Raw genomic sequence first — 72,089 nt, forward strand, 5'->3', positions numbered from 1 at the left:
CAAGGTTCGAGCTATATATGCCTTCGAAATATGGCCCAAATCATCAGGGAAAGTTGGACATGTCAACTCGTCCTTAATTTAGACTCAAAACAAAAGCCCATCCTTTTTACTTTTCTTTTTAGGTAATTGACTAAAAGATACGACCATACGTGTACCTAAGTTCCATTGCCCAAAAGAAAACACTAAACAAAATTTGTCCTCAATTAGTGAAGCAAATGATTTGTATATGATGCTTAATTGCTTATATTTATAGCCGTTGGTATCAATGTTATGCCAATGATATTACATTCCACGCAACTTATGAACAAAATAGTCCAGGAATATTTCTTGATTGTGTAGGAATTTTGAGAAATATATATTCCAAACAAAATGGGACAAGAATATTGGGGAAAATGTAACTTTACTGGGGGAAGGTGTATTAGAGGCAACTCATATTCTGTATTCCCCAAATGGTTTCCCAACATTTGGTTGATTTCTCATCCTGGGATATGGGACTTTTAGAAGTCAAAGAAAATACTTGTGGGTGTAACGGTACTTTCAATGGTTTTTAGATGAATTCAAAGTCAACAACTTACGTATTCCATGGAAAATTAAGAAATGGTGACTTTTAAAAAGGCAATTCAGAATTTCAGTGTCCAATTAAATAGCAACGGGAAAGTTCTCACGTTTCTAGTAGGCTATGGAGTTGCCTTTTCTGACTGCCAATTTGCACACCAACGAAAAATTATTAGGTACTCTGTAGGTACTTCTGGAGTATTATAAATGCGTATTTTCTCCTCTTACATAAATAGTGGATCCCATCATGAATTTAATTAGTAGAACACACCATTTATGTGAGCGGAGGAAATACATATTTATGATATTTCGAAAGTACACAATAATTTCTCCCAATGCAATGGCCTACTGCTTCTCTCTCTCTCTCTCATTAGAGAAAAAAGTCAATCATTCACAAAACAAAGTCGTTAAGGCAAAAGGAGGAGGAGAAGGATTTTTCATCCAAGTTACTTCATTAGAGATAGATTTAGCAAACATAGCTAAAGAGTGCGTCACTCACTCACCGAGTTACCAGATCGGCTGACACGTGAGAAAAAGCCATTGCGAATACCAACCACCAACATTTTTATTTCTTGAAAAATATGCCCGAGTTGTGAACAGTATATCTGGTATAGAGAGTTTGCTCATAAATTCCATACTCTCACCCTCAATGATGAGATCATAGAATCCAGATTTAATAAAAAAAAAAGTACAGCCTTCCTGTATGATTTCCACTTCTTCAGCATCACTCACATGGGGACATTTTGCACTGAGACTTTTTTTATAAAAAAAATACTACATGTGGACTAGAAAATAAGAGTAAAAATAAATGTGACAAAATCTCTCTTTTTATTTCCTGTAATTGTGTTGAGATGGATGAGAGAGGCAGGAGCTTAGTCTAATATGAAATCATGTAGGGCCTCACAAGCATCTTTATATACTATAGGTAACAAACCAACATCAATAAGGCAAAACCAGTTAATAATCCCAGTCATAACCAAACTTCTCTTAAAATTTCTGGGTTATCAGCTAAGAAGCTTGTTCATGGAATTTCACTTTTTTACTGGCCAGAAGTCTCTAGTTACTTTGCAACAATCATAAATGTCAAACTACAGGTTGAGTGCCACAACTGAGAGGTGCTTGGCTGCTTGCTTGTAATTTTCTGTCTTTTCGGTGTATGCAATGGTTACTTGAGTTATAGCTGCTTGATTGGTCACTTCTTATACGGTTTATATCTGAACAGTTGTGGCTAAGGGGAGAGGGGGGTAAATTCAGAAACTATATTTGAGCTCTTCAAAACTCAACTCTTGATCAATAGTGAATTTGATTGAATCATGCTTGAAAATTTGAACCTTGAATCATGCTTGACATCGTTTATAATATTGTTTCATTTGATCATTTTGGTTGTTTTACATAAAAGTAGTTATTAGATTTTCCACATATCATTTCAAAGATGACAAATGGGCTGTTTTGGACCTTCTAGTGGTTTCTAGCAAATGTTGAGCATCCACATTGGTAGAGCAATAAATTTAGCAATATTGTTCTACAAAAAACTACTTTATCTATTTTAACTTCTCATTTTATAATACACCCAACATCAATGGATCTATATTTTTAACTATTTGATTAAAATAATATAAAAAATTCATTAAAAAGCAGTGTGAACACAACCCAAAGAGATTTTTTTATTAAAAAGTAGTGTAAACACAACCAAAAGATTTTTTTTTTTTATTAAAAAGCAGTGTAAACATAACAATTTAATAATATATATATATATTTTTTTTTTTTTACATATGAGCTACAATGCACATCCAAAAGTAGCTTTGCACCGTAATTGTAGCCACATTTTGGTATTTGATGGTGCTAAAAATAGTAATATAGCTTTTTAGCACTACCAATACTAATGCTTAGAAGTCCATCTCTGGTATGCTTTGTTATTATAAACCTATTTTCCAAAAGACAATTAGGGCCCGTTTTGTGACAGTGTTTAAAATAATGTAAAAATTGTGGTTTAAAAAGTGTTGTGAAAATATAAGTTTAAAGTATTCATAATGCAAAAAATGTATTTAATACCATATCAAATAACATATTTTAAAATGTAAAAAAACATAATTGTGTGTTTAACATGTGTATGTGTTTTTTTTTTGTTTTTTTTTTTATTTAAGTGATGATTGTTTAGTAAAAGAATACTATTTTATTTAAGGAGAGAGAGAAAAAAAAAAAAAAAAAAAAGAAGAGAGAATGACAAAGAGATGCGCCTGTGGGAGAAAATGAAAAAAAAAAAAAGTTTGGTATTGTCAATGAGCCCCACAATTTTCAACTTTTTACAAAAAGACCATTCACTTTGTTGTTATTTGAAAACTAAAAATTAGTATGGATGAGTTTTCAAAATATATGTTTTAAACACCTTAAAACATGTAACTCAAACATCTATAATAAAATATTGCTATCAAATATGCTTTTTCTTTAAACCCACAGTTTTCAATATTTAAATATTGAAAACTTTGTTTTGAACATTTTTACCAAACAAGCTTTAGACTTTCTATTTATGTCATAAACTATGTTGCTTTGATTTAACTTGGCCTCAAAAAGTTAAATGATGTATTAATTAAATAGTATTTAAATTATTAAATATAATAAAAATTTTGAAATAGGTTGACAAGAAAATACTTTGAATAAAAAAAAAATACACAATCAATCTATTTTTGCCTAGACTTCAATTCATGGAATTTGTGTTCAAGTTAAACTCAAATTCTAAGAGCCTTGTGATGATGGTATTGTCACAAAATTACTCAACAAGTTTGGTCTATTTTGAGCTGAGTGAGCCTTAAACAGAACTAGAACTCACTCTAAATTAGAACAACATGAACATTTTTTGTGTGTGGTATAAGGAGATGGCCAAAATTGACATTGATAGGCCTGTGGGCACTACAGTACAGGGCTGAATGGCACACGTCCCAGTAAAGCCCAAACCTCTCTGTCGGTAATTACGTGGAAGGATCTTTCCTCCCATGTTCCCATCACGAGTCCTTTGCTTCCACGACATAGAAAAGACTAACCAATTTCATATTAAAATGGTCTATTCCCAAATCCCAACAGGTGTCCGAGTGTCAATAATTAAATGTGTAGTGATGCTTTTATATCTCATTTCCTTCCTAACCCGTTCAAATATAATACTTCTTCCGTCTCACTTTATTTGTCATCTATTTCATTTTAAAATGTCCCAAAATATTATTTTATTTTTAAAAATAAAAGTCATTAATTTACTAATATTCATATTATACCCTTATTTTATTTTCAAAACTATTTGAAAAGAAAACCAACAAATATTTAAAAAATAGACAAGACAATAAATTTATTTAAGGGTAATTTTGGAAACTTATACATTTTTAAAAGGTAGACAAGACAATAAATGATATTCCCTTAAAAAGTTTGATTTTTCAAACAGGACAAACAAAATGGGACAGAGGGAGTAAGTGAGTTTCTCATGGACCGAGAGTATGAGATCTCGCCTGAAAGTGAGTAGGGTGTTACTATGGTTACACCTAGGTAGGAAAGCCACATTGGTCGCTTCCTCTACCCATATTTTGTTTACCAAAAAAAAAGTTTATTCATTAATGAATAGATTCTATTACCACATTGACTCACTGTTTTTTCCTCCACCTTGGTAAGTTATATAATAAGGCGGGGGAAAATAGTTAAGTATCTTTTGTTTTTTGAAGTATGTAGTAAAATACTTTTTTTTTCAAAGTATTTAGCAACATACTCTTATTTTGGAACTCAATTTTGATGATATCGAGTTTTACATGAACTCAATTTTGTGAGTTCCAAAAATAGGGGTATTTTGCTAGATACTTTGAAAAATTGGGTGTTTTACTGCATACTTTAAAAATAAAGGATATATAGCCATTTTTCCCAATTAGGTGTATCAATAGAATTGTTAAGTCAAAATAAAAATAATAAGAAAAGTTACACCGGAACCTACCATAACTCAAAACAAGTTTATTATAAAAATATTAAGAAATTTTGTTGTGTTTGTAAACTTTCTTTTTCATAACACATAGGAGTGGTGCTACATGCATAATAATCTTTACAATATTTTTCACAATAGTTGAGTTAATGAGTTTTTATTACTTCTCTTTCCACCCATCTCTAATATCATTTTATTATTTACCATTAACTCAAAAGGGAAAAAAAATCCAATTATACAACAAATTTTATTTTAATAATTGGTGTACAATAAAAATAGTGGTAATGATAAAAGTTAGAAGTTTTTTTTGTTCCAAATATGTTTGTAACTCTCTTTTTTCAATTTATTTCGTGACGATTAAAGAAACAATTCAAGTGTAATTTTAGTCATATGACTTTGTTAATAGGTCATATAACTTTTTTAAATAATACATATGGATAGTTTTATAAATTACCACGTAATAAGTTGAAAATGATAATGCCAAATTTGTTTAAAGCTAAAATTTATTCTAAAATTTATATCACATCAATTATAAGTTACCAAACAAATTATGAAAAATAAATAGATAGTAGATTCTAACATTTCTCGACACATGCTGCCAGCCAGTTGCCTCGTTCACAAGTGATGACTGCTCCACAACCAAAGTCACATTTTTCTTCCTTTAAAAGATGAATGTTTAAAATTTGACCGGCAATATTTGATTAGACTACAAAATTGACATGTTTTGCATGGGATTTGAATGGATTGTAACAAAGGTACATCAATTTGCTTTTTAGCCCTCGAAATTTTACCACGCGATAATACCAAATTAAGATGAAAAGCTTTTGGTCCATACTTCTAATTAGAGTTTCTGATAAAAGGAAATTGCATACTCCAAAAGTTTCAATTTTCGGATTGACTTTGTATACATTTAAAAAAAAAAATTATTATTATAATCCTTGCTTTGTATACTTTAATCCGATTAGTAATAAACCCCATAGGTTTTATAGGCTTTATTCATTCCATCGTATAAAGTGAAAGAGTAGTGTTATTGTTACTATAAATTATAAAGAGTTTGTTTCTATAATATATATATATATATATATATATATATATTTACAAATATAAATTATTTTACAACATTCCTACAAGTTGTTGATATGACCAATTCTTATTAGATTTCATCTAAACTCACCATTTATATTATTGTTTTACTTAGTAACTAGCCTCATCATACACACTCCGCACATGCGATGAGGCTATTTTTTATTTTTTTGAATTTAATGTAATTTTTCAATTTAAATTTATCTATTATTAGTGAGTTTACATAAGAAAGAATTTTTAAGAAACTAAAATAATGATTTGAATAGAGTAAACAGTGAAAAAAAAAATGTATCAAACTTGTGTGAGATATATTTAAATAGAGAGTGTATTAATTTTTAAGAAAAAAGTTTCTTAGGTAGTTTTTTTTTTTTTTTTTTTTTTGAATTATGTTGAATTATAATATTAACCCCACTTTTTTTTCTTTTTTTTTTTTTAAGAATAAAGATTATCTAATTAGATTAGGGGTATTTTTGACTTTTTTTGAAATCATAACTAACTTTCTAAATTGTTTTAATATATAGAGATAATCACTTATCACATCAGCAATTGTTATTATCCTACTTAATTATCAACTTAAAAAGGAAAAAGAAAAAGAAAAAAAGACAATTAAAGAGTACAAGTGAAATACATCATTTGTTATTGTCTAAATAAAATTTTTTCAGAAGATTGTTTAAATAATTTGACAATCTCACTTCACTAGTATTAAGTAACATCAATGACAGCCAATCTACCATTCAAAAATTTTAAACCTTACGTGCCATTACCAAAATAGACTCTTTTATTCAATCATCCAACAATGTATATATAGAGTATCATGTTATTTAAAATTTAAAATTAATAAAGTAGTATTTAATTTTTCTTAAAATCTAAAAAATTTGTAATTATTTTCTCAAATTGTTAAATATTTAATTTAAACCATCTAATGGAAAAGTACCATTTTTTTTCTTCTATGGAGAATGCTCTTTTAAAATGGAAAGATTACATTTCAAGATAAAATTTGGTAGTTAACATATTTTTTTTTTTGAGAAATAATTACAACATGCTGCTAACCCCGCATCTCGAGCCTTTTCGGTGGTTAACATATTTAAAATTAAAAGTAAATATAGTGTCACATGTCATTTAAAATCATCTATCATATATGGTAGAATATAAAATCAAATTTCTATACACTCTTATTCAAAAAAAAAAAAAAATCTTAATCATAAAATCAATCATTTGACTTGCCTAAAGTGCTCCTCTACCTTTCTAACTTGTTATCAAAAAATAAACAAGTCCTCATATACATAGTGGCAACATGACATGTATCTCTATTACCTCATAATCAAATGAAAAGAGAACCCTCATTCATAATACGAACATATAAAACAAATTGAATTTTCATCACCAATTATGGCATTCCATCACCAATTACGGCATGACGCAACGATAAGTAGTCTTTACGATCCATCAAATCTACGAGATTAGAAAAATGAACCGTCTAGAAAATTCTATTATAGTGATCACTCGCGTGAGCTCCTTTTTTTAATTATAAAAAAATATTATATCTATAATTTTTTTCAATAAATATTATATAACAGGTTGTTATGGAGTTTAAATTAAAATAAATAATAATTAATCACTTATAATTTATTAGAAAAATATGATAGTAGTAACTTTTTTTTTAATTAAAAAAAAGAAAAAAAAGAAAAATACAGTCATTCAGCCACATGGACCAAACCAAACGCTCAACGCAACAATACGCTCACGCCGCACGCGCAAAGAGTCAATATAAACGCCTCATTTCACTTCAAAGCCTCCTCACCTCTCCACCGCACAACACTCAAAAAAAAGCTCCCATTTCCTCGCTCTCTCTCTCTGCCTTTCGCAACTCTCTCTTTCAACTTCACAGCGAAAGGCGGAGACTTCAACAGGTAAAAAAAAAAAAAAAAACACAAAAAATATCTATCTCTCTCTGATTCTATTTCAAATCTCTTTAGATCTGATATCTATTTATACACATGCATGTGTTTCGCTATGTTTGATTCAGTTTTTTTCTGTTAGATCTACCTGTTTATGAGGTTTCTGTTTCATTTTTATCAATCAAGTTTAGCTTAGTTACACTAGTACTGAAAGGTAGACTCGTTATTATAACCTGCGTTTTATTGATTTGATTCGTTATTTTTTTTTTTTTTGGTTATATAACCGTTTTTTCAAGCTGCGTGTTCTAGATCTAATTAGTTTTTGGTCTAAATATATCTGATTTATTAGATCTGTTAGTTTTTGTGCTCATTTCAGTTCGTTTTTAACTATATAATATAAAATTTTTTTGATTTTTATTGATTTACTATTAGATTAAGTTTTTAGTTTTATTTTACATGTAACATTTTTTTTCGTATCTAGATTTATGGATCTAGATTTATGTTAGATCTGATCAATTTTTTCACTTTGTTTTCAATTTTGATATTACTTTTGCTAGCTTTGTTTTTTAAAAGTATCTAAAAAAATTGTATATATTCGGATTCGCTTTTTTCTGCTTTCATTTTCAGCTACTATCTTATGTATAGTTGACTGATAATATGTTTTGCAAAAGATTTTTTTTTTTTTTTTTTGAATTGTATTTATATTTAAGGCAAAAGTTAACGAATGCTCCGAGGGCATTGGTTTAGAAAATATTTCTAGAAACTTTTTATGTAAAAATAAAAAGTAATTAATTTTTTTGACAGCTTTTTATATAACAAATGTGGCATCTGTTAACAGGATCCTTTTATATAACCCTGATTATGAACTATGTCAACAATTTACTAGCAATTATTTAAGAGCTATTCGGATAATTATTCATTGAATTTAATTGAATTACTATTAAACATTTTTTTCATAGCCATTGGTTTTTAATTAACATGAAATACGTGTTTGTAAATATTGGGCACATGTATTAGCAAATTACGTGTTTGTAAATTATCCCGCGTCTCACAAGAAGATGTCTTTTTTAGAACTTTGGTATGGAAGTAGAGATTGGACATATGTATTACACAGTTTATTAGCAGCATGTTTATTGTCTTAAAATTTTATACTCGTTTATGCTGTGAAACGAGGTGTCAGCCTGAGCTGCTTATTGGGTTTATTTTTGCTGTTGTAAATTCACTATGGCACTATGCTACTAACTGTAACATGCCTTCCCATTGGGTGCTTGTGTAACTTACTTATTTTGGGGTTTTATGCGATACATTCCATGTACTATAATGATTGGATGCTCGTGTCACTTGCCCCAAAAAAAAACTTGTAACATGCACCAATTTTAGGCATTTATGTAATACATTCTATGTTCTATTCTGATACCACAATAAAACCTTACGAGGGTTTGAGTAACTTATGGTTCTGTTTTAGTAGTACGTGGTTTTGTTACTGAATTCAAGTAATTACTTTGTTTGAGAGATGCTTGTCTGCGTTCCTAGTTGTGATCAAGATGTCATTGGACAAGCATTGGAGTGAATTTTTCAAGTTTGGTCTTCTATTTATGGCTCACCAGTTTCAATATTCCAATGAAATTTATTGTTAGTGAGACTGCATGTATTCTCTAATGTTGCACAGTTGTAAATCACTGCTATTTCTTAAGCATCATTGGTTGGAAAAGCTAGAATGATATCTTTTGGACGATTATTATCTTTCTTGCCTATGTTGATTTTTATTGTCATGTTGTGTTTCCTTGTGGTATCAGCTATTTTTGACGTTAAAGTGTTCATATTTTGCAGGGAAAGTGAAAATGGTTGATCAGGTTCAACACCCCACAGTCTTTCAGAAGGCAGCTGGCCAGCTCCATCTCCGCTCTGGTATTTCCATGGATGTTCAGAGTTTTGATGGTGCTTACCATCAGGCAGCTCTGTACCAAAGGCGTGCCACATTTGGAAACTACTCAAATGCTGCCTTCCAGTATCCCATAATGCCAGCTTGTGGAGCTACTACTGATCTATCTGCTGTTGCATCGACTGCCTCCCCAATTTTCATTGCAGCCCCTAAAGAGAAAGGAAACTTTCTCATTGATTTCCTTATGGGTGGTGTATCTGCTGCTGTATCCAAAACAGCTGCTGCTCCAATTGAGCGTGTTAAACTTTTGATTCAGAACCAGGATGAGATGATTAAATCCGGGAGGTTGTCTGAACCCTACAAGGGTATTGGTGATTGTTTTGGCCGAACAATTAAGGAAGAGGGATTTGCTTCATTGTGGAGAGGGAACACTGCTAATGTCATCCGTTACTTCCCTACTCAGGTTAGTATTTTTATTATCTTTTTCCCCTTTTTCGTTGTCTGAAAAAGTAGTATTTTTCAAGCTTCTAATGCCTATATTTGCTCTATGAAACTTGTACCAGGCCTTGAACTTTGCATTCAAGGATTACTTTAAGAGGCTTTTCAACTTCAAGAAGGACAAGGATGGTTACTGGAAATGGTTTGCTGGTAACTTGGCCTCTGGTGGTGCAGCTGGTGCTTCATCTCTTCTCTTTGTTTACTCACTGGACTATGCCCGTACCCGTCTGGCTAACGATGCTAAGGCTGCAAAGAAGGGAGGAGAGAGGCAATTCAATGGTCTGGTTGATGTCTACAAAAAGACACTGGCAACTGATGGTATTGCTGGTCTCTACCGTGGATTCAACATTTCATGTGTTGGTATCATCGTGTACCGTGGTCTTTACTTCGGAATGTATGATTCTTTGAAGCCAGTTCTCCTGACTGGAGATTTGGCGGTAAGCAGCGTCTCTTCTATGTTGTTCCTTGTTCTTTACAGCACTTGGCATTACTTATACTTGCATGGGCCATGACTTAATGCTACATCTGTGTAGTGATGACATATGATCTAATGAATTTATCTTGATGCAACTGACATGTTACATGACTTGGATGGATATTTTTACATGTCTGATTACTTATAACCCATTTGAGTCTGGCCTAGTGCTGGGAGGCTTGAGATGAGCTGTGTAGACCCATACATCCTAGGTTGGAATTCCCACCAGAGGGTTCCTTGGGATACTTGATAAACAGTTTTGGCTGGTGGGGTCATGTATCTGGGGTTTTCTCCCCAGGAGTGCCCAAAGGGCCTTGCCTTTTATGAGGTTCCACGCCATAAAAAAAAAATTAAGAGGTCTTCAAACTTCTACAATTTAAATAAATTGATCTATTATTGGCCATTTGTCAAGTGAGCTTCTTGTTGATAAAAAGCCAGATATATTTACCATTGCTTTCTTGTTCTCTTTCATAAATTAGGATCTATAAACAATATCTTTTATTAGGTTTTAATGGTTTCTGTTTTGACATCTTTCTTTTTTATTATTAATGTTGGTTAAAAATTCAGTTTTGTTTTAATTGTGTATTGAACTGCTGTATCAATCTGGCACATGAGTCAGTTTTCTGATTCCTGACATCTTCTTCCCCTCTTATTTTGATGACTACAGGATAGTTTCTTTGCTAGCTTTGCCCTTGGTTGGCTCATCACCAACGGTGCTGGTCTTGCATCCTACCCAATTGACACTGTTCGTAGAAGAATGATGATGACCTCCGGTGAAGCTGTCAAGTACAAGAGCTCATTGGATGCATTCTCCCAGATTCTGAAGAATGAGGGTCCCAAGTCTCTCTTCAAGGGTGCTGGTGCAAACATCCTCCGTGCTGTTGCTGGTGCTGGTGTCCTTGCCGGTTATGACAAGTTACAGTTAATCGTGTTCGGAAAGAAATACGGATCTGGTGGTGCTTAATTAACCAGGGGTATATTTCCCTGCTTGTGCCAATTTTAGCTTTTAGATGGTGATGAAAATCTTTTTGAGTTCCAAGTACTTATTCCGGCGAATTTTTGCTCAAATAATTCAGTTTTAGAGGGATTTAAATCCCAAACCAATTTAAAATTTTGGATTGATTCTGATCCTATAAACCTGATTTATTGAGGTGACTGTCAATGCCTCTGTTACTTCTTTTCAGCTTCAGCTCTCTCTATAATTTAAGGAGGATACTTTCATATATGTCCTGGTATTTTTGTTTACGAATGAGGACTTAATTTGATGCTGGATTTTGCTTCTTTTACAGTAAATGATGAATATGTTGAATGTTGAGATGAATTTTATCATAGATTGTTGGTTATCAAATGCTGTTTTATGAGTATTTCATATTAGTGGGTACTGCAAATTTAATTCGAAAACGAAGAATTGGAAGCTGTACCGCACACTGTGCAATGATGGATTTTGATGAAAGTATTGCTTGTGACAGACATACCAGGCAATTTGTAACAAGTGAATGAGTGAATACTATGCAATTCAACTCTATATTCTTTTGTCAGTGTTCTCTCATTGGTTTCTTACATGGTTGATTTGGTATCTCTATCATAATAGATAAGTACTCCTTTTACAGTTGAGAATCAACCAGAGTCGATTGGTGCTAATGAAATGTAGAGAATTTACGCATTGGTTTCTTACATGGTTGATTTCTGAATTAGGATCCTATAATTTCTTACCTGGCTTGTCTTTTTTACTGAGTTGATTGGATTTTCCGGATTCCAGTTATATATAGTCTACAGGACTGGAAAGTTTTACTGTTTTGTTCGGGATTCTAGCAAATAATAACCGGCTGTGTTTTAGGCTTTTATGCAAAACTTTGCTTTTATCACCATATATATGAACAGTTTGGTTGGACTGTAGTCTTTAAACATTTCTGATATCTGAAGTTGCAGCTTTAATTTTTTGGGTGAATGGAAAATATATGCAATTGATTAAGAATCAGGACAAAAGTGCTTTGGCTAAGTCACGCTACTTCGCATAAACCTCATTTTTGGCTTTAGTACACAAAAGAAGGGTGGAAAAGAGAGTTTGTAACTTTGTAAGTAGACGGTAGCCTTCTTTTGCGACGAGATCCACACTGGATTCCCTGTGTGTGTGTGTGTGAGTGGCGTCAGTGATATTAGAGTCTTAACTCAAACCATGTACATGCAATGAGATAAGTGCTTGAAGTCGATAAACTATGTACATCGAGCTGATTAGTGTGTGATTGACATTAGATTATTTAACTTTTTGCGTGCTATAGTATTTATATTTACCTTAAAAAAGTAAGTTTTAAAAAGCACTACGTAAAGGCTATAAGATTAAAATTTGAGGAAAAAAAGGCTAATTCCAAACACGCATTTAAGTAGATCAAGATCGAAGGATGACCATAACATCGACCTCGATTTTCAGATTTTTAATCCATAACTTGATAGCAAGTTGTACCCCATCTCAAATACCCAAGTTGGAGCTGTGCATGTAATGAGATAAAGTGCTTGAAGTAGATAAATCATGTCTTCATATCCTAGCCTGCATAAAGATGTATATTTTACCATCTAAAAAAATGACTTTATTTATTATACCATTTCATTTTACAATACATTTAACATCCTAATCTTTATTCTTTCACCACTTCATTTAAATATCTTTTATTTACTATTTACTTGAAAGGGAGAGAATGTGAAGAGAGAGAAAAAAGCAATAAAAAATTGTTAATAATAGTTTATTAGAAGAGAGAAACAATAAAATATAATATATTATTTTTACCATCTAGCTACAGTAATTTGTATATATACACACTTTCTATTTATGGTTGTTAAAAATTTTTAACAATATACACCCGAGTAAAGCTTAGTCAGAGCGAGTATATTGCTAAAATTGCAATTTGAGGTTATTACGCCCCTCAATGCTAATGAAGTAGATCGAGGGTGACCATGACATCGACCTCGATTTTCAGATTTTTAATCCTTAACTGGATAGCAAGTTGGATCCATCTCGAATACCCAAGTTTGAGCTGTTTTGAAAAGCAATTTTTGGGAAGCATGACAGTATATCTAAAAATGGCAATAGGGACAAAATCACAAAACTGTTTCACACAAGTGACAAAAAACTATTGCATCATTTAATTAGCAAACGGCTAGAAAGGTGTATTTTTTGCTTTCAAAAGCCTCACCAGAAGTCGCATAAAAATTTTATTTAAAAAAAAAAAAAAAAGCCTCACCAGAAGGGCCACAAAACCAATGCGAAACATGTGATATCATCATATATGGCATTTCACACAGAATTGTGGTTTTAGGTGCCTTGTTTTGTGTGGCATGGCAACTAACATGTCAACTATAAGGCTTTCCACTTGCATTTGCAATTTTCATCAATGTTCTTGCTATGTTATATGTCGTGTGCAGAGATGGATGAATGTGTTTTATGGTCCTCCAAGTCCTTATTAAGGCAAATAATTTACTGATCACAAAGCATAATTTTTTTTTTTTTTTCCTACAATAAATTGGGCAAAGGGAGATTCAAATCTAAATTCTCGCAATAACACTAAATTACGAGATTTTTGACTATTACAAAGCATTTTGAGACATCTACATTACGTATATTATTGTCTAAACAACTTTGGCATGAATACTAAATATAAATTATGAAATTTTAATAATAAAAAAATAGAGAAAGCAATTGCTTGTGTAATTTTTTTTTTTTTTTAAAGTTCAATTATTTGTAGAAAATGATTTGGGTAAAAGTAAAGTATCCCTCTATGCGTATATATTAGTGGCACTATTTCAGGTTACCCACAAGTCATGCTTTGTTTAATCTCTGTAGGAGACCATAGGACAAAGATTCCAAAATGTGCTTGGCTTAAGACTGTTGTGTACTTGAGTTGAATTACTGGTAGTACTCAAGCTGACAAGCAAACATGAATACATTATTATGATTAGTCTAATCCAACTTTAATGTTTAATCTGTTGATTCAGAGCAAATCTCTTTGCAATAATTGCTGCTTTTCTAAAAATTAACTTGTAAGAGATGCCTTGTTTCATCTTTTTGTTAAATTTTGACCAACCTTTTGAAGTTCCATATTCTCTCTCTCTCTCTCTCTGCTTGCAATGCATGTGTTTGCGGATTGAAAAGACCAATTCCTTGCTTGCAAACAAGGTCTACTTTGGTCCCATGTATCTCATGACATTAGCATTTACTTATTTGATGGCTTTATTACAGGTAAATAGCTTATTTTATTTATTTGGTCACATAGAGGAACTTGCCTGGCTTCCTTTTAATTGCTTTTTCATTTTTTAAATAAATTTCTAGGTATTTATGTGGTCCCAAGCCCTGCATTGTCCATATATATAAATATGATATACATAGAAACTCAAAGTGCATTGTCACAATATTCCTGTGGGATCCCAATTCAACTTTGTAAAAAAAAAAAGTTACTGCCACAAATTTATTGGAATTCAAAGTATAGGTTCATGGAATTGTCCAATTCTAAATGAAAACTTTTGATTCTTTCCCCTTTTATAATAGGTGTTCAGGAGACTTAATCTTTTGAGAGTGTTAACTAAGATATGAATCGAAGATCTCATGAATAACATGAACCTTAGAAATCATTAGATCAACCTCTTGGAATTAAATGAAAATTACTTTCATATGATGATCATGCTTGTACCGATTTGCTCTTACACCAGAAGAGATCATTTAACTTTGCTCCTGGCTTCACCTTGTGACATGTATCATAAGAAAGTGACTTAAAAAAGTTGCCTCACGGTCACAGATAACCTAATTGGGCATTATTTAAATATCAAATTGCCTATTCATTGACTAAGCTGGTTCTTAACTAAGACAATGTGAAGCAACATAATAAGTCAGCTGTTTCTGGTGACCTATCTTCATCTATATTTGATTGCATACATTATAGGGAGACCAACTTTCTGAAGAGAGTAACAATACCATTACATCCTACCAAAATCATTAAAGAGATGGGGAAAATTTTCTTGCAATCATTTTCTACAACAAATCAACAACTAAGATGCATGGACTTTGAATATACTAAATAGTATATACCATCAATACCAATCATTTTCTCATTTTCTCCAACGTATTAACAACCAGAATAGAAGGTCTTGGAGTCTACTAGTAACTTGTACTAAATGAACAACTGAAATAGGAGTCATAGTTAAGCTCTCTTGAGGACATGTTTGCACCAAAGTGATTAATTCAAGGTCCAAATTTGAGGTGGTTCGTCAAGTCAATGACAATTGACACATAATGTTGAAGTTTTGATTGTCTTCAACTTTCCGAATGAAAGGTACTTAACTGCCCCAGTTGGGTGTGATGTGACTATTCCTAATATTGATTTACCACACCAAATATTAGACCATGCTAACTTGTTCATTTGTTTGAATTTAATTGATACTAAATGAGGCATACCTATATGGGAGCGATAGAAATTAAAATATATTGACTGAAAAGGGGAATATATATAGATTGATGACTTTGAGAAGACTTCTCTTTACAATAATAAGTTGTGTTTGAGGGAGTATTTGTTTATAGTTGGCATCTATGGTAGTATCAATTAGGCCTAAGAGGTGGCCGTTTAATTGTAGGAATACTTGAACTATTTTACATGTGATGATCTTGACAAAGATTCCTCAATCAAATTTTAAATACAAAGAAAGCATACAGTGGATGGGGGTTGCCCAACCCCAAAGGTGAGGGCTTGTGCTACAAACATAGACAAGCCATAAAAACCATTCCACATTTAGGATAGTACTTATATAGTTTTGGAGCAGTACTCCAGGCTCTCACATAAGGGGTGTGTCCCATGGGAGACCCACGTGTGAGGCCCACCTTTATGTGAGAGCTCAAAGCACCGCTCCATATTTTCTTCACATTTAACCTTTAAGTCGACATAAATTCAACCACTTTAATGCCTCACTTGGTGACAATCAAGAGTTACCAAGCTCGGCAAGATTGCTCATTTTTCATGAAAATAGAGAAGACTCCTTTTTCATGGAAAAAAAAGAAGATAAGGATGATAGAAACATGAAGTAATTGCTAGTTAGAATTTAGAAGAATATGATTTTCACTTTAATAAAGTAACTAGTAAACTGTGAGCTTAAAATATATATATATATACACACATATATATTATCAAGATTAACGTGAAAATGATTCTCAAAAAGAAAAGAAAAGATTATCGTGAAAATATATTTCTCAACTTTCTTTTATTTGCAATGGAACAATTTTAAATGCCTTGACAAGATTCTTACAATTTGCTTTTGATTTGTAAGCCTTGTTAGGAGTTTACAATGGCAGTTGATTTTTTTTTTTTTTAAAATTCCTAGATAAATAGGGGAGAGTGGGGGAGGTGTCATAATTGAATTAGTGGCAAACACAAATGCATCCTGTTCATATAGAACACTGTATCTATGATTCTATGGACAAAAAATTAAAAAGTGCTTGGAAGATATCAATTTGACAAAAATGAATTCACCTGCCTCTATATTTCAACCACTATTGACTATATGATAAATAGATATTGTTTTCCTTGAGTTCATGTATCATTGCCTAGCAACTTTTTATTTATTTATTTATTTCTCTCTATAAATGTTATAGACACATTAATTTTCACAACAATCGAATTAACAAATTTTACTAGTTTTCATTTTAATCTAACAAAAATATCACATTCTCGAGTCTCTAAAACTTTTAATTTTTGGGATATAGTAGTTGGAAGTTTCAAACATTTTAGGTCAGAAATAATTTTACTTTATATTAAGGATTTTACTAATGTGTGCTTTAAGGGTACACATTAATTTTCATTTTTAAAAAAAAATTTTCTTAAGAATTGAAAAAATAATTACAGTTTTTTCAATCCTCAAAAAAATATTTCCAAAAAAAAAAACCTTAATGTTTGCCCTAGACCCTTATATTAAATGGACCTTATCTTGTTTTACCATTAAAGCTGTTCTAGTTGCTCGGGGGACTAAACGACCTTTTGGAATCTTTAGGTGAGCAATTTGTAGGGATCAGAAATTAGAACCTTGAAGATTTTACAGATGTACGGCAAAGATTGTGCAAAGACAGATTTATTGTCAATGCGGCTGTCACAGATCTCTCCGCCTGTTGAAAATGGCTTTTTTTTTTTTTTTTTTACCTCTCTCCTTGTTCTTGGTCAATTATTCTGACTATCAAAGATTCAAAGTTTTTATTTTTACTTTATTTATATATATTTTTTATTATAACCTACCAAAATTAAAATAATAAATTTATGGTCACGCACATTCATAATCTTTTTTTCATGTTTCTAAAAAAAAATACTAATAATCTTTTTTCATAATTTGATGAAGTGTTTTGTACTTTTGATACCATAGACTCATTTAGCTCATTTCATCATTTTTATCTTTTACAATTAGGTTATGATAAAAATGAATTTTTTTCTTTAATTTGAAGGCAAAAAAAAAAAAAAAAAAAAAAAAAAAAAAAAAAAAAAAAAAAAAAAAACTTGTTGAACCAATTGAAACCCATAAAAAAGAAAAAGAAAAAGAAAAAGAAAAAAAAAAGAAGAGATCTTAAGGCCATGTTGAGATATATAAACAACTTTGACAAAAACTAGAGTGTTACTATAGTTATGTGCAGATAAAAAATTCACATTAATTACACTCTCTAACCATTAAAAAAAAAAGAAAAAAAGAGCAAAACAACACCTCAGAGATTTTGAGTCCACATTTAGAAGTTGGTAGCAAAATATATACTAGAATGAGAAAAGTTAGTATGTGTTTGGAAATATTCCAAAAGCAAAAGTATCATTTTTTCAAGCAAAGATCTCCATTACCTGTAGGTTGATGCTTCAATAGAAAAGGCAGCACAGCTGCAGCAGATTTACTTTAAATTTCACAAAAGTAGTCAAAACTTGTATTATACATACTTTCCTTTCTAATGAACCAAAACAAAACCACCAAAACAAAAGCCTTCAAAATGATTTTGTCCAAATGCCATTTTTTTTGACAATTATAGTTAATTTGACATCATTTGTTTTTATCTCTCATCTATAAAAGAAGATGGTACAAAAAGTACCAATTATATATATTGAAAATAATAAGTTTCTCCAAAAAAAAAAAAAAATTATAATAAATGATTTGCAACAATTATAGGTTGACAAAAACAGGTCAGGTATGCTTTTACATAACAAAATAGTTGGCATATTTATAAAGGTGTTGTCCTACTATAAAATGATAGATTTACTTTTTAATTTATGACTATAAAATCTTTATCTACTCTGTACTTCATAAATTAATTAATTAGGAAAAAAATATTTATATTAGTTTAGCTTAACCCCTCAAAGTAACCCGTGTTTTTCTTTATTAATAGCTAACCCGTGTTTTTCTTTATTAATAACTAAAAAGAATAGTTTTGAGGGTTTGGTTTAGTAATTCTTAAAGTCTCATGATATTTATGAGATCATGAGTTTGAAATATTAACATCTTGAGATCATCTCTAAAAAATTTCTCCCTATGATAACTTAGTACGTGGGGAACATGTAAATTGCATACTACAAAAGGTGTAGTTACCTTTGTCAAAAAATTAAAAAAAAAAAAAAAAAAAAAAAAAAAAACCTAAAAGGATTAGACCAAAATTATTATTCACCAGAGTCCATACTCCAACAAAATTGGTTGGCTCTCCTTTTACTTCGTAACCTTGATGGCTGTGCCTGTGGTAGCACTAAACTCAAGATCCAGAACGGAAAGTAGAATAAGAACATCGAAACAAATCAATTAACAATACAATAAAGAAATAGAAATAGGAATATATTTAAGATTTTTTAATAAGTGTTCTTAGGGATATGGTATTTAATATTATATTTATAGATATGTCTATTATTTTCTTTTAAAGTCAAATTGTGTACAAAATATTTTAAAAGTATAATTAAATTTGGGCATACAAATCAATAGATCACTAAAATTTATAGGAAAATTCTTCTAATCCAACATGCAGCTATTAAAATGAACATCACATGTTTTATGTAAAAATCAACTGAAAACATCCTAAGAATTTTCTTTTTAAATCAATTTATAAGAAAATTATACTAAATAACTATTAAATGAAAATCGCATATATTTTAATCACATGATATATATCTTGACTTTTACACATTGGCCCCCCTAAGAAAATAATCTCACTTCGTTATTGGTTTGATAGTGGAAATAATGGAATGTTGTGAGATTTTATATATATATATATATATATATATATGTGATGGAGTAATGTCTTGTCTTATTTTGTTTTGGAATATATATATATATATATATATAATAAGATAGGTAATATTGACAACAATTCCTGGAATCTTGACTTGGTGATCAAGGTTTGGTACAAGACAAGAGTTTTAAGTTCAAGCTTTTGAAAACTCACGGCATCATGCTAGTTTGGTTTAAGGATTATGTCTAAGTTGCTTAGACATTGATTCTGTAGTAGATCGAGGAGGTATTATGTTCATGCACATATAGGGTTAATCACGACCAACTACGAAACAATACCTGGACTTGGGGGGAGGGGGAGAGGGGGGGGGGGGGGGGGGCAGTGGCCCCCAAATTTTTCAAATTTTTTTTTTAGTATTTATAAATATATATTAATTTTAGCAATTTGTTTCAATAAATTTGTACTTTGTCTCCCTCAACAATATTATTGATCTTTTTTAAGGCTATAAAAAATTTTATTGATCTAAAATCTGAAATAAATTTAACAAGCTCAATAACAAAATTTACCAATAACAAACTTAAGTCCAAACAACACCCCAAAACAAACCCACACAAGGCACAAAAAAAAAAAAAAAAAAAAATTCCTTAGCCAATTCTAATTAGTCTAGGTGAACATCCATACAAATCTGACAACACACAAGAAACCAAAAAAAAAAAAAAAAAAAAAAAAACAACTTTCTAAATTGAGAAATGCTACGTTCACAATATTTTTATAACAAGTCACATACGGTAAGTTGTTATTGATTATAATTTGAACCCATAATTTAAATTACTTTTTTGCCCATTCACAACAACCAATAATAACCTACCACTTACGATTTGTTGTGAAAATATTGTAAAAATATTATGGACATAACATTTCTCTTCTAACTCCAAGTCTTGGTTCCGTCTCTAATCACAACTCACTTGCAAGATGCAATATAAAAGAAAGCGATGTTCCAATTATTGCATAGACTATTTCACTCCTACTCCTTACCTATTCATAAGATACCCCAAAAATTTAAGCGAACTAATAGTGTGGTAGATTGAACTAGAGAGTTCCAAACTTACATTACACCTCAGACCAATGAGCTGGGCACTCAATCACACCCTGTAGGGGATAAATTTAGACTCAAGGTTGGTTAATCTACAACTAAACGACACCGTATCATCCTGGTGGTTAATGTGGCAAGCGCCTGAAATCCAGCATAAAAACAAGCACCAGCAATCTAAGAGAGAGAAAATTGGATATATCAGAGAGAGAAAGAGAGACTCACACTAATATTTTTTTAAAAAAAAAACTAAACTAAACTCTCAGAAACTGAACAAAACTCATTTTTTCTTTTACTTTCAGTTTCACTTTCTCTCTCTCAGAGAGACTCACATTTTGTGTTCTAAGCTCCAAACTCTCTCTCTCTCTCTCTCTCTGAAAATGTAATTTTTTTTTTCAATTTTTGTTTTCTTCAGTATCTGAATTTTGATTACTCTAAATTTTTGCAAAGCTATGGTGATTTTCAACGTTTTTGTTTTGCTGTGATTCTCTCAGATTTTCGAAGAGTTCGAGAGATGCGACTGCGAAGGAGTGTTTTCTGAATGAGCTTTCTTCCGCTGGTAAATTTAACATTTTTTTTTTTTTCCATTCATGTTTGTTTAAATTTTTTTTTTTTGATTTTTTTTTTCTGGTTTCTCTGTTTGGTTGCTGAGAAAGTTTGAGAAAATGCAAGAATATAAACGAAAAAAGAATGAAGATATGGAATTTAGTCAATTTACGCTCTGTCTTTGGTGAATTTTTGGTAGAATACGGTTTAGGAAAGTTTCCGTTACCTGCCGTTTGGTTGCTGAGAAAACTTAAAGGAAAAAAAAGTAAAGCAAAGGAAAGGAAATGTTTTTATGAAAATGGTGAAACTTCATTTGTTATCTTAGCCAAAATTTGTTGTTTTTAGGCTCTGTGGTGTGCAAATTCAAAATTTTCCCGGAAAGGAAACTGAGTTTGAAGTATAAAAATGTAAATTTTCTGCTTCAGTCTCTGTAAATTTGTCCAAAATTTTTAGAGATCCTCTATGTGTGTATGTTTGTGTATATTAATGGAAGTAATATTTTGTTGAATTTTCATTTCTTTTAAATTGGTTTTTCAGGTTTAGTTAAAGTAGCTCGCGTTTTGATTGAATTAAAGACCAAAAGCCTGGTAATGTAGTTACGATTTTTTCCTTTTAATTTGTTCTTTTGGTTATATGTGAATTTATTTTATGGTATTTTGCAACTTGCTTTGCAAATTGGATTCTGCATTTTCTATTGGAATTTCAGGGGTAAGTGAAAGTAGCTCTTATTTTGATTGAATCAAAGACAAGGCCTAATCATGTGGTACAATTTTGTTTAATGTTGTGTTTTATGATGATTTGCAGCTTGTTTTGCAAAACTGGAGTCTGTGTAGTAGCGGTTAAATATGAATGCGAATGGACAAATGGAGGTGCATTACATAAACACCGGTTGTCCTTACACGGTTACGGAAAGTTTTATGAACTTCTTCGAAGGCCTTACTCATGTGCCAGTCAATTATGGACATACTGTACCTATGCATGATCAGGTATATTTTCTTTTTCTTAAAGAATCCTCCAATCTGGATATTCATATATTTGATATGTCCCATTAGTTTGTTCATGCTTTTGGAAGTGATTAGCTGTGTGGTGGTTATGTACTTGATGGTCATGAATGGAGGATGTGGGTGTTTGTCAAGCTGTTGCATTTGGTTTCCTTCTAAAAATTATATATTTTGAGAAATGAATTTTTTCATTCATAAGGAATGGGTGAGTCAGTGAGTGCTATTAAATGATTATTAAAAAAAATACTGACTGTTTGTTTTTAGAATTCAAAGGAGTTTATGCAGCAAGGGAAACACTGAAATTAATGGATGATGATATCATATGTTACAAAGATGTGTGAATCATATGTGTGATTGACAAAATCTCATTTCTATCAAGAATGGCATGACATGATATTTTCTTATTTCCTGTCTGTCCAGGAAAGTGTATACTGGTCAATGAATATGCATTCTTACAAATTTGGAATATCTGGTCCGGGGAATACTTATTATGGTCCTTATGAGGTAAATGACCATTTACCAAGAGCAGAGGTCAGCAGGAGTGCTTGGGATTACCCTTCAACGATTAATGAAGAGCCTGCAACCACAGACTCACAATCTGAAGGAGATGCAGTCATGGGTGTGCATGCTATCCCTGAAGAATGTAAGTTTAAGTCGAGCTGTTATATCCTTTAATCATTTAGTGAAGCTATTATTTTCAATTTTGTAAGCATCCAATCAGAGATTACGATACATAGTTACTGTCATAATCTAAAGTTCATTTATTTCTTTGTTTTTGCAGGCAGTCCAACTCATCACAATAGTAATAGTCCACAGGTAAAAGTTTGCTTGCTGATGTGGCCTTATGTGATTGCTTTCCAGTGGTGGTAGTTGCTTGGATGATTTAATCTTGGTTTAAGAAGTAGCACACATCAATATGCGCGCACACATGCACATAGAGTACTAGATATGTCTTGTGCATGAGGTAATCCAAAGAAGAAATTGATATCATTTTGTCTTTTTATTGTTGAGTTATTTTGACATTTTAATCTACTTATATCAATTATTTTGTTTTTGAACCCACTCTCTTTACCCCCATCTATGACATGCGTCCTCTTAGACACCAATTTAGTTTATCCCAGCATTGGCTCAAATTCCCTGCATTCTTTTCCCAGATTTCTGGCATTTGGTTGTTCTTTCAACATATTTAGGTGTTTGGTTTTTCCAAGATAGGGGGTTAAAGACATGGGAGAGAAACAAAGTATAGTCTGTAGGGAAAATGGGCTGCCGGTGGACCCAAGAAGATAAACCAAAAAATAAAATAATAGCTTTCTAGTTTTTTGAAGATTTGTCAAATTGTCAATAGTGCAATTCTTGATACCCTCGTAATGGTTTTAGAAGCAAATATGAGCTAACATCCTGTGGTCTGGATTCTGGGTCATCCCCATGGTGATCCCTAATTTTGAGTCATTTTTATGAGCTAGCATCCTATGTCCCCCCCCATCCCCCAAAAAAAAAAAAAAGAAAAAAAAAAAAGAAAAAAGAAAAAACAGCTTGATTCTAGATCATTTTTGGTCTGTCTCAAACTCTACTTGTGGCTTTTGAAGCAAAATGAGCTAACACCACTTCTGTTCATATGGTTGTCATCAAAATCCTCATCTGCTCAGTCATCCTCAGTGTCTTCTCCTTCTTTAGTGTAATACCAAATTTAGAATCATGCCTGTAATTCCACATTTATGATCATACCGTTGTCATTTTCTGTTGTTTTTTATTAGAAATCTTATGCATTCATTCATGCTCAATTACATTTGCTAACTTTACGTGTAGAATCTGTACTGCCCTGATGCTAAAAACTAAGTAAACATCTTGTCTTCTATGTTTATCGTTGCAGGTTGCATGGCAAGACAATGTTGATCCAGATAACATGACCTATGAGGTTGCTACATATAGTTTGTACTAATATATACATACATACATACATACATACATATATATATTAAAGTAATTTGTACTATAATTTTTACTTGCAATTTAGTAGATTTGCAATATTTATCCTTTTTTGTGCGAATGATATTCTCTTATAGAGCAGTAGAAGCACTGTTAGCGGGGGCCTGGCTTAATTGGGTGAACTAAATTTGGTGGAAGAAAAAAATGGTCCCCCCTCCCTCCCCCTAACATACATGCATGCACACACATACACACGCCAAAAAGTGAGAGTATTAAACACATTTGTTGTGTAGCACTCAAGATTTTGTTCATTGGATTCAATAATTTCATTGAATGGATGAAATAGTGTATTTATGACTGTTCTGAATAGTGGCAAGTGCAACTTAATTAAAATTTTTAAAGTGAGGGTATGTAACTACCATTCAAAGTAGATTGGTGATTCAAATTTGGTTTTTTTTTAGTAAAATAATTATTAGGAAATCATAATGGTTAGAAGTTAGGCACATTAATATATATATTTTTTCTGTTATGCAGGAATTACTTGACTTAGGTGAGGCAGTTGGAACTCAAAGTCGAGGTCTTTCACAGGACCTTATTAATTTGCTTCCAACTACAAAGTACAAATTTAAAAACTTATTCTCAGCAAAGAAAGCTAGAGAGAGGTAATTCTTGTTTGTAGCTAATTTTTTTAATCTTCTCAACTTTCATTTATGGATGGAGATAAACCAGTTCTCACCCATCAAACCATTTGCTTTACTAGTCTTCATGCCATAGGCAAACATGTGTCATTTTTTCCCTCCCTAGGTAAGTTAAATATTTATCTGCACTCAAATTTTTCTAACCAGAAGTTTAGTGACATCATGTAATAGATATATAATTCTTTGTTACCTGCCTTGCCCTTGATATTTTAGATGTGGTCCATCCAACTTACCTTGCTAGAAAGGAGTCTTTATTTTTTTCTTAACCAGAATATTATTTGTTAAAAGAAAACAAGGAGAAATTTTTGCGATGCCTTGGGCTTGTTTGGTTAAAAAAAAAATGGTCACTCATTACTCATCACTCAATTTTCATCACCCATCACTCATCACTCATAACTCATTACTCATTACTCATCACTTAAAATACCACAATTTCACCCCACTTGTTTGGCACATATTTTCAGTTTCTCATCCAAACTTTCAGTTTCTCATCACTTAATTTTTTCTACTTTTTGTGGGACATATGCCTGAGCACCATGTCATAAGTTCTGTTAGCCTACCCGCCTCACCTTCACCCTCACTCTCTTTATTTCATTTTCTTCCCCTTCAGTCACCATTGCCCTGTTACTCTCACTGAAGCTGTCCTCTTTCTCTTTCATTTCTCATGTACACACACATCAACAAGAACAATCCGATTCCAAACCTACGGCCAAACCATCATAAACATACAAAGACAAATGAGTACAAACATAAACTCATAGGTACCCACAGATGTTCAAATCAAAACCCACAAATACCCAAATCAAAAATCACAAATACAGACCTTATGCCCAAATCAAATCTGAACCTACACCACAAATCTGAACCCATAACAGCCACCCACATCTCAGATCTAAACTCACCACAGCCACACCACAAATCTGAACCCCACACACACACCCATGTCTCAAAAATCAAAACCCTATAACCACATCTCAAATCTGAACTCCGCACCCACAAGATAGAGAGAGAAATTTTTTTTTAATCTTGCCAAGGAGATAGAGAGAACTCTGCAAATCTGGTGGAGGGTAGAGAAGTGCAGCGAGAGGACAAGAGAGAGAGGGAGAGCTTCGGTTAGCTGATGGGTTTCGGTCTTTGCCTGGGTATTGTTGTTCACCTGGGTTTTGGTCTTTGCCTGGGTATTATTCTTTTAGATGGAGATCTTCGCCTGGGTATTGTTGTTCTTCAGATGCAAAGGGGAAAAGTACAGAAAGGACAAGAGAGAAAGGAGTAAAAAATTTATGAAGAAATGTTGGTTTGTTGCTGGGAGAAGGAGAAAGGGGAAAGAGAGAAAGAGAAAGTCGTTGATGTTGAGGACTTGAGGTACACATGTCCTTGACGCAGGTCCCACAAAGATGCGTGTATTTACAATATTGCCACTGAGTGACTGGTTTTGAGTTTTGAAAACAGCTGAAACCTGTTTTCAGTTTTGGTCATTCACATCCATTTTACCGAGTCATTGAGTGATGAAAACCGTGATTCAAAACTAATCCAAACAAGTGTTGTGCAGTGGGACCCACATGATTTGGATGATGAAAACAGAAAACTGAGTGATATCACTCAAAACTCTCTTCATCCAAACAAGCTCTTATGGATAGTAAAGTATCTTTGGGTTGAATATCAACCTCAAAATGAAAGTTGACATCATTTTGCTTGCTTGACCAGTCTGGTGGCTGGTGCAATGATGTTTACCCATGTGTATATACCCTCATGTGTTAGCACGACCAGTAATTCATTTTAATGTTAGGTTGTGCTCATGAATCCATGGGTTTAGTCAGTAAAGTTGTTTGAGTTGCCATAGAGGGGCTGTTTTTCTAATGGTTAAGGTCATCACTGTGGACCCATTTTTGTGTTTTTAATCTTGCATCTCATAGTTTAGGTTTTCCAGAAACAGCACTTAGCTAGTGTTCAACAACTAAGCTTCTCTCATGGTAAAGGAATGTGGATGAAAACACTTTAGTGAACTCAAATTATGGTAGAATGGACATGCAGAACAGATGGAGTTATTGTTTCAGATTGTTTTAAGGGCAGATTGCAACTGAAAATATATTTTTCTTGCTGAATTTTAGTTTATCAAGCATTTGCAATGGTGTTGTGATTGATGTTTCTTCATGACATTGCAACAAGAAGTGTATTGCAGAAAGTAGGTGCCTACTTCAGATGTAATTGTATCAGAACATGGTCAATGTGAAACTATGGGGCATGGCAATGTGGATTCTTGGAATTACTGAGTGTACTTTTTTTTTTCTTTCTATTTCTCTCTATGTATTCTCCATTTGTTTCAATAAGTTTATTACTCTAAGCGGGGAGAAAAAGAACTAGAAATTTGGATTTGCAACCTTTAAGATGGATTGGCCCCTTAAAAGAAATAAAAATCTGGTGATGCCATTCATTTTGTGAATTAGAACCATGTTTTCTAAAGAAACTGAACTTAATATTGCTCTTAAGCTCCTCTTATATAGGGTTCCTTGAATAGTAATTTCTTCATTGTATCTGTTTTTTTACTTGTAGATTTGATTTGGAGGTCTCGCTTCACCTTTCAGAAAAATTGTTACTAGATGCATTACTTTCTTTTTTAATTGTGGTTTTTCCCTCTTTTCTATCATTGTTTGTGTAAGCTGATTCATAATGTATTTGTATTGTCTGCAAACAGATGTGTGGTTTGCCAGATGAGGTACAAAAGAGGTGACCGGCAAATAAAATTGCCGTGCAAGCATGTTTACCATAGTGAATGCATCACCAAATGGCTTAGCATTAGCAAGGTCAGTAGTGCTTTTATTAAAGCTGAACTTTTTCAGATTTCTAGATCTGCATTACTTATGCCTATATATTTATATTTTTTATCTTACCTTACTGTATTTTTGTCAGATATGCCCAATTTGCAACACCGAGGTATTTGGCTAGGAATCAAAAGGCAATGTAGCATCAAGTGGGCAAGAATAATGGAAGGAATCCGGTGTTCACATACTTGAATTTTCATTTTTTTTGCCCTTCTTATTTATTTATTTATTTTTTCCCCTTTTTGGTACAACTTGGGCTAGTGAAGAACTATAGTGGCTTCCTCTTTTTTCATACAGGCTCTGTTCAGTAGAAAAAGAATCTTATAATTTTAGCTTAAATGAATTTCAATTTCAGAATGGATTCTGTGGCTGGGCTCTGTAAATATATAGTGAAGGATTGTTATTTGAATTAGTCCTAGTTCTCTAGACTTGACATTGATCTTTTTTTTTGCTTTCTTGTAAACACTGAAACACATAGATTACATGAAGGTTAAAAATGAAAAATCTCATAGAAGAAATGGGGGTCAGTATAAGGAATCAGAAATTGCATATGTTATAGTGAATATGAGTGATTCTTATTATGTGCCGAGTCCAATTGGCAGTGTCGTGTGTGCCAACAGTCTATTTGGTTAAAACATAGGTGAGGAAAGGTGAAGGAACAGGCTTGAGTACAAGGAACTATGGTCTAGGATACTCAATTGGTTTCCCACTTTTTTCCAATAATATTTGGTGTTATCTCTCTTGTTTGTAGGTTGTGAAGGCTGTTAAAACAAGGGAAACACAAGCGTGCAACTTCATACGTATTAAGAACTAGCACTACTTCTAGGTTTGGCCAAAAACCTTTAGATCTATGCATGTGCACCGCAAGAATGTTAAAGACTCCCGAGTACTAATCGATATGCAGGAACCACAAGATTTATATAAATTTAGTTATGTGAAGTGGCCTATTTCAGTGAAGGGTAACGAGCATGGTTTTAAAACCTTGAAAAAGGTCTGGTTCTCAGTTTATACTGGTTTTGAGTGACAGTTTAACAAACCAGATTAGGGTTCAATTTCCAATTGAACCGACCAATCCAGTTTTTAAAACCATGGTAACGAGGCTGTTCTCCTCCCAGCGTGGCAAAAGGAAATTGAATTGGGCTATTCTCCTTGCCCTATCGCCTCTCCTAACAACTTCTAGGCGCAAAAATAGCCTGGATCAAATAAGGTGCCAGTCCTATCTCATAGCAAATTGAAATATGATTTTGAAATAAATAACAATCTAACAAGACCAATCTAATCTAATCAGATAAGTTCCCTATGATATGAAAATCATTAATTTATTCACTCTATATGTCACGACTTTGTCTGGACATAACACATGCATAGGAAGGCCACCTACCGAACTTCCATATAACACGACCATGTGAGTGAATGGCTAATATATAAACTAATACTTTGTTTGGTTAGAGCTGAAGGAAGAGAAGAGAAACAAGTAAGAAGTAAAAATGAGTAAGAAATAAAAAGAAAACATTCGTGTGATGTTTTAGGAAATAAGGAGAGAAGGTGAAAAAAAAAAGGATAATAAATCCAAATAAAATATTGAACCACTAGTATGGTTAACCAAACTAGTGATACTCTTCAACCATTGGTTCATGCCTTATATGGCATGAAGAGGAAAGAGATCTTTCCAATGTGGGACAAAGGAATTCAAGCCAAAGGCAAGGCTAGGCAATCAAGCCAAAAATGCCAAAGCCAAAGGCAAAGAATTCTTGAGCACCTACAAATATCTTCCCATATAGTGGATTGTCGTAGTTGGTGTAGATTATCCTATAGAGGCTCTTCATTTGGAGACATTATCAATAAGTTTTTCACTTAAATTGCTTTTCTCTTAGTTTATTTCTTAGTTTATTACAAATACAAAAAATATTATCCAATCACATCTTTTTAGGTCCCAAAATAGAACTTCTTTGGATATTTCTATTTGATTATATCAAGAGGTCCATTGAATTGAAATTTTCTTAAGTCAATATTTAGATGGTCCTGAAAATACTGCTCGCAGTTCTCACAAAGGGGGTGAGTCCCACACATGGAACCCACCATGGGGGCCCACCCCTTTGTGAAAGCTTGGAGCAGAGCTCCAAGACTATGAGCAATGATATTAGCTTGTTTGTACGGTTAGTTTTTAGATTTTACATCATAGTGGGTTGAAAGGTTCAAATAATTAAATGGTAGAAATTTAATACATTTCTATTTGAAATATGGAACACATAATGGCAAGTAATAGTGAATTAGGCTGAGTCTGTAGGTTGTAACTTAGCCATTACAAAATCCTTTCATGACTCATGAGCTGTTATCTTGAGTATCTGAATCTAGGACATCTAAAGCATCAAGTTTTACTTTTGTCATTGAGTGTTTGTTTGGGAACATTTATTTAGCTGAAACTGAATTTTTTTTACTGAAAGTACTGTAGATAAAACTAAAAGGTAGCTAAAATAGTACAGTGAGATCCATAAATAGTACCAAAAAGTACAATAAAACCCATGAATAGTAGCAAAAATAAATTGAATAATAGCAAAAATAAACTGAATAATAAAAAAGGTTAACTTTTTAAACTAATGCCAAACGCACACTGAATTTAATCTATAGCTACGACCTTAATGAATAAGATGCCAACTCCTGTTCTTACACAATACTTTGTATGCATTTCTATGCGAGGTAGCTATATCTTGAAAAGGCAAGAGCACTAATGGCCTGTCAGAATTGAGGAGGGAGAGAGGGGGAGCAAGGCCAACTCTACTTTACTCCCTTTTCTTCCCCCACAATCCAAAGATTCCAAACGAAACAAAGGCTGTATGAAATATTGCGTTATAACTCTGGAGAGAGGGACGGGAATTGGGTTTTGTTGTAATGGCACTAATGGTCATCCTAGTATCAGCTCTAGTGACTAGTGGAGAACTCGCATATGAAGAGAATCATGAAGGCTTCTGTAGCCAAGACTCTCTTGCCAAGGGAACTGAGCTCCTTAAACACACGAGCACTTCAAAAATGGTATTCTATCATACTCAAATCCTAGACATATATTATATATAAGCTGATATTTTTTATTTAATTCTACAAGTGATCTTCATTGGAAGATTGTATCTTTTTATATACATCAAACAGGCAAGGTTAGCCCTCTTAATTGAAAGTCAAAACTACTAATGATAACACTCAGTTGGCTACAAAACCATCTGGTGCTGGTAGGATTCAAATACAGTTGAGATGCCTGCTGTGGTGGATCGTTGTCATAAGAAGTACACATGGACGCAGCTTCGTTTGCCAACAAAGAAATAAACAATTTGGAAGCAAGCAAGAGATACAGAAAAATATATAGAGACGCCGAGCTTGAAAAACCAAAAAAAAAAAGGGTACCATATTCACGTATTTTATAAAGAATTTGGGAACCCTCTCTCTAAATAGAATGAATGATCTTTATTGATTGAATATGAGAATACAATACAATGAATCTATACACTATTGCTATCTATATATACAATTTGTGGAAGCAAAGAAAAATAACTGACTCCGTGAAAGAAGGAAAAATAGTTACATCAGTCCCAATCATCAAGCCACGTGTACAAGTTGTAACTGCTGCTTATGTCATGCTTCTATCCACATGGCAAGGCTCCTTCATATGTGTGAATAAAGTGTTCATGATAAGGAATTGATTCAATCACTTCTAATAGTTCTGGACTGATCCAATTTCTCTGAGTTTCAATTCCTTGAGTGCTGCCCTATTCTCCATCTCTGTTCTTATATCTGCTAATGGCTTGAGTGCATTTCTCCTTGCTTTTAACACTCCCCCTCAAGAGCAAAGCTCTTGCTACTTGATTCAACGATGGATACTTAAGATATTGAATGGTTTGTGTAAAAATATTGATAACTCCCAACCTTTTTTGCAACCTTAGAAAATTATCCACACCTAGAGCTTTGGTAAAGATACCTGTCAATTGATTCCTTGAATTAACATGGAAAGTCTTAATTGTACCATCTAAAACCCTATTCCTTACAATGTGGCAATTTGCCTCTATGTGCTTGGACCTTTCATGGAAGACCGGGTTTGCAGCAATATGCAAGGCAGCCTAGTTGTCACAGTACATCAAGGCAGGTCTATCATGTGAAACATGAAGGTCCTTCAACAGGTACAATAGCCAAAGAACTTCACATGTAGTTGAAGCCATTGACCTATACTCTGCCTTTGCTGAAGAACTTGATACCACAGCCTATTTTTTAGACTTCCAAGAGATCAATGCATTGCTAAGAAAAACATAATATCCAGTTAATGACTTTCTGGTATCAGGGCAGCCTGCCCAATCAGCATAAGAGTAAGTTTTAAGCTGCAAATCTGACTCCACAGGAAAGAAAACCCCTTGTCCTAGTGTGCTTTTGAGGTATTGCAAGATCCTTGTTGCTGCCTTCATGTGAGGCACTCTAGGCTGTGATAAAAACTAGCTAAGTCTGTGAACAAAATACATAATATCAGGCCTGCTAAGTGTAAGATACATCAGCTTCCCTACCAACCTTCTGAACTGACTTGGCTCCTTAAGTAGCTCACCATCACCTTTGGACAGTTTTAACTGTTGTTCCATAGGTGTTTTGGCAGGTTTACACCCAACCATTCCAGCCTCCTTAAGTACTTCAAGAACATATTTTCTCTGATTTAGACTAATACCCTTATCACTCCTTGCAATTTCTAAGCCCAAGAAGTATTTGAGAGAACCTAGGTCCTTAATTCCAAACTTCTGGTCTAGAACTGATTTGACTGAGGCAATGCAACCTAGATCATTACCTGTAAGAACCATATCATCTACATATACCAATAATGTTGTGAACAAGTCACCATTAGAAAGAACAAACAAGGAATGATCTGCCTTGGATTGAATGAAACCAAGCCGTAGGATGGTGGCAAACAACTTTGCATTCCACTGCCTTGATGCCTGCTTCAATCCATAAAGAGATTTCACAAGTTTACAAACCAAAGGGGCAAAAGAATGTGGTGAAGAACACTCCCCCTTACTGTGAAAACCAGGGGACAAACTCATATAGACTTCTTCATCCAAGTCTCCATGCAAAAAGGCATTGTTGATGTCTAGTTGATGAAGAGGCCAACCTTTGGCTGAAGCAAGTGCAAGTAGAACCCTGATAGATACAGTCTTTGCAACTGGAGAAAAAGTTTCCAGAAAATCTAAACCTTCTCTTTGGGTATAACCTTTGGCCACAAGCCTGGCCTTATACCTCTCAACACTACCATTTGAATTGAACTTCACCCTATACACCCATTTACAACCAATGAGGGTCTTTCCAGCAGGTAGAGGAGTAAGAATTCAAGTCCCAGTCTTCTCCAAAGCCTAGATTTCCTTATCCATTGCCTCTCTCTAAACAGGAATTTGAATTTCTTGGGAGAAAGAAGCAGGTTCTGGATGACATGAACTGACAATCATGAGGTAAGACTGATAGGAAGGATTAAGGTTTGAATAGCTGAGAAAATCAGCCGTATCATAAGGGGAACTTGGATTAGCAATTGTTGCAGGCATACTCTTGCAGGTAGGCAGGTGTTTTATGGACCTTGGTGGATTTTCTAGTGTGTGGAGGTGCAGGAACAGGTATAGGAACAGTAGGGGAAACAGAAGAAATTTCTAAAAAATGTGGATCAGACAAAGAAGTGTCATGGGTAATGGATGTAGAGCTGTCATTATCATTGACAGATGGAGGTAATGCAAATGGAATATCTAAATTATGAGATGGAATAGGAACTTCTGAAATACTAACAGGAGTAACAAATGAGTCTAAAATGTTGTCTGTGGGAAAATGAGAACCAACATCAGAAGTAACAAAAGGATCATTGAAATCTGTATTACCTCGAACATAAGGAAAATGATTTTCATGAAAAACAACATCCCTAGATGTAAACACAGTTTTGGTAGACAAATCCAAGACCCTATAGCCTTTAACCCCAAAAGGACAGCCTGAAAAAATGCATTGTGTAGCCCTTGGATCAAACTTGGTCCTATTATGAGAAAGGGTGGAGACATAACAAAGACATCCAAAAATCCTTAAATGAGAATAAGTGGGGGGATGACCAAATAAAACTTCATGAGGAGTTTTTTGATTTAAAACAAAAGAAGGAAGTTTGTTTATCAAGTAAGCAGTAGTTAAAATGCAATAACCCCAAAGATGTAAAGGTAAATTTGATTGGAATTTAAGAGCTCTTGCAACATTTAATATGTGTTGATGTTTTCTCTCCATAACAGCATTTTGTTGTGGAGTTTCAACACAACTTAATTGATGTAAGATGCCTCTTTTAGTATAAAAATCTTTAAGAAAGAACTCAGTACCATTGTCTGATCTAATGCATTTCACTTTCCTTGCAAATTATGTTTCAACCATTGTACAAAATTGGTCTAGATAAGATGCAGTTTGGGATTTATGCTTCAACAAATACACCCATGTACATCTTGAACAATCATCTACAATGGTTAGAAAAAAATCTACAACCATGAATGGTAGGAACAAAGAAAGGTCCCCATATATCACAATCAAGTAAATCGAATCATTCATTGGAAATAGTTGTATTGATATTGAAGGGTAATCTCTTCTGTTTAGCAAGTGGACAAATGTCACAATGAAAATTTGCATTAGAATTGATACAATGTACATTGTTCTTATTCAACAAAGCCATTTTGGCATCTGATATGTGGCCTAATCTAGCATGCCATATGTGTGGCAGAACCTTATTAGCAGAAACAGACAAAGAAACACAATTTGAAGTTGATGCTGATTCTCCCTTTAACAGCAAATAGAGACCATTGATCTCCTTACCCAGACCAATCGTGCTCCAATGAGCTAGGTCCTGAACAAAGCATAGATTGTCAAAAAATATGAGACAACAAAGAATGGATTTTGCCAATTGACTGATAGAAATCAGATTAAAGTTGAAGGAAGGAATAAAAGCACATTAGAAAGAACAAGATTTTTTGAGATTTAAAATATTCCTATGTGAGTCACTAAGGCAGATTCACCATTTGGAAGATTCACAAATGTGTTTAGAGTTGCAGTGATAGAAGTAAAAACAACAATAGAGTGAACCATGTGGTTTGTAGCTCTTGTGTCTATGACCCAATCAAAATTCCTAAAAGCATCTCTATTAACATTTTTAGTGAAAAATATAGAGTGTGACAGATTAGGACTAAAAGGGAAATTAGAGGAGGTACCTGACATGAGGTTAGAACAAAGATTGGCTGAGGAATTGACTTGTGATTGTGAAGAGAACACATCAAAAGTACCACCAGAATGTACTTCCACCCCAACCACACTGGAAGAAGCTCTCACATTAGCTGCATGGTGTGATCCATCACCTCCAGAAGCAGATCCTAAACCAGAACTGAGAAAAGCCAATAACTGTTCACATGGTGCCTTAGAAATAGGACACAAATTGCTTCCTAATGCAAAATTCTCAGCTCCATTGCTCAAATGTGAAGAAACCTGATTTGCACTAGCAATATTCTTCCCTTTTGGCTTGTATCCTGGAGGGTAACCATGAAGTTTATAACACTTCTCAATGGTATGCCCAGACATGTTACAATGTGTTCAAAATGGCCTTTCTTTCTTCCCATTGCCTTTGTTCCAAGAAGAACCTCCTGAATTGTTCTTTGAATTAGCATACATTGCTACTACATCTCCTTGTTGATCCTTCATGACCAAGGTTCTTATGTGATTCTTCTTGAAGAACCAAAGAGTAAACCTTGCTCATTGAAGGAAATGGATCATATGTGAGAATCTGACTACAAAGAGTCTCATAGTTCTCATTAAGCCCCATTAAAAACCTCATCACATAGGCCTTGTTGTGTGAAGTACTCAGTAGCTTCATAGCACCACAAGAACACTCTGGAAGTGGCTCAAAGTTGCGCAATTGATCCCAAAGTCTCTTGAATTTGGTGTAATATTCTTAAACTGACATATGATTTTGGCAGAGATGTGAAATCTGCTTCTGTAAATTGTAGATCTTAGGACCATTCCCTTGTGAAAATTGGTTCTGCAACTCGATCCACATCTCCCTTGCAGTCTCACAGTACATGATACTACTTGATACATCCACATGCATCGAATTGATCATCCAAGATAATACCATAGTATTGCAGCTCTCCCAATCTTCATACACAGGTGAATCCATATCTGGTTTTGTGATCTTGCCATTGACAAAACCAATTTTCTTCTTGGCTGTAAGAGCAAGAATCATTGCCCTAGACCATGATTGGTAATTCCTCATTCCAAGCAATGGTTGTGTAACCAAGATATTGCCTGGATTTTCACTCGAGCTAAGAAAATAGGGATTGGGAAGAGTGGATTTAGGATTGGGGAAGAGTAGAATTAGGAGGATCATTGTTGGAATTCAAGGCAGACTGTGATGGTTGAGGATCAGAGGGATTGGTGGATTCAGAGGACGCCATTGTTGTGCTTCACCAGAGCTTTGATACCATATAGAGAATTTGGGAACCCTTTCTCTAAATAGAATGAATGGTCTTTATTGATTGAATATGAGAATACAATACAATGAATCTATACACTATTGCTATCTTTATATACAATCTGTGGAAGCAAAGAAAAATAATTGACTCTGTGAAAGAAGGAAAAATAGTTACATCAGTCCCAATCATCAAGCCACGTGTACAAGCTGTAACTGCTGCTTATGTCATGCTTCTATCCACATGGCAAGGCTCCTTCATACCTGTGAATAAAGTGTTCATGATAAGGAACTGATTCAATCACTTCTAATAGTTCTGGACTGATCCAATTTCTCTGAGTTTCAATTCCTTGAGTGCTGCCTTGTTCTCCATCTCTGTTCGTATATCTGCTAATGGCCTGAGTGCATTTCTCCTTGCTTTTAACATATTTAAATCCATAAGCACAATAATATTAAAACTATTAACTAAAAAACAAGATTGAATTGTTAAGTGTAAAATGGGAGTGATTTTCTCTATTTGAAGTGAACACCAAACTTGGAAATCTGTTCACTAAATGCCGAGATATATCTGTGTTGACAAAGAAATTAATCAACATAAAATTTCAAATTATAGAAGTTAAATTCCAAAAAAAAAAAAAAAAAAAAAGTTAAGACAGTTCATTCTTACCCTAGCAACCAGTGTATATAGCTAGGACAAAATGGTAGCACCATTTACCCTTTGTAGATCTTCATCAACCCAATTTTGGCGTTGAATGTATTTCTTATAGATAAATCTAGCGATATATATCATTATATCCAAATACTGCTTAGATAAAGTAGCCACAAGAGGAAGTTGATTTTGATTATCTTTTTCTCTCACTAATGAATTTTTCTTATTATACAACACTGTCATTAGGTTGTATTTCCACACCAGTTACATGAACAACAATTTTCACAGCACTGTCAATAACAATAGAATCCAAAATAAAAATAGGTTTGAAAAAAGAAAAATTATACCAGTACAATCTAAGACACAAATGCTTAAAGGCTAAGGCAATGACTATTTATAGACACGTTACCTTAAAAAAAGCAATAATTCCTGGTTTCGAAGAACAGACTATGTAAGAGGGAGGGCTGGATTTTGTAGTTGTTGTAAAGTGAAGGGTGTGCTATACATATAAGAAGACATGCCTGCCGCATGCACATATGTAGTAGGCCTTTTTTATTTATTATTTATTTATTATTATTTTTTTAAGAATATATAAACTTATTTAGAAATAATGCCACTCTTCTTTACTATTTAAAAATGCAAACTCCTATTGTTTCACGAATTTGGCAAGTATGACTGTTTGAGTAGGTGGTTGTCTGTTCTCCCAGGTGCAACACTTTTGTTATAATAATAATTAGTCACTAACTCATGCAATACACGAGATAGTTAAATTAAAATTAAAAGTACTTATTTTGCTTAAAGGTTTATGACTTAACTTTAAAAAATATATAACTTGAAAATGAATGAAAATAAGAATTTTTTTTTTTCAATATAATGGTTTAGAAAAATTCTTTTTCTTTCGTATCATTGGTTCCACATAACTTTAAAAATGCAATCTCCTATTGTTTCACGAATTTGACAAGTATGACCGTTTGAGCAGGTGGTTGTCTGTTCTCTCCAGGTGCAACACTTTTGTTATAATAATAACTAGTTACTAACTCATGCAATATATGAGATAGTTAGATAAAAATTAAAAGTACTTATTTTGCTTAAAGGTTTATGACTTAACTTTAAAAAATGTATAACTTGAAAATGAATGAAAATAAGAATTTTTTTTTTCAATATAATGGTTTAGAAAAATTCTTTTTCTTTCGTATCATTGGTTCCACATAACAAATTTCAGTGTGGGCTATTCTATGGTGATAACTTCACATAATACTCTTAATTGCAATTAAATCTACTATTCACCACCAATCTAATCTATGTTATCTTGATAGTAGATCTACAACTTGCATTCTCATATCCTTAGATCTTTCTATGGTTTTATATTATTATCTATATATAATATAAAATCAAAATTTTTGACTTTTTGAGAGACTTATGTTAGAATTAGGATTAAAAAAATAATTATAATTTTTTTTAATTAGACCTCACGTTAGATTTTTTTTATTTTTTTATTTTAAAAAGGACTCACTTTAGGTTTCAAAAGAGAAAAAAGAAAAAAGAAAGACTCACGTTAGAAAAAAAAAACTTTAGGACTAAGGAAAAAAGAGAGAGACTCCTATTAGGACTCTCACTATTTAGTTTTAAAAAAGACTACATATTAGAATTTTTTTTTTTTAAACGACTCACTTTAGGTTTCGAAAAAAGAAAAAGAAAAAGAAAAAGAAAGAAAGACTCATGTAAAAAAAAAAAAGTTTAGGATTAAGGAAAAAAGAGAGAGACTCCTGTTAGGACTCTCTCACGATTTAGTTTAAAAAATTAAATTTTTTTTATAAATTAAAATGATGTGGAAAATTGTGGGAGTTGTAGAGACTTCGGTTTTATATAATAATAATAATAATAATAATAATAATAATAATAATAATAATATTCAATGAGTAATTTTATAAGAATCAAAACTCCAAAATGAATGGGTTTGTGTGTAGTTTTAAAGCTTGTTACTGGTTAGGTGGAACTGGGGAAATCCCAGACCTTGGACCCCTCATTTAGTAGGCTAGGAAATAGGCTTTGATAAGCCTTTTTTTTTTTTTTTTTTGGGTGATAGATAATCAGTTTTGTTGTTCCTCACATGAATTTTGAAAAGATATATGTAAGTTGAAAGACAATTTTTTTTTTTTAATTAAAATTTTTTTTTGAGAGGAATGCAATTGATTATGAAAGGAATGCAATTTTTTTTAATCAACTGTTAGCAGGGTCAATTTAACCCTAAATATCTCTATTAGATACATTTGTAAGTTTCAATTAGTTGACTTACAAACCTATAATACTCTTGACTTTTCATTATGGACCAACTTTGAAAATCTTGAAAATAAAATGCTGTGACTATAACCTATGTGAGTTTTTGAGCCATTCATTTTTTTTAGAGAGTTATTTTCTTTTGATCTCATTTTGCATTTGGAAGCACATAATTTTGTTGTTTCTTAGTCTCTGTTTGGGAAGCGTGTTTTGCGTGTTTTCCAGTGGAAGCGTTTTTTCCTGTGGGTCCCGTGCACTGTTCACGGAATCCACGAATACCATATTTAGCAACTTTTTTTTTATTTTTTATTTTTTATTTTATAAAAATTGGGTCCCACGACACTATTTGTACATTTAAAGATTATTTTGCTATAGTGTTTTTAATTTTCAGTTTTCAACAATAAGCGGTATCTAAACAGACTCTTAGTCTCATTATTCTTTGATTTGGTCGAATGCTAAAGAATTCATCAATTTTATGCCACACTTGAATATTTACAAAGAATAACCAGACTATAAACAATTATAATTAGTCATATTATTTCAAAAGTAATAATTCAGAGGTATAAATTTGTAAAGTTGAAACACACGTTTTAAAGATTTGATTATAGAGAGTATAATAATAACAAAACTTGGACAACAAAAGAGTAAATGTAATGCAACATCTGTTGCACACCAATATATATACGAGTAAGTTCTTAACATACCTCTTTCCTAGTTCCCTAACATCAAAATTCATGCAAAACACCACTCATCAATCAATATCATATCATATACTATATAATAAAAGTTGAGCTTAGAAGCCGTGGTTGTATCAAGTGGCTTCACCAAATTGCAAATTTTTGTTAAAATTTTTAGATTTAAAAAAAAAACATAATTTTTATTCTAAAAAAAAACAAAAATTTGTTTGTTCTTATCAATTTTTTTGGATAAGATAATAAAAGTGTTTTAAGAAAATATGCGACCTACATTCAACAAATGTAAAACGCTAAAAAAATATTAGCATGTGTATAAAAATGATTTTAATCATTTGCACTATTTCATTATCTTAAAGACCTATATCAAATTGGTCTCATCTAGCACATTGTTTGCTTATGCAAAAATCTATATCAGTTATGCCTATCCTTATCTAAAAATAAGGTTATCAACAATTTTTTATTTTTGTATTTATCTTCAAATATATCTACAACTTGAGATTAGATCATAGGGAATAATTTGATGAGATTTTATATTAGAGTTTAACTTGAAACTCTAATATCTCTTAATAGCAAAATCAGTTGGAAAAAAAATTATAAATATTTGCTAAACAATACTTTAAGGCTGCCTACAATGAAAGCTACAAGTTCTCTTTTTCTCTCCAAGGTTATTTAACTCTATCATTTGTTTTTCTTTTTCTTTTTTTCTATTTCATTATACACATGTATTTAATAGGGTGAAATTTGGTGCCTCCTCCCTCACTTTCAAAGAAAAAAAAAAAATCAATTCTCATATAAGTCTCTCTACTTTTATTTTTTAATGTTTAGTAATTTAGGTTTTTCTTAATTCTTAACTATTAAATTGAGGTTACCACTTAAATAAACTTTCAAATATATTTTTTTATCGTTTTTAATTATTGAATTCAAGATTTTTTTTTTCATTTAAATATGCGGTGGTGATTACTTGAGCTTTAAAGCTTAATATAATATTTTTCAAACTCCCATTATATTTTTTTAGGTATCCCCTTTTATATTAGTTACATAGTAATCTACCATTTTCCATTTAATTAATTTTGGACTTATATATGATTTTTAAAAAAAAAAAATTAAAAACTTAATCTTACACAACATGCATTCATTATATAACTTAAAATAAAAGATTACTTCACTTTACTTTATTTTAATTATCTATTTTATTATTTAATTTTAATTAAATTAAAAATTATTTTCTTATATTTTTTTAGTTTACACATGATTCTTGATTAAGCCGTGTATCACACGGGTATAATACTAGTTGTGGGGTCAGGGAACTTATGATCCGGCCCACGCTTTACTAGGGCCCAAGGCCCGTGCCGAGGAGGGTATTTGCCGAGGACGAATGGGGAAAGGTCGAAATACCGGGGGCACAGCCGAGGATGACCCTGTCCACGGCACTCCAAGACTTCAAAGAGAAGAGCAACATCTCGTTGAAGGCTGCCCCCAAAAAGCCCCCTGAAGGAGATGCGAGTAGAATGGGACCCACGTGGGGGTATGGTGCGAAATTGGTTCAGGGTAAATACGTCCCCTCCGCATTAAATGCACCCGCCAACGTCCTAACCATATTAATGAGAAAAGATGTCTGGACAGGGTGACTTCGATCATCGCAACTAACAAAAAGTAAGGGGGGACAGCTGATGGGACGGGTACTGAAGTAGACACCTGCCTGATCAACAACTTGAGGGCTAAGATCAACCAAGAAGGGCTATATAATGTGAAGGTCGATGCGCCAAAAAAGGGGGCTGGGAAAAAGGACAAAAACCAGAGCCTCCCAGACCGCCTCAATGAGAAAGACTCCTCGAGCGAACACGGCCTAATTCTGTACGAACAAGATGATTAACCCTCGTCCGATGATTACGGCCTAACCTTTCAAACCCATGTTCTACAAATGATATTGTTTGGGCCTTCTTTACGTACGAGCCCAATATTATCTTGGGGTCGTTACAAATCGAGTCCCTACACTAGTATATATAAAAGTAGAGACTTTATGTTGGAACTTGGAATGCATGAGATTTTGCCATGTGGCACTTTAAACTTCCATTTAGTTTTTTAAACCTTTTTCATTAAGTTTTTAAACTATTACCCAATAACTTATAATAACTTATTTTTACTATTAGTTATTGATATAGGCTGAGGTTGATAATTAGACCAAATAAATATAATTATCAAAAAACAAATGACCACCTTCTCAAAATAGACAAAAAGCCCAAGCCTAGCCATTATGATTTATGATCCCAGTCTGAACTCTCCACCCACATGTAGCTCAAAATCTACAAGGTCTGACCCAACCCTACAGTTGTGTACATCAAAGGTTAAACCTTTGTGTTTGTCGTTTATTCTCAAAAAAATTTAAAGCTCTGTGCAAATAAATTTTGTATTATTAAGCGGATTATAAATATTTAAAATAGTAATTAGTATTTAAAATATAGACTATGGAGTGATTTATCTTTATCCTTTTTTTTCTTTTTCTTTTTGAATGATACTTTATTTTCAAGAAATAAAGTGCTGAGTAATTTTTTTTTTTTTTTTGTTTTACATTTTTTTTGTAAATTTTATATTATTAAGTAGATTATAAATATTTAAGATAATAATTAGTATTTAGAGTGTGGACTATGGAGTGATATATATTTATCTTTTTTTTTTCCCTTTTTGAATGGTACTTTAATTTTAAGAAATCAAGTATTGGGTAAATTTTTTTTCACTTTTTTTTTCTTTTGTAAATTTTATATTATTAAGTGAATTATAAATATTTAAAATAGTAATTAGTATTTAGAGTGTGGACTATGGAGTGATTTTTTTTTTTATATGGTACTTTACTTTCAAGACTATGGAGTAATTTATCTTTTTTTTTTTTTTTTTCTCTCTTTTTATTTTTATTTTTATTTTTATTTTTATTTTTATTTTTTATGGTATCATACTTTGAAGAAATCAAGTAAAGGTTAATTTTTTTTTAAACTTTTTTTTTCTTTTGTAAATTTAATATTATTAAGTGGATTATAAATATTTAAGATAGTAATTAGTATTTAGAATGTGAACTATGGAGTGATTTATCTTTATCTTTTTTTTTTTTTGTATGTAATTTTAATACTAAATTTTAGTGGATTATAAAAATTTAATATAGTAATTAGTATTTAGACTGTGAACTGTAGAGTGATTTTTCTTTATTCTTTTTTTTTTTTCCTTTTTGTATGGTACTTTACTTTCAAGAAATAAAGTATTGTGAATATTTTTTCTTTTGTAAATTTTATATTATTAAGTGGATTATAAATATTTAAGATAGTTATTATTATTTAAAGTGTGAAATGTGGAATGATTTATCTATATCTTTTTTCCTTTTTTTTTTTTTTTTTTTTTTGTGTATGGTACTTTACTTTTAAGAAATCAAGTACTGGATAATTTTTTTTTTCTTTACTTTTAAGAAATCAAGTACTGGATAATTTTTTTTTTCACTTTTTTTTTCTCTGTTTGTAAATTTTATATTATTAAGTAGATTATAAATATTTAAGATAGTTATTAGTATTTAGAGTGTGGATTGTGGAATGATTTATCTATATCTTTTTTTTTTTTTCTCTTTTTGTATGGTACTTTACTTTTAAGAAATCAAGTATTGGGTAATTTTTTTTTTTCATTTGTAAATTTTATATTATTAAGTAGATTAGAAATATTTAAGATAGTAATTAGTATTTAAAGTATGGACTGTGAAGTGATTTATCTTTATCTTTATCTTTATTTTTTTGTATGGTACTTTACTTTCAAGAAATCAAGTACTGAGTAATTTTTTTTTTCACTTTTTTTTTTCTTTTGTAAATTTTATATTATTAAATGGATTATAAATATTTAAGATAGTAATTAATTTTTAGAGTGTAGATCGTAAAATGATTTATCTTTATCTTTTTGCTTTCTTTTTCTTTTGTATGGTGCTTTACTTTGAAGAAATAAAATACTGGGTAATTTTTTTTTTTCACTTTTTTTTTATTTTGTAAATTTATTATTATTAAGTGGATTATAAATATTTAAGATAGTAATTAGTTTTTAGAGTATGGACCGTGGAGTGATTTATCTTTTTTTTTTTTTTTGTATGGTACTTTACTTTCAAGAAATCAAGTACTGGTAAACTTTTTTTTTTTTTTTTTCACTTCTTTTTTTCTTTTGTAAATTTTATGTTATTAAGTGATTATAAATATTTAAGATAGTAATTAGTATTTGGAGTATGAACCGTGGAGTAATTTATCTTTATCTTATATTTTTCTTTTTGTATGGTGCTTTACTTTCAAGAAATCTAGTATACGGTAAATTTTTTTTTGTACTTTTTATTTCTTTTGTAAATTTTATATTATTAAGTGAATTATAAATATTTAAGATAGCAATTAGTATTTAGAGTGTGGACTATGGAGTGATTTATCTTTATCTTTTTTTTTTTGTTTGTTTTTGTTTTTGTTTTTTTTTTGTATGGTACTTTATTTTCAAGAAATAAAGTACTAGGTAAATTTTGTTTCTTTTGTAAATTTTATATTATTAAGTAAATAATAAATATTTAAGATAGTTATTAGTATTTAGAGTTTGGACTGTGGAGTGATTTATCTTTATCTTTTTTTTAAAAAAAAAAAAAAATTTCTTTTTGTATGATACTTTACTTTTAAGAAATCAATTACTAGGTAATTTTTTTTCACTTTTTTTTTCTTTTGTAAATTTTATATTATTAAGTGGATTATAAATATTTAAGATAGTAATTAGTATTTAGAGTGTGAATTGTGGAGTAATTTATCTTTATTTTTTTTATTTTTTTCCTTTTTGTATGGTACTTTACTTTCAAGAGATTAAGTACTGGGTAAATTTTTTTTCCCTTTTTTTTTTCTTTTATAAATTTTATATTATTAAGTGGATTATAAATATTTAAGATAACAATTATTATTTAGAGTGTGGTTGGAATGGTTTGTAAATCATGATGTTTCAGTATAGTTCTAAGATTATAAAATATTTCATAACTTTTTTATCACAACTTTGATGTGACAGATTGTGAGTATAGTTAACCATTAATATATTACACATGAACCCACCATTTGTTTTTCACTAATCACACTTTGCCTCATCACAATTGTAACAAAAAGTTGTGAAAAATTATGTAATCATGGATTTTTCCTGTCGCGTGTAGCCTGAATGAATTGTCAACCAGATCCAACCATGACGTACGGAAGCTGATGTACTGGGTTGGGATGGTTCCTAAGGGTACACAATTTTCAATCATTTCCTAAGTACCCTTTCTCGTACGGATCGTTCCAATTCCAAAAATCTATCTGCATGAAGTCAACATTGGCATCTCCTGACTCCTATATCAATGTCCATGTTGGCTAATGATTATAATACAATTTTTGGTTTTACTTGATCTCCAAGGGACTATTATTTTTCATGTCAAGGCAAAACTTTAACCTCTCCAAAAACTAAGAGGTCTTTTGTCTGCATAATAAGGGTCTTCTTTATTTTAAGTTTTGTTCAACTTATACGTACCTTTTATTGTTTATATTGAATATATGTATAATTGCATGTATTGAGTTTCTCTTACACCCTAAAATGATTAGTTAAGTTGCAATTGAAGTTATTCGTAATCACTTAAATTCATAATTTGCTTAACAAACTTCTAATATGGGGCTTAGCATATGCCTACATAACACACACTCAAACAATCCAATGAAATTCAATTCGCAGAAATTTGAGTGTCACATTATGCTATCTAGCATTTATATAAAAGAGCACAAGTTCTAGAAATTAAAAAATGGAATTCTTTCACTTCTCAATCCTTCGTAGGGGTAATCACAGGTCGGTCGGGCTCAATCTAGTGTTAACTCGTCAACAAACTTGATCACGTTGGGTCTCTATTTATTATACCCTTTGCCGAATGTGAGCATATGCAGGTTGCTGACCAAGCCAATTCTCAGAATCAACCCTTTTCAGATTTGGTGGATTTATCCGATGCCGAGTGTAAGTTGATAGTTCTAGGCTTCTAGCCTTAGGGCACATTTCTTACATTTTATATAAATAAAGGTATTATGAGTATTAGTCAAAGGCCTGGTGAGATACACCAGAGCTGTAGAAAAACAAAGGGCTGTGAAGATCATCGATTTCCTTGTACAAAACAAATGGTGACCCTTGCGTCAGGGAAGCATGATGTTATAACTTGGCCCATGCCGAAGTGAATTTTTTTTTTTTTTTTTTTTTTTTTTTTTTTTTTTTTTTTTTTATATTTATGCTTCACAAACCTTATGGATATAATAGATTTCCTTGCAATTGTATTAATTTAATATATGTGGTTATTATTATAAAAAAAATTAAAGGTATCACAAATTTTATTATAAAAGATTTATAAACTGAAGTGATAATCCTTCTCAAAAAAAAAAAAAAAAAAAAAAATTGAAATTACAATCAATATGAACTATGTAACCTAAATAATATAGTAAATAGTCATTTAATGTTAAGCATAGTTTTTTATGTTGTATAAGTTTGTATGTTGGGTTGTAGGATGGTTGTATGGTAGTAGCCAGATAGTGTAGTGTGTTAGTAGTATAAGTGCCTAAGTGTACATATGAGGCTTGCATATCAGTGTTGTAGGGTATACGAGTTGGTTAGTGACAGTGGTTAGTGACTATGCAAGGGCAATTAGAGTTAGTTACAGACTAGTGGGTTGGTGACAGCTGTGAAGTGTGGTTTAAGAGACCAAGGAGTTGTACAATGGGTAATCAAGCAAAGTGTAATTTTGAAATACAATCTTTCTTTCTTCTCTCTTTTCTTTTTTCCTCTCTCTGTTTGTTTTTTCCAAATTCTTGGAGGCCTAGCTGACCTCGAATCCAACTATACAATCAAACCATAGATTTCAATCCTAACATTTAATTATATATATATGTGGGGCCAGAGAATTCGTGACCCCGACCCGCTTTACATTAGGGCCCAAGGCCCGAGCCGAGGAAAGACATTGCCGAGGATATGCAACGAAAGTCCAAATGGCCTAGAGATAAAGCCGAGGATGATGTTATCCTTGGCATCCCAAAGCGCTCCTGAAAGAAAGGGCAAGTACGGTATAGGAACAGTTTGGGGAAAAGCTGAACACCTCCGCATTGATGGAGAAAGGACCCTTGAACAATATGGCGACAAAGGACAAGGGAAAGGCTGCCATTATTGCAATTAAATACTCTGCGCTTAACAGAGCAATACTTTTCAGTTTTTACAACTACCCCCAACCACTCTGGGTATGGGCTGATAGGACAAGTATCAGCCCTAGAAGGTTGAACCTACACGTGGACGTTAGAGGGAGGGTAAAGGCTAGTATAAAAAGAGAAGTAAGCAATCCAGAAAAAGGGCTGGGAAAAAGGTCAAGAACCAGAGCCTCCCAGGCTGTGCCGAGGAGAAAGACTTCTTGGGCAAACATGGTTTACCTCTATGCGTTCACCATGAACACCATAACTAATCACTATCCGGTGACTAAGGCCTAACCTTTCAGCCCATTTTCTACAAATTTTATTATTTGGGCCTTTAACGTACGAACCCAATACCAGTTTGGGGTCGTTACAAATTAAGTCCTTACAATTGGCGCCGTCTGTGGGAAGGGCTTGTGCGTTGGCATAGGCGGTGGTAGGATCGAGCTCCTGTCAAACAAGGGACTGAGAAAGCCCCTCCGTCATTTCCAGCAGCACGCTATTGTTGCCCTAATATAAAGTTCCACTGGGGGCTACGCTTCGAAGCGCCAGCGGCACGGGCAGTTCTAGGGGCTTCCAACATCAAGTCAACGCCCCACACCTTGGCTGAGGGGCTAATCCCCGAAACTTAAAGAAAATCTAAGTTTTGGACAGAACCAAGGTCTTGCATGGTCCTCGAAATCAAACCTATGTGGAAATCAACTACTTAAAGAAAATCTAAGTTTTGGACAGAACCAAGGTCTTGTATGGTCTTCAGACTCAAACCTATGGGGAAACCAACTACTTAAAGAAAATCTAAGTTTTGGATAGAACCAAGGTCTTGTATGGTCCTTGGACTCAAATCTATGGGGAAACCAACTACTTAAAGAAAATATAAGTTTTGGATAGAACTAAGGTCTTGTATGGTCCTTAGACTCAAACCTATGGGGAAACCAACTACTTAAAAAAAAAAAAAATTTATAAGTTTTGGACAGAACTAAGGTCTTGTATGGTCCTCGGACTCAAACCTATGGGGAACCAACTACTTAAAGAAAATCTAAGTTTTGGACAGAATCAAGGTCTTGTATGGTCCTCGGACTCAAACCTATGAGGAAACCAACTACTTAAAGAAAATCTAAGTTTTGGACAGAACCAAGGTCTTGTATAGTCCTCGAACTCAAACCTATGGGGAAACCAACTACTTAAAGAAAATATAAATTTTGGACAGAATCAAGGTCTTGTATGGTCCTCGGACTCAAACCTATGGAGAAACCAACTACTTAAAGAAAATATAAGTTTTGGACAGAACCAAGGTCTTGCATGGTCCTCAGACTCAAACCTATGAGGAAACCAACTACTTTAAGAAACTATAAGTTTTGGACAGAACCAAGGTCTTGTATGATCCTCGGATTCAAACCTATGGGGAAACCAACTACTTAAAGAAAATATAAGTTTTGGATAGAACCAAGGTATTGCATGGTTCTCGGATTCAAACCTATAGGGAAACCAACTACTTTAAGCAAAAATTAGGAGTTTTGGACAGAACCAAGGTATTGCATGGTCCTCAGACTCAAACCTATGGGGAAACCAACTACTTTAAGCAAAAATTAGGAGTTTTGGATAAAATCAAGGTATTGCATGGTCCTTGGACTCAAACCTATGGGGAAACCAACTACTTTAAGCAAAAATTATAAGTTTTGGATAGAACCAAGGTATTGCATGGTCCTCGGACTCAAACCTATGGGGAAACCAACTACTTTAAGCAAAAATTAGGAGTTTTGGACAGAACCAAGGTATTGCATGGTCCTCGGACTCAGACTTGTGGGGAGATTAGTCATTAGAAAACGGCTTAAGTCCTAGACAGAATGGAAACCCCGCACTATTTTCGGATCCCCAGCTCTAAGGAAACTAATGCAAACGAGTGTTTAGACCCGGTATAGTCATACCTCGGTCCTCAGACCGGATGCCAAAAAAGGTTAAGGCTATGAATGTTGTCAGGAATGTGGCAGAGCACCCTAGTACTCAGTAACCCTCTCGGATAGTTCACTTTGGGTTACCCATCCTCGGATGATCACCTCATATGCAATACAGAGCATTCAGCTGTTATCTCGGGTAGTCTTGTACGTTTAACCTACTTCAGGTCGGCGTTATTGTGCCTGTTAGTCTTAATAAGTTCAAAGTGATAGCTCTTTGTTAACAAGGGTTTCGGCTGTAAGTATTGTTCAAAAAAAAAAAAAGAAAAAAAAAAAACCAGCACATCCATTCACAAAATAACTATTGCAGAAAAGAAAGAATACGTAGAATGGGATAACGTCACCTTTTATTAAACAAAGAAATAGCATAGCGTACAATAAGGGGTTTAAGCAAGCCTATACCAAAAGTTAACTACAGAAGCAAAAAGAAAAAGATACAGGGGAATGTTAAATCCTTTAAATTCTGCTTTAGCAGCGACTAAGCATGGTAGGATGGCCCCAGTGATGGAAGAGAAGAAGAAGCGGAGGCAAAAGGTGGCACCAGCGAAGGAAGAGAGGAAGAAGCAGTTGAGCCTAACCCCCATACCAGGTTTGACTGCAATCAAGCAAGTGCCATATTAGCAGCGCTCGAGAGAGAGCGGATGGTACCGACGATGAGAAACCTCAGTGCTGTCGCACCAAAAATATGATGCGACTTCCACCTGCTTCAGATTTTGGCTGAAGGAAGAAGAGGCTCCTTCCTTGCCTTGTCAAGAGGAAGAAAGGTCTTGAGTCTTTGTCTCCCTTGCCCTAACCGGGCCATCTTGGGCCTCGGGAAAACCCAATGCTTTTGGAGAGGGTGTGGTCCCTTTGCCCTCATCCTATACTTGACCATATCATTCCCTAGGGCTTAGTCACACTAGTAACGGGGACTATGGGCACAACTAGAGGGTTAGGGATTTGGAAGGCTTAAAGAGTCTACGAATAAAGAAAATGACCTCCCACCACGCCTCTTATATGGGGGGCGAGCCTGGCGGTATTTAATCTGTACAAATTTCCAAGAAAAGCTACAAACGAGATAAGTTCCACTCAACTCCCAACGCCGTCTTTGATCGTTGGATTTGCGTCGCCTTGTAAAGGGAACTTATTAAAGACGCGCCTCGTGCATCGAAACAATAGGAACACGGTGTGAGTAAGATTAAAGGAATGTCTCATAACCAGAAGCATGTCCCAGGCAAATGAAGAGGCACCGACATTGATGAAGGACAAGGCTGGGCAAGCCATGACATAAACCCGACATCACCAAAACCCTCTTCTCCGACCGAGAGGTCGGACAGTAGGATTTTGAGGGGCTATTGTGGGGCCAGAGAATTCGTGACCCAGGCCCGCTTTACATTAGGGCCCAAAGCCGGAGCCGAGGAAAGACATTGCCGAGGATATGCAACGAAAGTCCAAATGACCTAGAGATAAAGCCGAGGACGATGTTGTCCTCGGCATCCCAAAGCGCTCCTGAAAGAAAGGGCAAGTACGGTATAGGAACAGTTTGGGAAAAAGCTGAACACCTCTGCATTGATGGAGAAAGGACCCCTGAACAGTATGGCGACAAAGGACAAGGGAAAGGCTGCCATTACTGCAATTAAATACTCTGCGCCTGATAGAGCAATACTTTTCACATTTTACAACCACCCCCAACTACTTTGGGTATGGGCTGTTAGGACAAGTATTAGCCTTAGAAGGCTGAACCTACACGTGGACGTTGGAGGGAGGGTAAAGGCTAGTATAAAAAGAGAAGTAAGCAATCTAGAAAAAGGGTTGGGAAAAAGGCCAAGAACCAGAGCCTCCCAGGCCGTGCCGAGGAGAAAGATTTCTTGGGCAAACATGGTTTACCTCTGTACGTTCACCATGAACACCATGACTAATCACTGTCCGGTGACCAAGGTCTAGCCTTTCAACCCACTCTCTACAAATTTTATTGTTTGGGCTTTTAACGTACGAACCCAATACCAGTTTGGCGTCGTTACAAATTGAGTCCTTTAACGTTCGAACCCAATAGGTTTGAGTTCGAGGACCATACAAGACCTTGGTTCTGTCAAAAACTTAGATTTTCTTTAAGTAGTTGGTTTTCCCATAGGTTTGAGTCTGAGGACCATACAAGACCTTGGTTCTGTCCAAAACTTATAATTTTTTTTTTTAAGTAGTTGGTTTCCCCATAGGTTTGAGTCCGAGGACCATACAAGACCTTGGTTCTGTCCAAAACTTAGATTTTCTTTAAGTAGTTGGTTTCCCCATAGGTTTGAGTCCGAGAACCATACAAGACCTTGAATCTGTCCAAAACTTATATTTTCTTTAAGTAGTTGGTTTTTCCATAGGTTTGAGTCTGAGGACCATGCAAGACCTTGGTTCTATCCAAAACTTAGATTTTCTTTAAGTTTCGGGGATTAGCCCCTCAACCAAGGTGTGGGGCATTGACTTGATGTTGGAAGCCCCTAGAACTGCTCATGCCACTGGCACTTCGAAATGTAGCCCCTAGTGGAACTTTATATTAGGGCAATAATAACGTGCTGCTGGAAATGACGGAAGGGATTTCTCAGTCCCTTGTTTGACAGGACCTCGATCCTACCACCGCCTGTGCCAACGCACAAGCCCTTCCCACAAACGGCGCCAATTGTAAGGACTCAATTTGTAACGACTCCAAACTGGTATTGGGTTCGTATGTTAAAGGCCCAAATAATAAAATTTGTTGAGAGTGGGTTGAAAGGCTAGGCCTTGGTCACCGGACAGTGATTAGTCATGGTGTTCATGGTGAACGCACAGAGGTAAACCATGTTTGCCCAAGAAGTCTTTCTCCTCGGCACGGCCTGGGAGGCTCTGGTTCTTGGCCTTTTTCCTAGCCCTTTTTCTGGATTGCTTATTTCTCTTTTTATACTAGCCTTTACCCTTCCTCCAACGTCCACGTGTAGGTTCAGTCTTCTAGGGCTTATACTTGTCCTATCAGCCCATACCTAGAGTGGTTGGGGGTGGTTGTAAAAGCTGAAAAGCATTGCTCTATCAGGCGCAGAGTATTTAATTGCAGTAATGGCAGTCTTTCCCTTGTCCTTTGTCGCCATACTGTTCAGGGGTCCTTTCTCCATCAATGCGGAGGTGTTCAGCTTTTCCCCAAACTGTTCCTATACCGTACTTGCCCTTTCTTTCAAGAGCACTTTGGGATGCCGAGGACAACATCGTCCTCGGCTTTATCTCTAGGCCATTTGGACTTTCGTTGCATATCCTCGGCAATGTCTTTCCTCGGCTCGGGCCTTGGGTCCTAATGTAAAGCGGGCCGGGGTCACGAATTCTTTGGCCCCACAATATATATATATATATATATATATATTTATATATATGATGTTGGGGTAGGCATTGATAACAACGACAAGGCAAGCATGGAATTGAAAGAGGAAAGAAGTTCTGGTTGCTTGGTTAGGAAACATCGGTACTTAATTAGTCTTACGAGGACTACGGAAGAAAAAGAAAACAAATATATCTTTTATATCTTTCTTCATTTTTTTCTTAGTTACTAGCGAACCTAGTTGGTTCAAGATGCCTTGTTAGTCTCGTGTTTCCTGATGTAATTGCATTAGGTACCCTTATGAAGGAGAAATTATTGGTTCCTCTAAGAGGATCGCTGATGTGGTTCTCCCTGCTCCTGCCAGCCAATAGAAAAGTGCCACGTAGCCATTTTTTTTCTAATTCAACTCCACATCAGCCCTTAACCCATTACCTTAACTCTTGTTAACAACTAAAACCAAGGTTAAAACTAAAACAAACTCAGCTCCACAAACCTTCTCACCGTTTTAACCCAAAATCATTTGTACACTTCTAAGTTCTAACTCAGCAACCCAAACCTTCTCACCCAATTTCTAAAACCCAAAATTTTATTTTATCCGCTCAATCCTCTTCCCTCTCCCTTCCCACATCATTGGACTAGTCTTTCAAACAATCTTCTGTTGGGCTTTCTTTCTTCTCCCTTGGATTTATTGTCGCTAAGGGAATTTTGGGGTAGAAAAAGAAAATGAAAGTTGTATTTTTCAATCAGTGAGGGCTAGTGGTGATTTGATTGATAGTGGTTTGGCAACCTTGGTAGAGAACAAAGTTGTTCCTGATCCTTTCTATGGGCTGCAACATGAGAGACAATTATAGATATTGCTGGTTCTGCCTTTGTGTATATCTCCCTTTGAATGGTATCAAAAAAGATGAATCAGCACCTTATTTTTTTGAAGAGTTCATCCATTAAAACAAAATACTTCTTGATGAGAAATTGCCCTTTTAACAACATTACCAATAATTTGCCCTGATACTCAATGAGAGAGGCACTATTCAAAAATAGTTCATATAATTGGAAAGAAGCTCAAACTCATTGACAAGCTGCCTAACAATTGAGAAATTTTATTGCCAAAATGAACAAAATTTACAATGAGATCCAAACACCAAAAACAAAGATCAACCTCATCTGTAAACACAAAAATTATTTGCAAATACAATAACTAAAAGCTAACATAGCTAATATAGCCTAACATGCAAACTAATGCTAGGACAATTGAGCTTCTAAAGAGCAATTACAACTCCAAAACACAGCAGCCTAACTAACTAACTACTCCTGACCATCCCAACCAACTACTCAACTCCTTGGTACCACACAGCAGTAGCCCACGCACAACAGAGTAGCAGCCCACGCATCCCAGTGCACACCTCAATGCACACAGCTGTGCATCACCCAACACACCTTAATGCACACCATTGCCTTAGCACGTGCCTCAGTATTTTGGCCTTGTATGACATCAGAACCAACTCTTCAAAGCCACTGATACAATATTTCTTCAAAACTTTGGGACATCAATTTCTCAGCATCAACAACAACATTCAAATGCAAAACCATGAAACCCAACAACTAAAAGACTCACAATCACAATCATCTGTATGCCTTCATCTCATCAACCACATCCTTGTTAAGATCGAATGGGCATGAGTCTTTAAACCAAAACCCAAAATTCCCATGACCACCTAATCCGATACCAAAACCAATCAGAGCTTGTGGACTTTGGGTCCTATCTTTGCTTCTCGGCAAAGATGCTGGTTAAGAGAGATTTCGACCTTATCGGGATGAAGGTAGACCTTGTCACGAAAGAGAAGAATGATACCGGCTTCGTTGAGAACCTAAGTGAAAGCGGCGGCCTCTTCGTTCGATCTAGCGATGCCCATGCTCTCGCACGCTTGAATGAGCTCCTTCCATACCGAGCTTTCTCTTCAACGCTTCCACGTTCACCAAAATTTCTTCTTTAGAGAGATATTGGGGAAATGGAGCTAGAGGGAGAGAGAAAGAAAGAGGCAGAGTGTTTGAGAGAAATTTTGATTTTGGGTTTCTGGCTGTGGGTAAGTGGAGTTGAGTTTTAACCTTGGTTTTAGTTGTTAACAAGAGTTAAGGTAATGGGTTAAGTGCTAATGTGGAGTTGAATCAGAAAAAATGGCCACGTGGCACTTTTTTATTGGCTGGCAGGAGCAGGGAGGACCACATCAGTGGTCCTTCTGGAGGAACCAATAATTTCTCCTTATGGAACCCAGCTCGATGCTCATAAAGTACACTTTACACAGTTTTATGAAAATGCATAGTATTATGTCGATGAGAATAATGGGTTTTAGGGAATCGAGATTGAGAAAAGTTGGACAAAATCAAGTCTATGTTCATACTTGCATGTTGGTGTTTTTTTTTGTTTTTTCCTCTCCAAGAGTTTTTATAAATACCACCTTGATTTCCCATGTAAGTTCTTTTTTATTTTTTATTTTATTTTATTATTTCACAACTAATTAATATTTTCTTTTGTGAATTGATTTATTCTCTATATTTCATATTGAGCTTTGTTTTGTAAAGTAATCAGGGTAATTATAAAATACTCTAAGAGAATCTTAAATGCATACTTTCCCCTTTCATATAATAGTGAAGTACTTTATTTATTTATTTTGATATTCTATAATTTTCCCACTATAAGTGGCACCAACATTTATAACATCATCATTATTATTATTTTGTTTATATTGTATCAAATGATATTCACATATGAAAATGCTTCACTAGGTATTAATTAGTTCAATTCAAAAAAATGTTTAGGCACCCCTAAAAGTTGTTAAGTGAGTCATGTGTATTGTCCTTGATATAAACTATTGAATACACATTGGCTCTGGATATGATTGGAGCCAAACTTTATCCCAATTACAATTAGATCTTACAGGTCACCCTATTGTCTTTTTCTTTATTGGCATTAGTGACATGTTGGAGGTCTTTGTGTTCAAAGTGTTAGTCAAGTAATCAAGCGAAACAAAAGGATAAAATTAAGGCGAGTAATGAGAAACTCATCTATGGATTATTTGGAAACTAACAAAGAAACAAACCCTAGTAAACCTTGATCGCATCTAGGAAACCATGATCCAAATTGTTCCTTTACTTCTTCATATGTATATATGTATGTATGTTTATATGTATATATATATATTATAAAGTTTGGAAACAGGATAAAATCATAGTTTTCTTCCCACAATAGAAAATATTCCCCTAAAAATTAAAACTCACGAGTCACGACACTCTTGAAAATAGTCTTCTACGTCAAGGCCATGTATATTACAAAAGATTTTATCTGTTGCGTAAGAGCCAAAATATCTTTTTATTGTTTGGTGAAATAGTAACCTACATCTCCACCTACATCTATATTCAATAATTTTGAATTCTTAAAAAAAAAAAAAATTGTCTATTTGTTGACCACTTCTAATATCGTCACATAAATTTTTGAAAGTACTTTTTTTTTTTTTTTTTTTTTCACATCATCATTTTAATATAAGTTTCTATTTGATTTTTAAAATTACAAATAATGCTAAACTATATTGTTTAAACTTATTGGAACTCATTGTATTTTTGGATAAAGTAACCCAACAATCAATAAATTCTTATCAAATTAGATTTTATCTTCTCTAAACAATTTATAATTAAATTACATAAATAGTTTTCTAAAAATTAATTTGATTTTTAATTTATTAATACTTATTAATTAAATATGTATCATATATTTTTTATCAAAGTTTCTTCGGTATCGAATAGATTAACAACTTGTAATATAAAAAAGTGAAAGCTCAATAGAGAATGTAAATTAGATTTTTATTGCACTCTAATTTTACGGCAAGTGCCATTCAATTAGATTTCAAAATACTCTCCAACTTTGTGCTAAGTACCTTTACAATTTAAAACTACTTCATTCCTTTTTAAAAGTAATTTATGTCCATATAAAACCACTTTCAACCCCAATTAAAAATATTTCTAGCCTATTAAAATATAAATAAGTTTTCTTTTTAGAAGACTTAAACCTCGGCCTTATAAAACCTCACATCTCACAAAAATTTATACTTTTAGGGTGACCATTATACCATGAGTTAGTAACATTCAAACATGTGCATTAATAATATTAAACTTAGGTACAAAATTTTCTTTTGTAATTATAATCGTGAATATTTCTTAATACACGTGTACATATGCAAGGATTATATACTAATAATACTGATCTATGTCATTTTTTTGTTTTTTTAAATTTTTAATTGTGGAAGTGAGAAAGAAGCTCGTTCCTTTTTTAACTTTCTCCTATCAATCTTTCTTGGCATTCTTGGAGTAGACTTTCGAGGCTCGGGTATCTCTCCACTAAGAGAACATGGTGCAATCATGCTGGTCTTTATCATGGTAGTTGTTATCTACGGTACTACATTTTTTGGGCTTAAATTAGGACCTCAAAACGCAACCTTCCTCCCCATGTTAAAGATTGTTTGTGTCATTTGTGCAATCCTTGCATGTGAGCTACTTGCTTCAATTCTTGTTGGTCCTTTAAAGCTGTTCATGATTTATTTATGTGGAATCCTAGTAGAGGTGTTGTGTCGTTGTTACAAACAAATTTATGCCTTCCTCTGTCACCAAACATTTCTAGTACTTAATACATCCAGAAATTTGTTCCAAAAGATTTGCAAAGCATTGAACAACTTTAGTTTAAAGGGCATGACAAAGAATCAAGATCAAGATCAAGATGATGGTGGCGGTTAGCTTGCAAATATCATATAATTGGCCCATTTGTGTGGGATTATCAAAGATTGCTTCTACATTTATGAATCATATAGTAAATAATATTTTATTGGCAAAAAATTTGAGATGACTCTTTGATTACAAAGGACTTAAAAAGTAGTTTGAACTCTTTTGTAGTTAGAAGAGAAGCTAAATGCCTTATGCTCATGGCTTAGCAATTTGGACCTACTTTGTTTTTACCCACGTGCCCAAACCCATCTCCTTATCCCAATGTGGGTCTTCTTCACTTCCAAGGAAGATGGGTTGGGCCATGGTTCTCCTTTGTAATTTTACGATGAAATAGTGTATTCGAATTTTGAAGAGCCAATCCCACTTTTGGGCTTTGTGTACTTAGCTTTTGTAAATAAATATTTAAGTGTTCACCTATACTTTTTTATTTTAAAAATTTTTTTTTATAAGGAAACCCATATTAGAAATAAAAACCCTTTTATTTATGAATGTGATTCTGTGATAAGAAAAATGGTGTTTGCTTTACTGAAGACAAGTTCAGGGTCTAACTACATCATGAAAAAGTGTGAGGTATCCTTGTGCACCCGGTGCAACCATCATTCTTTAGTAAATATGAGCAATCAAATATTTAATTAATTATTTAATGGACACGTTATTATTCAAATTAAAGTAATAATTTAATTATGGAAAGCATGCAAAGAGTTAATTCTTCTAAGTTGTTATTTGCAAAAAATGATCTGGTTTTGGATTTCATTTGTAAGTTTTGAAAGAAAGGTTGAATCAATTCATGATATCAGTTTGGTCCAAGAGAGAAAAAGTGGGTTTTGTCTTTTTAATATACGTGGGTTTGAAATTAAATTCCCATGAAAGTAGGCCATGTTAATTGAAACGGTGGATTAGATGGAGCTTTTTGTCAGATTGAAGTTAGATTTTTCCCTCCTTAAGAGTGGATTTTTTCTTTCAAAATTTTTTTATTAATCTCTCTTGCAAAATTCAAAGAAAGGTAAATCAAGAACAAGAAATACAAATAAACTTGGACAAAGTTGAAATTATTTTGGAGAGGAAATTAAAGTTCCTTGAAATTTTTTGTGTATTTTCTCTTTATTTCCTACTTCTCCTCCCAAGAGTCTCTCTAAGATTTTCAACGTAGTTCAGTGATTAAAGAGCCCTCTGAGGCACTTTATCTGATTTTCGTGTTTGATTCTGGTAGTCAATTTTAAGTGCACTGTAATGTCTACACGCCTCACATTGTTTGCACAACACCATTTGTTAAGATTATAATTATTATTAATTTTTGAGTTATGTTTACTAATTATGGTTTGGAATTCGGTCCATTTGGTTTACATTGGTTTACTTTGGTCTATTTCAGTCAATTTGGTCCAATTTAGTTCTATTCAGTCTATTTGGTCCATTCGGTCAACTTCAGTCCATTCGGTCCACTTTAGTGAAATTCGGTGTATGTAATTAAGAATGAGAAAATACAAGTTTGGAACTTAAGAAAAATATTTTGAATAATAAATTTGAAACTTAAACTAATTTTAGTTATACCAAAAGAAATTAAGAAAATATAATGCATAATAACAATAGTTAGAAGAATATTGATTACTTCAAAAAAGAATAATATCAATTAAAAACACCAAAAATGATAAAATGTATATATTTGTAAAAATAGAGAAATGGAAATTCCCTTTAGAAGTTGTTTAATTTTTAGAGAAATTCCCTTTTTTGGCAACTCAAACAAATTTACTGACTTTGTTGACTTATCTTGTGGATGCATGAGCATGACCTAACATTAGAATGATTTTCTGGGCTTCATATTTTTACCAATAGTTTTTTTAGGAAAAATAAATGAGTTGGTGTTTATTACACAGCTTTATACGAATTTTATTTTTGAATTGAAACCTTGACTTAAAGTCATGATTTTCATCATAAAATAGAGTGTGTGCAAAATTGTTTGCATGCAATAAATATTACCCAAAACAAATTTCATCCACTAATTATTGCGCTAGCCACCTCATACTACTCATGCAAAGTAATATTTGACCAGAAGATACTTTACTATCCATGGTCCAATAGAACAATTTCTCCATGTAAATTTTTTTTAAAAGAAAAGTATTTTGTTCAAGAAAAAAAAAAAAAAACTTTTCTAGAGGAAAGTATGAAGAACAAAAAGGGATTTACATCCTTAATAAAAGGGATTTACATCCTTCCGTACACTTCTAGAAATCCAAAGTGGTCATTCTTCAACCCACGTTATAGCACCTTGTCCCTCCTTTATCTTTTGCATTTGAATTCAGATAATATATTGATTGTTTAAGTTGACTAGGGAGGGACAACGAAAACGACAGATTTGTACCTTTGCAACAGTCGTATAGTTGCTTGGTTAGGAAGTTTTAGCCACAGCCACACACACGAACATCTGCATTTAACAAGTGGTTTTCAAAATTTTCTTTCTAGCTCTTTTTTGAATTGCACGTGGAGTTAGCGAACTTGGTTTGGTTTTTAATATAATGTTCAATGCAACAAACGAAGAAACTAATCCAATTTGGCTACACACAAGGCCAAATTCACCATCCAAATACTTTGCAAAACCATATTTTTCAAACAAATTGTTTTGTCAGCTTTTACCTGATGATTATCATAATCGAGTAATTTGAGTTATTTATAAGTATTAATAAAATTTAGTTGATCTTAACACGTAATGAATTTTCATACGTTTATGGAATAATCACGTGCTCGAAGAGTTCTTTTAATATAAAACAAAAATACAAACATAAAAATTTTATAATTTTTTTACAACGGTAAGAATTAAAATATTATTGATTTATTTGGGTGTATCATTTACTATGACAACGAAAATAAAAATAATGGTTTGAAGTAATTGTTGTAGTAGTGATGATGATGATGGAATATGCATTGGCATTCTCTCTAAAGTTTTCTATTATTATAATTACCTCCCTCTTCTAATCTAGAACAAAATACTCACCTTTTTTTAAATACAAATTATTTACACCAACCTTTCTCAAATACTGAAAAATGGCTTTAAAAATTCTATAAAAAAAAAAAGAAAAAAGAAAATAGCATAATTTTTTTTTTTGAATTTCCTATTAGAAAATGTGTGGATGACAGTTTAAGTGAACGGTAAAATAGATCTAATTTTTTGGAGGGTAGAAAAGTAGATCGAAATTCCCTTTTATACCCAAAAAATAGTTTTAAAAAGTAAGAATTTGGATCTTCAATAGAACCACATTTTCTGCATTAAGGGTTTTTTTTTTTTTTTTGGGATGAATTGAAATATATCATTGAAGAAAGAAGACCAAGAAGGAAGCCTCTTCCCTCGCGAGTCACGACAGCACAAAAAGGAGAGGGACATAGAGGAGGAAGCTATAGTCAACACTAGAATTTTCAAGGGTCCATTACAAGATTTGAGGGTCTAAGAAAATAAACAAAATTCAAAGTCTTTTGTTATCCACACATCTGCAGTAATCCTGTCAAAAGAATCAGATTTTTTCAAAAGGCCTTGTACACAAATGTGACAAACTCTCCTTCAATAAAAAGTCTTGGTCCTATTTCTTTTCTCATTCCTGAAATTGAACATGTCTACAACTTCTCTTTTTTTTTTCTTTTTTTTTTGAGAAGAATTTCTACAACTTATGTCTATAAGAAACTCCTTTAACATAGAATATTAGCAGCTAAAAAAAATCTTTCAACGATATTAGTATACTAATATCGTTGCAAGATTATAGTTGATTATTTGACCGCTAAGTAGATAGTATTACTAATATGGATTGATGGAATTTTTTATTTATTTATACAAAATATAAATTTTACTCTAACCTAATCTACATGTATATGTATGTGAAACTCTATCCTAGAGACTTGAATCTTGGCTCTTGCCTCCACACCTCATAAGAACTTTGTACTTGTGGAGTGATTATCATGCTAAAAGTGCGTAGTGGTTGGATTGATGGAATTGGGTGTGGAGCTTGTGGATCTTAATTAGAAGGAATGATTAAGAGAGAAGTACAAAATCTAAACATCTCCTTGACTTAGGTAACCTTTGATTCCACGTGCTCCATGCTACTGGTGTCAGAGCGTAAGCTAGTGATGCTTTTGGCTATTGGACTCTCGCCATCTAGGGTGCAGTACTCCAAATCCTAGGGCTCAGCCCTAGACAGGTGGTGGAAACTACCAAGCTGGAGTACGATAGGAGCAGAGCGAATTTCCAGTGGAGCGGTGAAATGTGTAGAGATCAAAAAGAACACCAACGGCTTAAGCACTCTGCTGGGCCGACACTGACATTGAGAGACGAAAGCTAGGGGAGTGAATGGGATTAGATACCCCAGTAGTCCTAGCCATAAACGATCTTGACTAGTTATATTTTGCTAAAAATATAACGTTTTATTCATTAATCAAATATTTTTTGGTGTTTCCTTACAAATTTTATTTAATTATTTGAGCTATATTGATTTAAAGAAATGAGCTAGATTTTCTTTCTCATTAAAGTACTACACATTTATTTATTTGGTTCAATGGGTTATCTAGAAGTTTTATTTTCTTTCAAACTTGGATTAAGGATGTGTCAATTTTGTGAAAGTAACTACGATTTGACTATAAATTTTTAAAATATATAAGACTTTTTATGTGGACAAAAATAAAACTGTATAAGTTAAAGAAAATTCATTTATTTAATCTAATTTATACTTTGGATCCAGCCATTCGGGGTTATAGATTGACATAAAAACTAGTTTTTCTTAGGACATGTGACGGGTCTACACATGGGCCTATTCATGGGAATATAGAGTAATCATAGTCACAAAATTGTTAAGAATATGAATATGATTAGATATGCGAATTGTTTAAAGTTGATGAAAATTGTTATATCTTTTTTTGAACTCATTGTAAATTGTAAATTCTAATGTTTTAGAATTCATCGTAAAATATGATTTTTGATATTTTGAAACTTGATATTTGTAAAACTAATGTTAATTATATGCTAGTTTCCAATCAAACTAACATACAATTTCTAAACAACTTATAAAATTTGATCTTATGTATAATTTATTATTTTGCTGATCTAAATGTTTGATCAGGCTAGTTAAGTTTTTGGTTACTTACTAAGTTGTCAAGCTTACCCCATTTTTTTCCCTTCCAAATTTAGAGTATGAAGAATAATGCTTTCATTGAGATCATACACGTGAAAGGAGTTTAGAAATTTTGAATAAGACTGGAGTTCTAGTACTAGGGTACTTTATGTTTTTTATTTTAGACACGAGGTTGAATTTTTGTTTCTATTGATACGAATTCAGAGCTTTTTGACAATAATATTGAGGTTAGTTTTGGATTTTACTTTATGTAATTTTATCCTTTGAAGGCTTACATGCTTGTAAGGCAAAAACTTTATATGCATTATTGTCACCTGCTTAGCTCATAACCACAATACACCCAAATAACTTTCTTGAACAAATACAGATATTAGGTACATACCTAAAACAATACAAAATATTTGTTCTACTTTAAAAGACGTGCACTATAATTTAAAAAGAAATTACTAGAGATAAAGGTTGTAGATGAAAAAAAAAGAAAAGAAAACACATATGAAGAATTTTTATGAGGTTCCTGAGTGCTATGGCCTATGGGATAGTTTAGTGGTCGGCCAGAGTTTGAGTCAACCGTTAAACCTTAGTGTTGTTGTTGTTTAGTATTACTGCGACCTCTGTCTCTTTCTTTGGATAATCTCTTTTTCTGTTTTTTTTTTTTTTTTTTTTTTTTTGGGGGTACCACATGTTTCATCACGAAAATGCCTCATTTTTGCTATTTTTTGTTAACCTCGAATTACGTTTTATAGGTCACTATCTTTGTTAGCCTTTATTTATTTATTTATTATTATTTTATAAACTCATGATTTTTTAAAATTTTTTAATAATGCAAGCGAGAAAGAAGTTCGTTCCTCCACAGAATTTCATGATCCACTTAACTTTCTCATAACAATCTTGCTTAATGTCCTTGGAGTAAGCTTTAAAGGCTTAGGCATCTCTCCACTCAGAGAGCATGATGAAATCACGTTGTTCTTTATCATGGTAATAGCTATCTACAGCATTGTATTTTTGGGGATAAAGCTAGGACCTCAAAACGCAACCTACCTCCCAATGTACAAGTTTATTTGTGTCATTTGTGCAGTTCTTTCATGTGAGTTGCTTGCTTCAATCCTTGTCAATCCCTTAAAGCTGCTCATCATTAATATATGTGGATTCCTTATAGAGCTTATTCGTCGCAGTTGGTACAAACTAATTTATGAGCTTCTCTGCCATGCAACTTATAATCTAGTACATTGGATCCAACATACATCCCAAGCATTCAAAAGGTTTTCTTTGTTTGGTGGCACAAATAGACAAGATCAAGATGATATCGTCTAATTGGCCTATTTATATGGATTGGCAATAGTTATTTGGTCGTATGATTATGCTTTCATTACATGTAATATCTTTAGGAATATCTATTTCTTAAATTGAGTTATAATGATAATTATTCATTTTAAAAATATTTGTATTAGTTATTCCTTAAATTGAAGAATTTTTATTTACTTCTAAAAGCGTTGTAACAACAGTTAAGAGCCTTGTAAGTTGTAGTTAAAATGATAGTTCTTAATGTTTTCAATAGAAACATTTGGAGTTTAAATCTGCATTCTGAGAGAGAGAGAGAGAGAGAGAGAGAGAGTAATAGCTATATATCCAATGTATGTAAAACATGATTATTGGTTGATGAGAGTTGTGTAAATACACCTCATCAGTCATCAATACACCTCATCAGTCATCAACTTCTACATCTGCTATAGTAGCATAAGTCCGTCAATTACTTTTCTCTTGGTAGTCTTGTGCTTCTATCAATTATTTTGATCCATCTCTTTTGCATGTGTATATGAGAAATTTTGATTGGAAGACCAATGTGACTTTTTGTTAAGAAATATACATTGTTTTTCAGCTTTTACTAGATGACTATAATCATCTTGTAACTCAAGTTATTTATGATAATTACTAATAATTATTATGTCGTAACTAATATTTATGCACATAAATGTTAGGACATATGTGGAACATGTTAAGAACATATGTTATTTAGAATTGGCTAATCTTTTGACAAAACACACTTTACTTGTAATTGGGTAGATCTATGATGTGTTTAATACTTCAAGGAACAAAAGTTAAAGTTCAAGTACTAAAGCCATGCAAATCTGTCCAAGAATCAAGTGAAGAAGTGCTGTATTTTAAAGATCGATATATAGCTCGACAGATATATTTATCGAGATTTAAAATGTAAAGCTCGACAGCAGTATCAATCGAGAATTACAAAAATCAGATTTTCAGATTTGATTTCACGCATATCCATGTGTATGTGTTTAGGCTTTTTTTTCTCACAACCCTAAACATATGTAAGGATTACTTTAAAGGCCGTCACACTTGATGCAAGTTGATGAAACTTGATGCAAAGGTTTTATGAAAGCATATTGTGACCGGAGACATATGCTCTAGTTCATCTTTCTTTTGAAGAAGCTGTTGCGTTTGTACGTTGTAGGGTTTTGTAACCAAGAAGTTTCTTGATTTTCATCGTGTTGATGAACTGAAAAACTTTACAGCCAACTTCTGTCTTAAGTTGGTGTGTTAGTCACGTACTTGGATCCATGCATCAATTGGTTAGTCACATACTTAGAGTCGTGCATTGAAAATGAGAGATTATCACTACAGAACAAGTCCATTTATGTATTGGGGTAAGGGTTCAATTGTAGGTTGGTATAAGGTACTGAGATTCCTTTACTTGTAATCGCTTGTTATGATAATAGTGGATTTTTGGGAGTGGTGACCTTTAATTCACCCGGTGGGGGTTTTTGCCTTAGAGGTTTTCCCCATTCGTAAACAAATCACCACGTCAACTTTATTTTCTGCTACATTTGACTTAGTTTGTGATTTGTTTGTACTACCACGTGTTATTGCATGTTAATTGATTTAATTAATTAACTTGACTAATTAATTGGTTAATTTACTATAAGGGGTCAATACATTCTTGGCCTATCAAGTGGTATCAGAGCAGATACACTCTGATTATGATTAATCTTTGCTATGATCCATTGACCCCCTGTTGTCATGGATAGAGGACAATTGTTAATTATACCTCCTTTATTGAATGACACTAACTATGCATACTGGAAAGTACGCATGAGAGCTTTCTTGCAGTCATTAGATAAAAAAGTGTGGCAAGCTGTGGAGATAGGCTGGACCAAGCCAAAGGAAGCGCTAGCTGATTGAGATGATGCTAAGATCAAAACGGCTAACTTCAACAGTAGGGCATTGAATGCTTTATTCAGTGCGGTCACGAATGAGGAGTTCAAGAAGATATCCTCCATTGAAACTGAGAAGGAAGCATGGACTATCCTCCAGACAACCTATGAAGGAACTAAGGCTATCAATGATTCAAAACTTTAAAGGCTTACCACAAGCTTTAAAGAGATTAAGATGGAGGAGGATGAGTCATTCGATGAAGTATATGCCAAGCTCAAGGACATAGTGAACTCAGCCTTTAATCTTGGAGAAACCATTCCCAAACCCAAGATTGTTAGAAAGGTGCTTAGATCTCTATTTGAGAGATTTCATGCCAAGATCACCGCAGTTGAGGAATCCAAGGACAGTCACAAAATTCCTTTGACAGAGCTGGTTGGCAATCTGTAGACCTATGAATTGAGTTTTTCAAGGATTGGGAAATTAGTATATATCCTGAGTCTAATTGCCAAAAAAAAGCTTAATGCAACCAAGATTCTCCCTTACCAAACAAAACCACCCTCAAGATATTTTTTTGGCATGCAATGCTCATGACTCATTTGCTAACATATTCATGCACCTTTATGGTGAACAGGAACTAACTTTTAGCCAAGCATCATCGAGAATAACTTGATTAATTAAGCTTAAGCCTGTATAATATGACTAATATTAGTAATATTCATAAATAACTTGAGCACCTAATCTCTATATATGTTTGGGAAAGTTATTTGGGTGTATTGAGGTTATGAATGGTACATGTGACAATGAGACATATAAAGTTTTCACTTTACAAGTGTGTAAAGTCTCCTTATAGAGTAGTAACTATTCCAAAAGGAGAAAATTACATCAAGTAAAATCCAAAACTAATTTCAATATTTCAATTTCCTAAAATCTCCGAAGTATCAATAGAAACAAAAAGTTCAACAGCATGAATCGAAAATACAATACTTAAAAAAGTTTTAAAATACTAGAAGGAAGTCCAATCTTATTCCAAATTTCTAAACTCATTTAATGTGCATAATCTCACCAACGAATGTCCCAAAACTTTATATTCTTCATAATTTAAATTTGGAAGGGGAAAAGTGGATGAGCTTGACAACTTAATAAGTAACCAAAAACCTAATTAGCCTTATAAAGCATTTAGATAAGCAAAATAATAAATTGTACAAAAGATCAAATTATATAAGCAAGAAATTGTTTCTTAGTTTGATGGGAAAGTGATATATACTTTGACATTAGTTTTATAAATATCCCATTTCAAAACATCAAAAATCATAATTTACTAGTACTATGAGTTCTAAAAAATTAGAATTTACAATTTGCAATGAGTTCAAAAAAAGATTTAAAAAGTTTCATTGATTTTAACCGATTTACATAATCTAATCATATTTATATTTTTAACAATCTTTATGATTATGATTAAGCTATATCCTCGTTACTAGACCCATGTGTACATAGACCAGTGATTTGTCTCAAAATCTAATTTCTATGTCATTATGTATAACTTTCATTGACTGGATTCAGTGTATAATAAGATTATACATATAAAATATCTTGAACTTATATAGTTTTATTTCAGTCCACATAAAAAAAATCATATTTTAGAAATTTATAGTTCAAATGAATATATCATTCAAATCTTGGTTACTTTCACAAACTTGACAAACCTTAATCCAAGTTTGAAAAAAAAAAATTCTAAATAACCCGTTGAACCAAATTATTGTGTAGTATTTTAATGAGAGAAAATCTAGCCCTTCAAGCACGACTCTTTGGCAGTCCCTCCATGTGACTAATGATATCATGATATCTAATAGTGGGCATGATAGGAAGCCAGGAAAGTGTGCAACTACTTAATTAGGTGGATTTAAGATTTCTTATTTTTTAAACATCGTTCAATGCTATGCAGATAGCAGTGATGCATGCATACTTTAGTGTCGCTATGGTGAAAAGATAAATAATATATATACACTTTAATGCTTCTTTAAAAGATAATTTATAGTAAAGTATGATTTTTGCATATTTTAGTGTCGCTATACTTTAGTTAAATCTTTTTTAATTAGTCTTTCCTTAATATGATTTTTTTGGGTGGGTGCATGTTATGTTTTGTGGTGAATATGTGTTTAGTTTGATTAAATAGGGATGGCCTGAGAAGATTTTGAGGTTTCTTTTGCCAAAAAAAAAAAGTTGAAACTTTAGCGATATGAGTAATTTTGGAATAATTGTACTAGTAAAAGTGCTCTCTCTCTCTCTCTCTCTCAACAAGTGGTTCATTGATTCATTCATAATACTACGAAAGACAAGATGACCACACCTCACTCACCTATCTAAAACTGCCTCATCATTACTACTGTTGAATGTTTATGTGCATAAATATCAGTTACAACATAATAATAATTAGTAATTATCATCTAGGTAAAAGCTGAAAAAAAAAAGTATATTCCTTAACAAAAAGTCACATTGGTCTTCCGATCAAAATTTCTCATATACACACACAAAATAGATGGATCAAAATAATTGATAGAAGCACAAGACTACCAAGAGAAAGTAATTGACGACTTATGCTACTATAGCCTATGTAGAAGTTGATGACAGATGAGGTGTATTTACACAACTCTAATCAACCAATAATCATGTTTTACATACATTGGATATAGCTATTACAATCCCCTCTCTCTCACTCTCTCTCTCACTCACTCAACCTTCTCTCTCTTTTTATTTTTAATTTAGAATGTAGATTTAAATTCCAAATGTTTCTATTAAAAACATTAAGAACTGTCATTTTAACTACAACTTACAAGGCTTTTAATTGTTGTTACAACCCTTTTAGAAGTAAATAAATATTCTTCAATTTAAGGAATAACTAATACAAATATTTTAAAAATGAATAATTATAATTATAACTCAATTTAAGAAATAGATATTCCTAAAGATATTACATGTAATGAAAGCATAATCACATGACCAAATAACTATTGCCAATCCATATAAATAGGCCAATTAGACGATATTATCTTGATCTTGTCTATTTGTGCTGCCAAACAAAGAAAACCTTTTGAATGCTTGGGATATATGTTGGATCCAATGTACCAGATTATTAGTTGCATGGCAGAGAAGCTCATAAATTAGTTTGTACCAACTGCGACGAATAAGCTCTACAAGGAATCCACATATATTAATGATGAGCGACTTTAAGGGATTGACGAGGATTGAAGCAAGCAACTCACATGAAAGAATTGCACAAATGACACAAATAAACTTGAACATTGGGAGGTAGGTTGCATTTTGAGGTCTTAGCTTTATCCCCAAAAATACAATGCTGTAGATAGCTATTACCATGATAAAGAGCAACGTGGTTTTATCGTGCTCTCGGAGTGGAGAGATGCCTGAGCCTTTAAAGCTTACTCCAAGGACATTAAGCAAGATCGTTATGAGAAAATTAAGTGGATCATGAAATTCTGCGAAGGAACGAACTTCTTTCTCGCTTGCACTATTAAAAAATATAAAAAATAAATCATGAGTTTATAAAAAAAAAAGGCTAACAAAGATAGTGACCTATAAAACTTAATTCGAGGTTAACAAAAAAGAAGCTCAAGCGAGGCATTTTCGTGATGAAACATGTGATACAAAATAAGCCAGAAAACCAGAAAAAGAGAATATCCAAAGGCTAAATAATAAATATTGATGCTACTCCTATTTATTAATTTACAAAAACAAAGTCCATGATGAATTATCCTTGAGAAAAGTCGTATTTTAAGGCTCGTGGTAAAGTTGCATGGACAAGTCAACAAAAAATTTTGAACTATTCATTGACAATACGTCAACCAAAATTTGCCGGCATGACGTGCATGTCATCCTTTGTCAGCAAGATATATATGCAATGATGCCCAAAGATTACATAGACACTTTGAAAAAAATAATGAATAACAAAACTAAACCCAAAGAAACAAATAAAGGATTTATAATTTTTAAGTGAATACAAACTGTGACAATAATCGAAAATTATTTTTTTATAAAAAAATAAATCTTAATGGAATTAATCAATTTCTATACACATGCGTTTTTTTAAAATCAACGAAATTTCTTAAATGGCAATTCTAACATCATATCACATCCATTGCAAGCTAGTGAAAAAACAGACAATATTTTGGCTTACTAATTTATTTAGATAGATCTAAAAAGTCAAATAGAGTATTCTCACAAACCCATAATGAGATAACAGAGACTAGATTGATCCATAGTGTTGTAAGAACAAAAAATGCTCAGATGAGAAAAGAAAATAGAAGGATTCACATGAGAAATCTAAGTGGTCTAATGAGAAATCCAAGATTCTATTTATAAAAACCCTTAGAATATTAAATATAAATAAAAGAGAAGAATAACACAAACATGCAAGTACAAAACAGAAGTCCTTTTCTTGAATCTCAATTCCAAAAACTCTATACCATCACAAAACACTCTTAACATATTTTCATTAAACTCTCCTTAACAACCCTCCACCTCCGGTTTGTTTAGCCTGATGTTTATGGTTATGTACCTTGACCTCCACCTCTACCTACAATCGGTCTAGCTTGATGTTTATGGATATATACCTTGATTAAATTTGTGTTGTATTACTTTAACTCTCTCTTTAATAATGGGTTATCAAAGTACCAAGATGTACCCCAACTACATCGATTAGTTATTAGCTTCGCATTCAAGATTTTGTAATGTCAACATTCAACTAATACAATCCTAAAATAATGATTAAAGTTAAGAAAATCAAACTCATTAATTTAACGTTAAAGCAAATAGGCTTTCAAAGAAGCAAACAACCCAAAAGATGACCAAACTATAGTAAAGTCAATCCCTTACTCACCCAAAAGATGACCAAACACTTTGGGAGTCAAATTTTTGACCACCGTTTCAAAGATCTTAAACAAAAGATAAAACATGTAATAATGGAAAGCTCAAAGCTAGGGGAATCAGATTGCTCTGTGGTCTATCCTTCACAAAATAGCTCATGCACATCGGTTTTCTAAGGAATGGAAGGAAATTGTCAATTAATTGAATGATCTAAACTCAAAAATCTTACACAGAAAAGAATGAAGTTTTTACTCTTTTTTTACTCTTGAACTCTTTCAGTTAAATGAAGTTTTTGAAAGAAAAATTTCATGAAGATGGAGATGGGAGAATTAGATCAGACCAGCTTCCATATCCCATAACATGTGTCTGTGACCTACACTATGGTGCACTCAACCACCATTCATCGCTCATCACATCATCCTTATAATCATCATACCTTTTTCCTAAAAAAAAAATACTATAATTAATCACCATTTATATTTCAAAATATTTCCAAAGTGAGAAAATAAAGCAAATGGTTTTTATAAGGTAGAAAAGACAAAGGGCAGTAGAGTTTATAGTGAAGAAAGAGATGAAATTTATGGGCTAAAGCCACTAAATAGAATGAGAAATATATATATATATATATATATATTATTCTTGAATTGTTATGTACCTTCCCATAATTAAGGATCTATTTTTAGTCACAAGTAAAAGAAGAATGAACACATACCGGCGCTTCGATTTCTTTGTTTTCTTTCTCCTTAGAGGTGCTTGTAAGACTGATCGATGTCTCCTAACCGGAAAATCAAGACTTCTCACCTCCTCTATCTCAATGATCTCCATAGCTGCTTGGTGAAAATGAATATTTTATTTTATTTTATTTATTTATTTTTATCAGAGTGTGGTGAAAATGAATATCTAATTGCATGCAATCCCTATTTATTCTCATGCCTATTTATTCTCATGTTAATCATTTGGTAATATTAATATTATATGATGCAAAAAGACCTATGTCATCATGCATCATCATTTGACGTCCATTCTGTTGAAAAAAGGGGCTGAAACTGAAATCTATAATTGTGAAGGAGAAAGACCGAGATATGTTCAGTCAATATTATAGTCCCAATCATTGTCATTAAGGCTCTGTTTGTTTTGGATGAAAATGGTTTCAGGAAATCATTTTTCGTAAAATAGGTTGTTTGGTTGGTTTTGAAAATAGAATTTTTCGGAAATCATTTTCATTTGACTGTAAAAAAGAAGCTTTGATCACAGAAATTCATTTCCGTTCTTATTTTCACTTCAAATGGTTTCCGGAACTGAGACGCGCAAAGAGAGGAGCTCACAGACGCGCAAAGGGAGAAAGAGAGAGAGAGAAAGAACGATCTCGCGAACGCGCAAAGGGAGAAAGATCGCACCGTTGATCGCGATCTCACCTTCGCGCCGATCGTGATCTCGCGAAGCACCACGCCGATCGTGATCTCGCGAAGCATCAATCGCGATCTCATGAAGCACCGCGCCGATCTTCGCCTTTGCCTCCGCCGCGCGATCTCGCCCCTCGTCGAACCCGGTCGCCTCTCTCTTCCTTCTTCTCTCAATTTGACCAAATTTGATGATATTTATTTATTTATTTATTTATTTCTGGGTTTTGTCTGTGTTTCTGTATTGAGGAATGAATGGTATTACATATTTGTTTGGCAATCGAGAAACTGTGAGAAAATGTGACCGGATTTGATGATTTTTTTTCTGGGTTTTGTTTGTGTTTTTGTATTAAGGAATGAATGATATTATATATTTGTTTACAACCGAGAAAATGTGAGAAAGTGTGAGCAACAAGTAGAAAATGTGTTTTCTATGGTATTTTCAAGAACACAACCAAATACTAGAAAATATTTTTCAAAACATTTTTTGAAATGCAACCAAACATATGAAAATATTTTCCTTTCCGAAAAATAGCATTTCCAGAAAATGGAATATTTTCT

The 72,089-nt window shown here is 33.0% G+C and overlaps 2 protein-coding genes across 2 annotated transcripts; both read left to right on the forward strand.

Moving 5' to 3' along the window:
- Positions 1-7,338: 7,338 nt before the first annotated feature.
- LOC115986632 (ADP,ATP carrier protein 1, mitochondrial-like) lies at positions 7,339-11,661 on the forward strand. The gene is made up of 4 exons (XM_031109846.1): positions 7,339-7,497; positions 9,316-9,830; positions 9,931-10,302; positions 11,008-11,661. The coding sequence occupies exons 2-4, from the start codon at positions 9,327-9,329 to the stop codon at positions 11,302-11,304; spliced, it is 1,173 nt and encodes a 390-aa protein (XP_030965706.1). The 5' UTR covers positions 7,339-7,497; positions 9,316-9,326; the 3' UTR covers positions 11,305-11,661.
- A 9,243-nt stretch (positions 11,662-20,904) lies between these two features.
- On the forward strand, positions 20,905-28,072 carry LOC115988014 (E3 ubiquitin-protein ligase BIG BROTHER-like). Its single transcript, XM_031111641.1, has 10 exons — positions 20,905-21,023; positions 21,136-21,200; positions 21,725-21,774; positions 21,992-22,173; positions 22,609-22,831; positions 22,970-23,004; positions 24,059-24,103; positions 24,649-24,776; positions 27,505-27,613; positions 27,720-28,072. The coding sequence occupies exons 4-10, from the start codon at positions 22,033-22,035 to the stop codon at positions 27,753-27,755; spliced, it is 717 nt and encodes a 238-aa protein (XP_030967501.1). The 5' UTR covers positions 20,905-21,023; positions 21,136-21,200; positions 21,725-21,774; positions 21,992-22,032; the 3' UTR covers positions 27,756-28,072.
- Positions 28,073-72,089: the final 44,017 nt, after the last annotated feature.

This window comes from Quercus lobata, chromosome 4 (genome assembly GCF_001633185.2).
Source record: "Quercus lobata isolate SW786 chromosome 4, ValleyOak3.0 Primary Assembly, whole genome shotgun sequence".
Lineage (NCBI taxonomy): Eukaryota > Viridiplantae > Streptophyta > Magnoliopsida > Fagales > Fagaceae > Quercus > Quercus lobata.

What these genes read in the sequence shown, in the direction of transcription:
- LOC115986632 (XM_031109846.1), top strand. Translation starts at nt 9,327, where the DNA reads ATGGTTGATCAGGTTCAACACCCCACAGTCTTTCAGAAGGCAGCTGGC. An exon ending in TCCGTTACTTCCCTACTCAG is followed by an intron (nt 9,831 to 9,930) that starts GTTAGTATTTTT and finishes AACTTGTACCAG; the next exon opens with GCCTTGAACTTTGCATTCAA. An exon ending in TCCTGACTGGAGATTTGGCG is followed by an intron (nt 10,303 to 11,007) that starts GTAAGCAGCGTC and finishes TGATGACTACAG; the next exon opens with GATAGTTTCTTTGCTAGCTT.
- LOC115988014 (XM_031111641.1), top strand. Translation starts at nt 22,033, where the DNA reads ATGAATGCGAATGGACAAATGGAGGTGCATTACATAAACACCGGTTGT. An exon ending in CTGTACCTATGCATGATCAG is followed by an intron (nt 22,174 to 22,608) that starts GTATATTTTCTT and finishes CTGTCTGTCCAG; the next exon opens with GAAAGTGTATACTGGTCAAT. An exon ending in GCAAAGAAAGCTAGAGAGAG is followed by an intron (nt 24,777 to 27,504) that starts GTAATTCTTGTT and finishes GTCTGCAAACAG; the next exon opens with ATGTGTGGTTTGCCAGATGA.